This window comes from Anolis sagrei, chromosome 2 (genome assembly GCF_037176765.1).
Source record: "Anolis sagrei isolate rAnoSag1 chromosome 2, rAnoSag1.mat, whole genome shotgun sequence".
In the NCBI taxonomy this organism is placed as follows: Eukaryota; Metazoa; Chordata; class Lepidosauria; order Squamata; family Dactyloidae; genus Anolis; species Anolis sagrei.
Window position 1 is genome coordinate 69684105 of NC_090022.1, and position 65709 is coordinate 69749813.

The 65709-nt window shown below is 41.1% G+C and overlaps 1 protein-coding gene across 1 annotated transcript; it reads right to left on the reverse strand.

Annotated features, from left to right (window-relative positions):
* Window positions 1-50376: 50376 nt before the first annotated feature.
* On the reverse strand, window positions 50377-58893 carry LOC132766683 (kelch-like protein 6). The gene is made up of 4 exons (XM_060761001.2): window positions 58729-58893; window positions 55594-55672; window positions 52902-53129; window positions 50377-52033 (listed from the first exon to the last, which is right to left on the reverse strand). Exons 1-4 carry the CDS (start codon window positions 58811-58813, stop codon window positions 50584-50586), a joined length of 1842 nt encoding a protein of 613 aa, XP_060616984.2. The 5' UTR covers window positions 58814-58893; the 3' UTR covers window positions 50377-50583.
* Window positions 58894-65709: the final 6816 nt, after the last annotated feature.

Consider the following 65709-nt stretch of genomic DNA (forward strand, 5'->3'; position numbering starts at 1 on the left):
CATCATTAAAAGATAGCTGTGCATCCTGGATGGATCATCCATACTTGCCCTATCACTGTTTCTGACCTCAGAAGACCACCTCTTTCTCTCCTCAGGGTACAGCTAGTTCATAGCTCAGTTGGAATCGATACTCTCTCTTGTTTGCGATCACTGCAAAGCCTCCCAGGGGCAGTGGTGGAGGCGGGCATGTGTGTGTGTGTGCGTGCTGGAAGAAAGCATATTTCTTCTTAATGGTCAGGAAAAGTTTCTTTTTCTGGGTCTTCCCTCCCCCGTCCTCCTTCAACTATTTCTTTAATTTTGAACAACGAGACACCTGAACTTTAACAAATCATGATCAACATGCACACACTGCTCCCTCCCCACATTAAGTTGCTACTGCTCTCAATGTGGTTGTTCTTTTGGTTCCTTTCCATTTTTCTTGGTTGTGATTAGGAATAGGAGTTTATTAGTACAAGCATACTCACTTCACTGGAAGAGATTCAACCCCTAAACGTGCTGTCTGAATGTTAAAAAGCATTAAAAACCTATCTCTTCTGACAGATCTACCCAGCTTATTCTATGAGCTTCATATTGACATTTCAGAGTTTATGTTTGGATGATTTTACTGTGTAACGGTTTGTGTTTTAAGCTTGTGTTTATGAGTTTTTAATCTCTAAGGAGACATCTACACCACAGAAGTAATGCAGTTTGAACCCATTTTAACTGCCATGGCTCTTGGAATTTGTTGTTTGATGAAGCACCCGTACTCTTGGGCAGAGAAGGCTAAAGACCATGTGAAGCTACAGTTTCCACAATTCCATAGCATAGAGCCATGGCAATTAAAGTGGGCGCAAATTGCATTAATTTTACAGTACTGAAGATCCCTATGTATTTTAAATGATTTGTTTTACTTCTATTTCTAATAATGTTGTACTCTGCTTGGGGCCTTTGGAAAAGTTGGGAAGGAAGTACGCTTGTTGTCGTTGTTGTTATTACTATTATTATTTACATCATCATCACCAATGTCTCTGACAAAGAAGCTCTTTTTTTACAAAGTCTTTCTACAGCTCTATTTAGCTGGAAGAATTGTGTGTGTTTTTAAAAAGCATTTTAGCACTATCAGCACTAAGAGCATTTGGAAGCAAGGATGAAGAAATAATGCCGAAGAGCACATCCATTTTGTTAACTTAGGGCATATATATATCTATAAGGGCCATTTAACCAAACGCTGGAAGAATTCACTTCATCACATTTACATGACACACAGAGCCATCTCACCCTCAAAGTGAGGAACAGCCCCTTAACACTGTTGTGCTCTGCATTAGGCAAAGTCAGGAAATGCTCCAGAGCTTTCCCGAAGCTCCGGAGCAGCCACTGCAGTTTAGGGGAGTTAGAACAGCTGGACTGTTTCTGAATTAGAATTGGTTCTGCTGTTCACATGGGTCAGTACCACCATCCCAGTTTCCCCATGCTCAGCAACATGGAGAAAATGGGGTGGTACTTATTTTTTCCATTGTCTGTTGATGGAGCTGCAGAGAGTTTGGGACTGTCACTTGGTGCTACTGTAAGCAAAGAAAAGCCATGACTCAGAGCTCTCTGCAGCTCCAAGTTCACTGCTACAGCAATGAACAATGGACAAGGTGTGCATCCACACTATAGGATTAATGCAGTTTGACATCACCTTAATTGCGCCATGGTGACATAGCAGGTTAAACAGCTAAGTTGCAGAATTTGCTAACCAGAAGGTCAACGGTTCTAATCTGTGGGATGGGGTGAGCTCCTGTTGTTAGCCCCAACCTCTGCCAACCTAACAGTTTGAAAACATGGAAATGTGAGTGGATCAATAGGTGCTGCTTCAGCACGTAGGTAATGGCACCCCATGTAGTCATGTCGGCCACATGACCTTGGATGTGTCTATGGACAACGCTGGCTCTTTGGCTTAGAAATGAAGCACCCCCCACCCCCACCCCAAGTCGGACTCAACTAGACTTAATGTCAAGTGGAAAACCTTTACTTACCTTAACTGTCATGGCAAAATTGATAACGAGTCCTGGGGTTTGTAGTTTGGTGAAACATCAACACTCTTTGGGAGAGACCTGTAAAACTACTCCCATGGTTCTACAGCATTGAACAGTGGCAGTTAAAGTGGTGTCAAACTGTATTTATTCTATAGTGTAGATGCACCCAAAATAAGGGTGGCTGTCCGGCAGGGCTAAACTAGGCTCGGTCCCACTAGTCAGCGAGAAATCTGCTCCCATTGCTGATGCAGTCCAGGATCAGACTTCACCCCATCCCTGTTACACCATCTCTGCTGTCCATGTTGTAGATGATGGACAGCTATAACTTGGAAGTAAGATTTATTAAGATACATGGGCTAAGTTCCTACAGGATCACTACCATGTATGTGTGTGTGTTAAAAAAAAGAAATTTACCTTGATTCATCACAATTCTCAGATGGTGTACTTGAACTAATTAAGGCTAACTGGTTCTTGGCCAGTCCCTAAGGGTATAATTGTAGAGTGTTTGGAATGTAACACTGGGCTTACTGAAGGTTGGCTCCAGGGCAGAAGCTCTTGACTTGCAGCACATTTTGAAACTGTGTTACCTTCTCTGGACAAGAAAGAAGATATACACTTGTGACGGACAGCATATGCATGAAGTAATGCAAAGGACTATGTGTAAGTGTCTAAAGCAGGGGTCCTCAAACTAAGGCCCGAGGACCGGATACGGCCCTCCAAGGTCATTTACCCGGCCCTCGCTCAGGGTCAACCTACGTCTGAAATTACTTGAAAGCACACAACAACAACAATAATCCTATCTCATCAGCCAAAAGCAGGTCCACACTTCCCATTGAAATACTAATAAATTTATATTTGTTAAAATTGATTTCTATTTTAATTATTCTATTGCTTTTAAGTATTTTTGCATTATAAATAAGATGTTTGCATGGGAAATCATTCATGGTTTTTTTTTTTCAAATTATAATCCGGCCCTCCAACACTTTGAGGGACTGTGGCATGGCCCTCTGTTTAAAAAGTTTGAGGACCCCTGGTCTAAAGGAAGACTGTGACTGTTTATGTTGAAGTTACTGTATTTATATTTTTGAGACTCTGATACTCAAGAGTAAATTTTTAAGTTCTTCATCTATTTTGTGTTGCTCATTTTTGGATTACGTTTTCTGCTGGTTTGCTCACTGGCCTGCATGCATACACAAACCACAACAAGATTCACTAAGTATAATTCATGTCTCAATAAGAACTTGAAAGTCCAAATCTCTCACCTAGAGAAGTAAAATTCCTGGAAGAATTGAGGCAACGTGAGATGGAAACTAGTTTTTTATTTAAAGGAAGAAAATTACCACCCTTTTCAGACTGAATGTCACTTTGTTACTTTAGGAACATAAAATGTCTTATGTAAAATTTGGTGTAGCGTAAAATTATTGTATTTGGTATCTTGAAAGTGCAATTTATTCAGAAAATAATTATAAGTTGAACTTGCTTTTTTCATTTTATGTTTTCTTATAAATGGAGCTAAGGTCCCAAGCTATAAGAAACACCTCAACTGGATGAAAGCTATTAAGCAAAAAACAAAAAAACAAAAAACCAAGCCATTTAAAACAAGCCTGACCTCTCCAGTAGGAAAAGAAACAACCACCAACATCCATAAAGTAAAGGATGTAAGGTGCACTCCTCTTTTTTTGAAGCTACACTTAAAAAAAAGAAAACAACTTCCTTTAAATATTTCTTTATCATTTGTGTTGCATGCATAATATCTTGTTTTTCTACCAGAAACCATCACTTTGAGTGGCAATGCTGTACATGTTGTTACATGAAAGTCTACTTGCTACCTAGTTTTTGGAAACAGTGTAGGAACATCATCTCTTAAACATTTATTTATCATCATCCCATATTCCATTTGCTTCTATTTTTCTAGAAAAAATGTTTTCAGAAAACTTTAAGACCACCAGTTCTGTTTCCCCTCAGATGTCTCCATAAATCTTCATGTTTCTACCCCTATCCCCACTGATAACCAGATAGATAAAGAGAAAAACTAGCCATTCCTGTATGGCTCTTCTGCATTTTGTTGTCATTTGCTATGCCAAAAACAGTGGAGAAAACATTTCAGAATAAAAAGAGCCTTGTTGCAGCTTTCATGGAGTCCACTCCATTTCCTCAGATGGCATGCAATGCAATCTGAAGTCCATGAAAGGTTATGGAAAAGAAAACGTGCCCGCTTTTATCATGCCACAAAGGTGCTCTCTTCTTGTTATTGCTGCAGCAACTCTCCTTCAAACAAGAATGTTCAGAACAAGAAGCTAATCAACCTTACTTATTAATTCCAACCCATCCAGCTGTCCTTAAAGTGAGTGAAAAGGTGTCCTAATTATTCTTAGTGTACAAAAGCTGTGTTTGTGAGGCTCTGGGGGTCCTGAATGAGCCCTCTGTATGGAAGGTGCCCAGTAATGCCAATCCATGATGGAAGTCTAGCATGGGATGAACTGAGATGGGACAGAATTAAAGAGAAAGAAAGAAACAGACACTTCAAAGATATTTATTTAATGGGTTCCACGGCTTCATCAGATGGCAGCAGCCAGTGGTCACCTGCAGGAGAGCTCCAGTTCATAGGGAGGAGTTGGGAATCTGACGCCCCATGGCCCACATCACCCGGATCCAAGTGAAGGTGATCACATGGGGGGAACAGTAAGCCTGTGTGGTGCATGTGGCTTTCTCACAGTGACTGTAGGGCAACACGAAAGCGCTCTTGTGTTGCTCTGTCGGTGGCATACAACAGCTCCACCCTCCTTCACCCATGGAGGCGGCATGGCATCAGCTGGCTCCATGGGTGACCTGGGTTAAAAACAGCACATGCCACCAATTTTATCCCTTTGTGATGAGGTGGTTGTTAGAATGGTGTGATTCTCCAGGGTTGGGTTCTGTTTTTGTTGGGGAATCTGAGCTGTTAGGTTTAAAATTAACACTCAGTTGGGGTAATTCCACCATAAATATAGCAGAGTACTAGAAGTAAACTTCATAACCAGCAGAAACTTACATGTGATGAGCTGGGATAAACTGGGATTGTGGAGTCAGAACTTTAGGTTCAAAAATATATATTGAAGTAAAAGAAATACATTCTTGATAGAAAAGTTATTGGAGCTAACTAGCTTACTAAATCTCATCTTCTAAGAAGGTAAAAGGCAAAAAAGTTTTTTAAAAATCCATGCAGCAACATTTTGCCTAGAGAGGCAAAATGTGCATCCTCACTGGAAGGAAGAAAAAAAGGAAAAAAGGCAGAAGTGACAAAGGCGGAGAAAGGTCACATGACCAGCCCTGGGCAATAAAAATACATTTTAAAAGGAAGTTCCCTCATAGAGATTCCATTGCTACATCTTCAAAGAGGGAGGAGACAGTGGCAAGGAGGAGGAGGAAAGACAAAGCCCTTTTTAGTAAACATGCATAGGAATGTGGGGAAGGAATCCCTCAGCCTAAACTTATCTCTAGTGTAGCTACTCATTGAGGACTGGAAACTTGATGACACAAGAGACTTGTGCAGTCCAGGGATAAAACCCAACATGTTTTTTTTAACAAACATTTCCTGTTGACCTTCCTTTCCCCCTCACAGTCTTTACAGGAGACATTCACTGTACAGGATGAATTGCAAAAGGAAAAAAAAAGGGAGTGAACAAAGAAGTGTTCTCATATTTCCATGAGTTTTTACCCTTGAATGGCTCTGTTCTTCCTAATTCTTCCATCACCTTGATTCACAATCCAGTCCTTGTCCCATAACCCTAGTTTTACTTACAGGATTCCACTGGGAAATAATACCCCTCTGCAAGCTGGCTGATGCAGCAGCTAAATGACCTTCTCCTTTCACTGAAGTAACAAAATTCAGAAGCTTGTCCCTCTATGAACAGATGGTTTTACCTCACACATCCTTCCTTTCATGCTAATTGCATTAGGCACTTTTTGCAGATATTATATTAAAAGTAAATATGAACTGAGCAACATAAAATTCCTTGTGCAAACCTGATTACAGAGCAAATTAACAGAGTTTTTGAGTGGTTTTTGGCATGAGAACCAATTTCGTCTGTTTTCTGACCCATGTTGAAATCACAGCTTACTGTATCGCTTTCCTGGATCCATTCAATTTCAAAAAAAATATTCAAGTTCTGGCACGAAGTGCAGTTCTGACACATGTCCGAACACAGACAAAGCCAACTGCCAAGATTGATAACATTAGAAAAGTCAGGGAAAATACTGGAAAGTGATTGTGTGTATAGGTCCTGCATGTCAGATGTGAGCACTGTTTAATCTAATCCAGGATGGCACATTTAGGCCTAGAGATCAAGAGTGGATGTTTCTTCGTTGGAGTCCGTTAGCACAGCTAAGGCTGATGGAAGGTAAATTAAAATGGAGGTTCCTCATAAGCAATAAGAATATCACACAATTTTCAGGTAATTCAAACTTTTCTAGTCAGGAACCATTTCTATATAGTGTCTACTCACAGGTTGTAAAATCATATACCCTATATATTTATCTAGAATTGTTAGTCCAAAAGTAAATCCAAAAACACTAGACCAACTTATCTACAAGTCAAGATGAATACTGTACAGTAACTCCTTTCAAAAACTGAAACATTCCTTCTCTGGGCAAAAGGCTACAGCTTAGTCCTGGGAAAACCTTAAATAAGCGCCAACCTCCTGTAAGTCTGCTATAGTGCCTCTTCAGACCTTTTTGAATGCATAGGCAGAGTGGCTTGTTCCCATTAGGGGGCATTGGTGCTTTCTCCTCTCTGTGGATGTTCACTGAACTTATTGACAGGTCACATCAACATTCATATTGTTTTTTCTCCAAAACCTGTTCTCAACTTACATATGAGGTCAACTTATGCATGAGCATATATGGTAATTGAAAGGGATCCCAAGGCCCATTGCGTCTAATAACCTGGCGAATCAAGTTTCCACTACTAAAGCATCCTGAGAAGTTACAATCTAAAACCTTTTAACAAAGGAGGTTCCACAACTTTCTGGGACAGTCTATTATACTACTGAACAGCTCTCATCATCAGGGAGTTCTTCCAAATGTTTAATCAGAATCTCCTTGAAATTTAAATTGATCCATTGGTTCAGATCCTGATCTTTAGAACAGAGGACAAATTCATTCTTCTACATAGCAGCCCTACACCTTTCTTTAAAAAATAAGAACTGTTTCTACAAACAGTTTAAAGCAGTGGTTCCCAACCTTTTTTTTTTTTTTTTTTGACCAGGGACCAACATTAGTACCAAAAGGGTTGCAAATCAGTTTTTTTTTTGTCAACTTCAGGTTAGGTTTGGTTATTTGGGATGTTGATTCAGAAAATTGCATTGGCTAGACTACATCAGCTCTAGTTTCTGATACAGAATATATGCCATCCAGTAGTCGCCATCTGCTTGTCCACAGAAAATCATATTTAATAAGCCTCTGTGCTATAAGAGGATTTCATGGGACCAGTCACTCTCATTGCAATAGTAAAGTAATGATGAGGCTGCAGACCATATTTTAGTTCTTGTGGACCATTGTTGGTCAAACTACCACAGGTTGGGAACCATTGGTTTTTCTTGATAGTTCAGCTCATTTTATTGCTGCTTGTTGACTCAAGGTAATGGAGAGAGAGAGAGAGAGAGAGAGAGAGAGAGAGAATTCTATGACAGAAGCAAATCCAGCGTATTCATTCCTAACTCTCAGTCAGAATCCGCAAGCCAGTATTTTAAAAAGGCTGAATATGTAAAGAGAAAAGATTTAGTAGTGCCTTGCAAGTCCAAGCTGGACAAGCTGGTGCTAGAAGGAGGTTCCACAACTGGAGTTAGCCCAACTTGAAAAGCACAGGAAGTTTTCTAAGAAAATACAGGAATGTAATGTCTGCTGTGATGCCACTTCTGGACTTTTTGAATGCCTGGGCACTACCACCGACATGCTATGGATGTGCTATATTAACTTTATTAACTGAATTATTCGAGGATGGTTATTCCATAGAAAAGGAATTGTAGGAAAACAGTTGTTGTATTATGCTTGTGCTTCACCTGATATCACCATAGATGAGTGTTCAGATTGAGGGCTCCCAACCAGTCCAGAAGGTGATCTTAAGATACTGAAGGTGAGAAGATTGAAGCAATCAATATGTAGTCAACTCCAGGGATACAGAGTTTTATGTTCTATTAAAATGCCCATAATTCTTGGTCAATGCTGCCATACAAACTTTGTTCCAGGTCTATTTGGTAAATAGACCCCTTTAATACATTATGCTGGTGCTTATCCCCCAGCTCTCCTGATTTGACCAGAACAGTCCCAGTTAATTCTTTCTCATCTCACATTTTCAGCTGATTTTAAAATGTCCTAACTTATCTCTCCTCCTATATTTCCCCTTTGTCCTCAACTTACTTCAGTTACTGGAATCTGGGTTCAAGATGCACAAGTAATTTGCATTCAACAGCAAGTTTCTTTACTAACAAAGATGGCTGTTACTGCCACCCCCTCCCTCTCCATACAGCCATCACCATTTTAACCAACTGCCATTTAGAACCAATAAGACTCTTACCTGCATGACAAATTGCCTAGATATTCAATATAAGGTTTCTCAGAGGATCAGCAGGGCTTTATTTACCAATAGACAATCTACTGTAGGATTACCACGCCAGGAGTATGTCTTTCAGATTTGAAAAAAAAAATCTAAATTAAAAAATGAGGAAAAATGTTTACTCACACTTTTAAAGCCAGTGTTCTCACCTTAAGGCTATTTCCTCTGACCAGGAGGATTGGTGAAAAGGGGGCAGGGCCTGAAATCTGGGAACCTTACTTGTAAGGCTTTGTAAGAAAAAGCTTTGTAAGGGGGGAAAATAAGCTATGTACACAAAGGCGGCCAAGCCAATTCTCTTTAACAAACAATAATAAAATTGAGGGGAAGCTTTTGCTGATGCATAGCTTTTCCAGAACATTGGAGTTCAACAACTTCTTATATCTGCCTTGCAATAGAACAAACGCCCAATCCAGAATCTGATATAGCACTCTGCTGTGCTGAGCTGTAGAAAAGTAGAGTAACTGGAGGACTCAATTTGGAAAACCATTCTGGAACTTTATTGCATGGAGGTGGCAAACCAGGATGGTCCCTATAATATGGCACAATATCTGTTAGCAATCTGGCACCTCCCTGCTATAAAGCTATTCCTGGCTATTGATGGGCAATGTTGGAGAATCTGCGCTGTTAGGCTCAAAAATAATCCTCAGTTGGGGCAATTCCACCAAAACATAGCAGAGTACCAGGAGTAAACTCCATAACCAGCAGAAACCTATGTGTGATGAGAAGGGATAACCTTCTATCCTTTAGGATGGCTCAGGTTTGCAGAGTCAGAACTTTGGTTCAAAAATATTTATGAAGTAAAAATGAAATACATTCTTGATAGAACAGACTTGGAGATAACTAACTTACTAAACCTTATCTTTTAAAGAAAATAAAAGGTAAAAGAAAAGGTCCATGCAGCTACATTTTCCCTCGAGAGATAGGGTGGCGATAGGAAGCTCTGGTGTGGGCTGGTCCATGAAATCACAAAGAGACAGAAGCAACTGAACGAATAAACAAGAATGACAATAGAGGAGCATGTGTCATTCTTTTAGATGGCATTGTATTGCTTTGGAAGCAAGTCAGCTTTCTGGACATCTTTTTCAGTACTATACCGTCAAAACAGAAGCACAGAAAGTGACCTGTTGAGATTTGCCCTAAATAGCCCCCAGACTTGGCTTTCCGCCACTGCCTTAACATTATGATGATCTCTTTCCCTAGCAGAGGTATGCAAGAAAGAGCCATAAGGAAGGCGCTGTGGGGTGGATTTACAGAGAGCCCACCATTAAATAGCACTCAGCTGATTAATTACTTCAGAGCAGCGGGAGAGCTCAGCGACTGATCGTACCGCTATTATCCACCATCATTCTTCACTGATCAAAGGCAGGCCTTTCTTTGCTTCATTCTTCTGTTAGACCCAAGTAATGAGATTTAGCCAGAGTGAAAGGGGCCAAGCCGCATTCCTGAGCTTTCTGGGATGATATAATGCTAAGGAGGAGTGAAGCTGCCTTGAACCAAGTGCCAGCTGGTACCAAGGAAACACCTGTCAGTGGTAATGCCCAGCCTTTTGTTGCATCTGGATTTACCTCTCTGCAGCATCAGCACAGTGTGCACACTAAATCAGGGGCTACTGGGAGCAACTGAGTTGTGAGTGAAGGGCAGAATAAATGGCAACTGTAATTGCACTGGGTTGGACTGGGATGAAGTTTTCCCTTCCTTTCATTGCATTCACGGAGGACGTGCAAGTTTCTGAAAAGCTCCACAAATATGCTGAGCTAGTGTGTTTCCCAGCACAGCTGGCGGTTGATATCTGCAGAAGGCTACAGGAAATGATGGATGAATGCTAAGAAAGGATATGCCACTGGGAACCAGTTGAAACACAGGAGTGTAATGTTCCACCATCATAAAGGAGGAACAGCTACCAAAGGCTTTTCTCTGTCTCTGGCATCTCTGCAGCATCCAGATAGGGATAAGAGGGTTTTCTTGGTTGAACTGCTGCTGGACAGGACTCAGCGGTCAGCACATGCAGATGTTTAAATTCCCATTTTCTTTTTTTTCAAATTACCTAACTCTGTGTAAAACAGTTTCTCTAATTTGTAATGGAATTGCCCTTCATACTACCATAACCCTGTGCAAGGCACCTCTCAGGTGAACTGCCTACAGTTAATTTTTTTCCTGGCTCTCATAAACTGCAGTAGAAGGCTTGGCTCTTGAAAATGGGGAAAGTGTTCAGAGCTGAATGTGTAGAGAAAATGGGCGAGGGATTGTGAAGACAGGATCCTAGAAGGTTCAAAGGGAATTTTAAAAGGTGACGTTGGCAAAAGATCAGGGTCCCTTTCACACCACACAGCTATAGTACTTAGGTCCCTTCCACACAGCCAAAATATCAAGGCAGAAAATCCCACAATATCTGCTTTGAACTGGGTTATCCAAGTCCCCACTCAGATAATGTGGGGTTTTCTGCCTTGATATTCTGGGATACAGGGCTGTCTGGAAGGGCCCTTAGCTGTTGTTGTATTCCCTTAAGTCATTCAGAGCCACTCTGACCTGTCACAGAGTTTTCTAGGGCTGAGAGACTTGCTTAGGGTTACCCAGTGGGTTTTTATGGCTCAATGGGCATTTGAACCCTGTTTTCCACAGTCCAACATTCAAGCCACTACACATGGTGGCCCATGATTATTATTTTTTTTACTTTAACTGCCATGATTCTACACTGTAGAAATCAGATTAGCACTTCAGGGAAGACTATTCTCAGCCAGTTTGCTCTAGTGCCGCTGATGAAACTTAAACAAAATCAGGATTCCATAGGATGCAACCATGGCAGCTAAAGAGGAATATAGTGTTATATATTTTTTTAAATAAACAGCATCTTTAGTGGTCTGAACATTGTTCAGGAAACATGGGGCTGATTCAAGGCACTTCCAGAAAGCACCAAAATCCGCATATTAGAATTGAGTCTAAAAATCCCAGGATCTGACAGCAGGTCCACACCCAGACCTGTCAGTCCCAGGATATGGTCCTCTGCCAACCTCACAGCCTTCCCCTGTAGCATATCAAGGAGTGCAGATGGGGGGCATTCGGCAGAAGTTTTATTATTGTTATTCCCTCCGTTATGTACTGGACCATATATGTGCACATGGAAATATCTTAATATAAACATAAGCAGATTAACATGTGTACATATGAGGTCCAGCACATAATGGAGGGATTTTAAAAAAGCAAACTTTTGTCAGATCTTTCTCTTCCCAAATTCTTAATTCAACCTTTGTTTAAGATTATAAAGTGTAAAATAAAGAGTTTCAGAGAGTTCTTATTGCTCTCCAGGCATGTAGCCGAGGGGGGGGGGGGGGCTTGAGGGGCTTAACCCCCCCCCCCCCCAAAATTCTCATGGTGGTCAGTGAGAAGGTCTTACTGGTACATTATTTAAACTGTTAAACTGTTATGTTTATTCATATCATGATCTGATCACCATGCTCAATATATCCCATATGCATGGCGGTATTGGGATAACGATACAAAAGGTTTGCTAGGCTAGACCCTCTTTCACTCAGACTCAGCCCTCCCAAACCAAACTCAGCCCCCCCCCCCCCCCCCCGAATCAAAATCCTGGCTACGGGCCTGTTGCTCTCCATTTGTGCTTCCTTTGAACCACCTGCGTGTCCGTTTGACAGCCTGATCAGCTGATCAACTGTTTTGGACTTTTTAAAAGCGCACTTGCACTGGAGCAGTCTACATAGGGGGAAGGACAGGAAAACATGTGTTTTCCATGATTGCAGATATACAGCCATGCAAAGATGCCCTTTTCCAGGATGAATTGGCTAATAATCACACCTCTTAACATGTGCTTTTTAGCTCTTAACCCGCTCGCTCTCGCACTTTGGCTAAATCTTGTATAGCCTTCCTTTTTAACCTGGTTACTTCCAGATTTTACAGCATGTGTAGAGGATCCCTCATTTTACAAAATGCTAGCAGTATATTCAGCTTTAAATGCCATGACGACATCCTCTGGGATCCTGAGTTTTGTACTTTGGTGAAACACCAAGGCACTCTAGCTGAGAAGTCTAATTTATTGTTGTAGTTGTGTGTCTTCCAATTTATTGTGACCCTGAATCGAAATCTACCACAGGGGTTTCTTGGCAAGAGTAGTTCAGAGCGGGGTTGCCTGTGCCTTCCTTTGAGGCTGAGAGAGTATGACTTGACCAATGTCAACCTGTGGCTGAGCGAGGATTCAAACCGTGGTCTTCAGTCATAGTCCAGCACTGCAATCTCTACAGTACACAGCATCTCAGGTAATTCTTCCAAAACTGCATATCCCAGCATTCCATGGGATGCTGCCATGGCAGTTGAAGTGGAATATATCACTATAATTAGGTGGTGTGAATGGGCTCCAGATTTGGATTCCTGTTCAGGCATAGAAATCCTCTCTAGATAACCTTGGACAAACCACACTTTCTCAGTAAACGGAAAGCAACCACAGTCCCTTTCTAAACAAATCTCACCAATAAACTCATTGAAAGTGTTGCTATAACTTGGAGTTGACTTGAGGGCACATAACAACAAAGAAATGAAAAAGGGCCTAAGGAAGGAAAGAAGCAATATTCGGTAGTTGGATTTACCAGGCAGCAACTGCTCTGCAATGAAAGGTTTCTCTCTGAGGCTCATAATTACCCCCAAGTTCCAGATCTACACAGCTAAAGGCAGCTTTTGTATAGTACCATTACTGGAATTTAGTCCTTCCATTTTATCGTTTAGAGACATACTCAATATTCTTCATCTAGTTGAATCCTTGCTTTTTAGTCCTTTCCCCCTTTCCTAATTCTTGTTTCTCATATCTTGGTTAAGTTTCTGATTGTACTTTTCCATACTCGCCTTCCAAGGAAGAGAGGTCCTGATAGCCTGGAAACACCCCACATTATTCTGAGGAGCAGCATTTTTCTCCAATGCCAAAGTGATGGCAAATCCACTCTGAGTTATAGTCTGAACTTAGAAGAAGGCATCTAAGGTGCTGAACCTATAGAAGGTGTAGGCTTCAAACCCTTAAAAAGTTATTTAATGTTTGAACTAGAATCGCAGGAGAAGACTAAAATTTGAAACAGATCCAACTAACTATTATTACAGAGAACCAATGTGATGTAAAGATTTGAAAGTTTGACTATGACTAAAGACCAGGATTTGAAGCCCCATTCAGCCTTGGAAACCTATTGGGTGGCCTTGGGCAGGTCAAACTCTTTCAGCCTTAAAGGAAGACAAATACAATTCCCTCTGAACAAATTTTGTCAGGCAAATCCTGCCACAGGGTAACTCTAGGGTCTCCATAAATTGGAAACAACTTGAAGGCAACACTGAAATGTCTTTAGGGCAGTAGGAAATGGCCAATAAAGATTAAAAGGCTAGTTGAGTAGTTAAGCCATCCCGTAATAATAATAATAATAATAATAATAATAATAATAATAATAATAATGGTAATAATACACTTTATTTATATTCCACCCTTCTCCCCTAGGGGACACAAATACAGTAGACATAGGTAAACATTCAATGCCTCAGTGCCTTGATTACAACCACATACAGTGAGACACACAAACACAGGCAAAGGCTTCTCCTTTCATTTCTGGCTTCTGGAGGTGGTGTTCATTTCCAGCTCTGGGGGAGGTCCTTTTTCTCCATATCCAAGCCGAGGAACTTGTATTGCCATCTCCTGGTTGTGTGGCTGGCAAGACTGCTTGGAGCGTCTTTTTGCCTTTTTCCTCCAAAGCGGTACCTATTTAATTATTCACATTTGCATGTTTTAGAACTACTAGATTGGCAGGAGCTAGGGATAACAGCAGGAGCTCACCCTGTCCTGCAGATTCGAACTGCCAATCTTCAGGTCAGCAGTTCAGCGGCACAAGGGCCTAACCCATTGCGCCACCATGGCACCTATCCCATAATAACTACCAGAGTCTGGCTAATTCAATTGATGTACAAAGATTCTGGATTGGAACCATCTGATAGCATTAAGAAGCCTCAAAATTATGCCTTTCTGCAAAAGGATGTGTGGTTGGCTATAGCGATCTCACTAAGATATGTGTGATGTATGTGGTGTTAATGGAGTGACTGCAGTGTTAATGCAAACCAGGAAAATGTGGTGCCAAACAGTTTTTTTTTTACAATAGACAATCCTTTGGTGATGGTCTCTCAATGCTGATTTTTAATTAAATACTTATTTTAACTGTGCTTCCGTTTCTTATTATTATTTGCAAATCTCAGTCAACAAATGAATTGCTGTCTTTTCTGGAATGGGATTAAGAGCCCTTCCACACAGTCATATAACCCAGACTATCAAGACAGAAAATCTCACAATATCTGCTTTGAACTGGGTTATCTGAGTCCACACTGCTATACATTCCAGTTCAAAGCAGATAATGTGGGATTTTATTCAGCAGTGTGGAAGGGGCCATAGTTGCACAGAAATTCAGATAAAACTCTTTCCTAGCCCTGGTATTCTTTAGTGATTTTCTATCCAAAGAAACCAACTCTGAGTCTGTTACATTTCCAAAATCAAACAAGACAGAGTGTGTTCAGGGTGGAATCGTAGTGTTATAGGAAATTCAAGCCATTTTCATGGATGCTGTTACCTTTTTAGACCCTTGAGTCTGGCAGTTGGCACTTTTCACCTTCAAGGTGGCTCAAGGTATGCATTATCCATGTTCGTGACATGAAAGCAATCCTTCTGGGTGATGTTGAAGGGAAGAAAGGAATGTGTCATGGCACAGGCACAGAGCAGGTGGCTCAAGAAGATATCTCACCCCCTCCCCATCCCAGTCCATGCCTCCCTAAATATTAGATCACCTTACATTCAACTCTCCTCGGAGCGTGGATGCTGACAGGATCGTTACAGTCTTGAGCTGGGGTCCTTCTCCTTAACCCCCCCCCCCCTCCCCGCTTTCTTCTGCTTTTGCATAATGGATCAGCTGTGAGTAATGGGAACTGGCAGGGCAGCTGAGCTGGCTGGCAGGCTCTTAATGAAGAATATGGAAATCTCATCAGTCCAATCAGGCCAGCAAATGAAACTGCTTCCCCCTCACCCCACCACCACCACCGATGTGAGCAGAAGGCTAAAGACATGTGCATCCCTGTTCAGTATCTCTCCCCGGGGTGATTTCTGCCTTTCGTGTTGACAATTGAGCTGTGAACTTCATTTCTGGAGCAAGCACAGCCTTTGCCCCCACTTCTTGAACTTCCCCATGGTGATTCTTTGGCAATTAGGACAGACTGGTGGTGTCCTCTGCACCATTTGGGTGATTGCTGCCCACATTCCCCCCACCCCACCCCACCTCATCTCTTTGACACAATGTCTTGACACATGGACCAGGAAGGGAGCCAAGATACCTTTACAGTGATACTGTTGTATGTTTGGGTTTGCTTTGTGTTTTTTGGCCTTCTACATATCCACCAACTGTCCAGATTTGGCAGGAACAATTATTTATTTAGTTATTTACTTACTTACTTACACTATTTGTATACTGCCTTTCTCAGCCTTTCGGCAACTCAAGGCGGTTTACAGGCAGCAAGTCAATACACATAATATCCAAATGCAAATAAAAACATTAAAATACAATATAAAACCACAACAGAAACAGTAAAAACCAACATCATTAGTTCCTTCCTGTTAAAAACATTGTCCAATTCCATCGTCTAGTCATTCCATTTCCTGTGTCAGTTTCTCTGCATTTGTAAACACTTGCTCGAACAACCATGGCTTAACTTTCCTCCAAAATATTAAAAGGGAGGGAGCTGATCTGATATCTCTAGGGAGGGTGTTCTACTGAGAAGGCCCCTTGTCCCTGCCAACAGTAGTTGTGATGAAGGCAGGATTGAGAGCAGGGCCTTCCCAGATGACCTTAAGGTCCTAGATGGTTCATGAGGGGAGATGTGTTCGAACAGGTAAATTGGGCCAGAACCGTTTAGGGCTTTACAGGCTAAAGCCAGCACTTTGAATTGTGCCTAGTAGCAGATTGGCAGCCAGTGGAGCTGGTGCAGCAGGGTGAGCTCCCCTTGGAAGGAGAAGGATGTAGCTTGAATTTGCCTCCAGCTGGTTTCATGCTGACCCAGGTTGACTCCATGGCTGGCATCAACTGACATACTAGCCATTGCTTTTGTGGGGTGAGAGCACATACAGTGGCTCATATAGTGGTGACTTCTTACCATATATTATGGCATATAAGACTACTTTTTAACCCAAGAAAATCTTATCAAAAGTCAGGGGTCGTCTTATATGTGGGAGTCGTCCTATACACTTGAGTAGCCTTATGCATGGGAGTTGTCTTATAGGTGGGAGTAGTCTTATACGCCGGGAGTCATCTTATAGAGTGGGTGCTGAAACTTCCAATCCAATTGGAGAATCTGTGGTGGCTGCATATTGTGGGGGGAGCTCAAAAATGGCAGTGGCTGCATCCCTGCCATATCCAGCGACTGTATGAAAGCATTAAGGGCAACGCTGTACAAGTATGGTAGAAGAAAATCCATTCATCAGGATTTGTGGACTTAATGCAGTCCCAATGGTGAGGTGAAGGGGCGCCTCACCGGGAAGATGTAAGTGAAGGGCGGAGCAAGCTGCAGGCGTTCGGAGTGACCGGGGTATGAAAAAAAGAGATAGAGTGGCTCTGGGCCCAGAAAAACATAACTCTTTTACCTGTCTGGTCCGCCCTTGTATCCTATTACCATACCTCCTCCTCTGCCTCTCAGGTCCCGCTCCTGAAGACTGCAGTGAAGCGGTGCAGGTGTGCAGGTGCAAAATCTGAGAGCCAGAGAAGGAGGTACAGTAATAGGAAAATTACCATATTGAAATCAAATCTGATACTTTTAAAAATTTTATTAGGTGTGTGTTGGAAGAGGGGTAGTCTTATACGGCGAGTATATCCCAAACTCTATATTTTAACTGGAAAAGTTGGGGGTCGTCTTATACGCCCAATTGTCTTATAGGCCGGAATATACGGTAATTAGACTACTGCAGTAATTCACTGTTCTATTTATTTACTTAATGGGTTGCTATGAGTTTTCCGGGCTGTATGGCCATGTTCCTGAAGCATTCCCTCCTGATGCTTCACTCACATCTATGGCATTCTATGCCTGCTATAGATGTAGGCGAAATGTAAGGAGAGAATGCTTCTGGAACATGGCCATACAGTCTGGAAAACTCAAAGCAACCCAGTGATTCTGGCCTTGAAAGCCTCCGACAGCATATTTATTTACTAACTTGCTATTCCACCTTTCTCCTCACAGGGACTCAAAGTGGCTAACAACAACATGACACAACCCATTATGATTTAAAAAGATGGCAGATACAAAAATTAAAAACATTTATTTGTGTCAAAGATACAAAAGTTAAAATGCAATAAAATACAATTAAAATTAAAATTAAAAGTTAAACACCCTGTGGCACCATAGCTGTTGAGTAGACTCCAACACTAGCTTCATTTCTGATGTGAAACAAAAGTATGGCTTTTAAAGAAAAGCCTTGGGGAACTAATTGATTTTATCTGGTTCTACCCTGTACATGGTTTTAAATTGTTTTAACTGGTTTTGAATTTACTTGTGTTGACCTGTCAAATTGGTTAACATGCTTTTAGCCTCTTTAAATCATTTTTACTGTTTTTAAGTTGTTTTACATTGATTGAATTGATTTTATTCCACATTACCCCGAGGCACCCCGATATGGATGGCATAGGAATACTTTAAAAGTTATTAATAAAATAATATTTGGTTACATTTTTTTATTTCACATCGCATTGCTTCATGTTAAAGGTGTTTTGAAATAATGTTACCTGTGTACAGAGCAGTTTCCTCATATTTAGCACTATTGTTGGTGGTAACATCAGTGGATGGTAGATTTACAACCAGTATACCTGGTTGTATGGTTTGCACAATTGAGACTGCTATCCTATGCAAACCTACATGGCAGTAAGTAGTACTCTGTTTAGTAGCACACATTCAAGTAAACATACATAGGACTATATATTCATCTGATAAAGTAGATTCAGGGTGCATCTACAGGCAGTCCCTGAATTGCAAACATCCTACTTGTAAACAACTCATCGTCAAGAATGAAGGTGAGACAACAGGAAGTAACTGAAATCTTTGCCTCGAAAGATAAATTCACTCTGGAAAGAGTTATCATGGGAAAGGTGTCTCCACTGAAGCTTTCTCACCAATCTTTGTTCCCACAACAAACCACATTTCCCAAAATTCAATTATAACAGGGATAGAAGGTGAGGTAAAATCTTCTGAACAGGAGCACAGACAGCAAAACAAACACCACAAGGGTATTAACCATTCCCTGTGCTATCCAAAGCTTAAAAAATATAATTTTGGCTGGAGTTACACTTTAAAAAGTATGTGTTCCAACTTACATACAAATTCTATTTAAGGACAAACCTACAGAACCTATCTTGTTCGTAACTTGGGGACTGCCCATACACTTAGAATTAATGCGGTTTGACATCACTTCAATTGCCATGTCTCAATGCTGTGGAACACTGTGGCATATAGTTTTACAATGTCTTTAACCTTCTTTGTCAAAGGGTGCTGGTCACTCACCAAACTACAACTCTCAGGATTCAACAGCACAATAAAACTGGAGCTAAACTGCATTAATTTTATAGCATAGATGTGCTCTCAGTCTATGAAAGCTTATGCTACGCACTTTGTTCTCTCAGTCTCTGAGGTGCTTCAGTATCCCTTTTGCATGCTGATATTCCAGACTTACATGGTTGTGTCTTTGAACAGGATTGTGCTGTAATTGATTAGAAAGGTTTTCAGTTGTCATGAACATGCTGCTTTATCAAAAGCAATCCCAAAACAAATAGCAGAATGGAGTAAGCCAGCCAAAGTCAACAGTCCAGAATCAGAAGCATGAAATCTAAGCAACAAACCAATAAGGGCGAGCCAATGCTGAAGTCCAGTCCAATTAGCGAAGTCAAGCTGGAGAAGTACAGTCAAGTCAGGAACAAACAATAGCGAAGGTCAGAATCCAGAAATCAAATGCCAGATGTTCTTGAAAACAAAGCCAAAGTCCAAGTCCAGAAGTCAAATGCCAGGTGTTCATTTGTCAGGGTCCAGAAATCAAAAGCCAGGAATTTATCAAGGGCAACAAAGCCAGGATCTGGAGCAAGACTACATTGTTTGTTATCCAGAGCTACTCCACAGAAAACTCTTTATTTTGAGGTCTCAGCTGGTGCTCATTTCATCAAGTCTTCACCACTAATTTCAATGCTATGCCAAGTTGGGGGGGGGGGGGTTGTCTTTATTAAACTAGTAGTCAATTCTTATGTGTATAGCTGGCCCACAGATTCAACCATGCATGGAGTTAAGTGTTTATGGTTGAAAATACACCCAAAGCAGACCTTGCTTTTTCCATTTTATATAAGGGACACTAATTTATTATACCATTGTATGTAATGGGGCTTGACCATACATGGATTTTGGTATTAATGGAGGGGTGTCCTGGAACTAAATCCCAGCAGACACCAACAACTACTGTATTGCATGTATCACCCTTTCTGTCAGTCCTCTGTAAATACGGTCTTTGGAACAGTTTTAAATCAGGAAGCAAGCCTCTTTCTTTGAGTGAGTAGTATGAAAAGGTGTAAGACTCAAAAAAAGATCCTCTGTTAGTTCAGAATCCATTCTTCTCCATGGAAAGAGCTTAGAGACTGGAAAGGATTTATCTTTTTTTTTTTTAAACCTATAGCCATTGATACCAATGAAGGATTTCCATGCCCTCCTCTCCAAAACAAATACTATTTTCAGAAGACAGAATTTGCTAAGGCCCACAACAGGAGACCAAAACATTAAAATTCCACCCACTCCTCCTCTGATCCCATTAATTTCCATACACACTTTCCACACACTTGATACAGTGTGCATTTTTAGAAATATGAACCAAGTCAAAAGCAAAAACAGATTTAAAAGTATGAGTTATTTGGCCTAAGTCTTATAATCTAATTAAAAATGAGAGCCACCATCCTAAAGCATTTTGTTGCCCTTTCTAGATAAGATGACAGCAGCTGGCAGCTGTGATGTTGGATGGGAATCCACTCTGAATTTTAGCTGAAATGTAAAGGAACTATCCAGGGTGCTGATCCTGATCTCCAGCACCCCAGATAAACCTATTACTCAGATTGGATTCACCCTCCTTGTAAACTCTAGGCACTATAAATGATGCCTATCCCGTGTGCAGAGCCTATTGAACTAACTGTTGGACTATGCTAGTGAAAGGACACTATGATCTTGCAAAGTTGCTCTAAAGACAGCCTGTTGGATGAGGAGGCAGGACACGTTGATTCAAATAGCTCTGTCCTCCCTGTTCAAGCATTAGATGCCTCGGATGGCTGTCTCATCCACCCTAATGATGAGCATGGCTCTTGCCAGGAATGGAGGAATTCCTTTTTGTTTTGATTTATCATCTACAGAACAAAAAAAATCTCCCTTTCTTTTGGAATGTCTAAGAAAAATAGCTAACATATCTTAGATGCTGTCCTTTGAATCTATGACTTATAGTTCATGTACATATAACAACAAACAATGCTGTTAAGACTGTCACCAGATTCAATTGTAAGACACCAGTGTTCACACTAGAAACTATTTTAACTCTCCCTCTCCCACACATACACATACACAAACTCACACACACTTGTAATCAGCCACCTTTGACTGCTGTGCAAACCTACACAGTAAATTAAAAATGGGAAAGGGAAAAAAATGAAACAAAAACATCTTGGCTTTCCTTTCTCAACATCTGTTTGTAGCTTGAGACACATAATTCTAAATACATGCTGAGTAGATCAAATCAAAGTTGCATGTGTCCCACACTGGTTTAACTGTTTGCTTCAAGGAGAAGACATTTAGATACCAGGCTTGCTCAAAACCAGAGGCGAGGAATGTCTCTCTCTCCAGACTGCAGGCCTTATGAACCTTAATTGGTTCAGCCAGTGTTGAGGGGTGATGGCAGAAAGTGGATCAGACTGAAAGCATGTCTAAGCCACTAGTATGTTCACACAGCAACCAACCAATTAAGTATGGAACACACATAAGCAAAACAGGGAGGCAATTCCCTCCTCCTCTTTGCATCTTTTCATAAATGGCATAGAAATAGCACACTGCATCTGATACTTGAAATGGTCCCCTCTACTGATAATATATAACCTTGCAAAATCTGTCAGAAAAACATTGCAGTCTCATTCCAAAGAACTCCACACCTCTTTAAATGAGCTTGTTTTAAAATCAGCTCACATAGCCCTGTAGTATCTAAAATACATTTTATAACTATTTGCTGCAGGCTTGGGGAATGTCCAATTTGCATGTCTTTACCAGAATGATTTCAGTAATAATCAAGGAGTTTCCAATCACAATTTGAATCCTGAGGATTCACAATGATCATTATAAAATACCAATAGGGTTGGTTAAGGGTCTGGATATAAACTGTTTTCCAGCAGTGGGTGATTTCAAGTGTTTTCTGCCAGATGTGACGGAAATCCACATCTTCCACATTGCACATCCACAACCTATGTACCACGGAATGATTACACATTTTCTGCAATGTGTTCAGTGTGTATTGCCACTTACATTCACATAGATTGAAAATTCTGTGCCATATTTGCATATACATTTCCCATCCATCATCCAAAATGTTTCTATTCATCATACTTCCACTTCTTCCTAACATTGTCTTTTTGGTTTTAAAAAAATATCAGTCAAAGCACTGGAACCATAGCTCAGTGGAAAAGCACATGTTCGACATGTAGTTGGTCCTTGGTTCAATACTGTATAATCAGTAGCAGATCATGTCAAAGATGTAGTGAACCACAGGGTACATAAATCCAGGCTAGGTTAGCAAATAATCTAAAATCATAGAAAATGAACTTCCCATATTCCACACTCAGCAATGCAAAAGGACTTTCCCAAAATGGGTAATTAATATAGTTGCATTCTAAATAAGACCTCTGTTCTATGTTTTGTGCATTTTCCCTCTCAGCCACAACGCAAAGAAAGCAGCAGCAGGGAAACCACTGGTTTGCAGAAACTATTTCATGAACTTTGCAGGAAAAAAAACTTTACTTAAGGAGAAGCTTAGTGGATACATCCAAACTTGGAAATATTGTATAGTCACTCCTCACTATTCACTGGAGTTAGGGGCACAAGACCCCGCAAAAGGGAAAAACCACAAATTATAGAATTGCTATATTTTAACCTGAGAGCACTCCTCTTATCTAGTTAATCCAGTGCTGTACACCAGGGCTGGAAAGGCACCTCTGAACCAATATCGCACTCTAGAGTTCAGTGTATAAGCAAAGCAGTTTATTAAAGAGTAAATGTAGCTTCAGCAAAAAGAAGAAAAGTATTAGATGTAATATAAAATATAGTCCATGTAAAAACAGACACTTAAAAAATCCTGAGGATCAAAGGTACATGGCAGGTACAGCAAAACTACATGAGTCCAGGAAACCACTTGATTCTAGGAGCAATACAAGAAACACTTGATATTCAAAACATGACTCCATGAAAATCCACATAGGAAAATCCAAGGCCTAAGTCCATGAATCTTGAAACAAGAGAGAGGCACGTAGGCATGTTCCCTTTACCTAGACGTTGGTTCCTCTAAAGGATCACTCCAAGTAAACCCTCACTTATACTTAAGAAACTGTCTTTTACCTTGAGAACTCTGAGGAGGGCCTCTTTTAGATAACAGCCGCTGAGAATGAGGCCTTCTTTTGGTCATCTGTCTCTGTTGACAAATCTCTCTCCTTCTATCTAGCTCAGGGGAGTCAGAAGGATCTACATCTGCAATTAACACATTCCGATCAAATTCTGTTCTCGGTTCACTTGGGAAAGCTAACTCAGGCCTGTCAGCTTCTGAATCTGTCTCCAACTGAACATCCACTGTTGGCCTAACAATCTGAGAATCCGCAGCCTCATCAGGAGCAGCACCACACTCCTATGGGTCTGCAAAGGCTTGTTCAATGTCCACTGTTCAGGCAAGTATCACAGGCTGGACAACAACATCCAGTATGATTATATGGTCAACTTCTGCCAGATAATATGGGATGACCTAGAGATTCCTAGATAAGTGGTCTAAGAATCTCTAAGTCCTCCTGCATAGCTTTATGATGAACTGGCAGAAGTTGACCATAAAGACACACTGGAAGACTTAGAGTGCCCATAGAGAACGTTTCAATCAAATCTGTGGAAAGACAAATTTGCAAATGTGTGTATGTGGGGGGGGGGGGGCACTGTGATATGTTTTTGGACTGTAATTTCTAGGATCCCCTAACCAGTATGGGATTCCAGATATTGTAACCCAGGACATTGTCTTTCCCAGGCTCTGATGCATCATAGCTCTAATGCATACAGGGACTCACTGAAAAGAAGATGGAAATCATGACTGTACAGCACAATCATCAACAACTGAAACCATTTGTCTTGGGCAGCATAGGTTTGGCACTGTTTGTCTTGAGTCCTCAACTTGGCTGGTTCCATTTCAGGAGAGCTACATTAATAATAATTAAGCCCTACTGTTTGAGTATCATCTGGCTTTAAGGAGAAGCTGCTGGGTTCATGTACGTATTTGGGTCTTTTCCTGGTAGGAGGTGAGAGCCAAAATAAAAACAAAAAAGAGATTGTGAATGTATGCTGGGATAGTGCCTAATTGCTTCTCCTGCCACAAATCTGCTATGTTCTTGATGTGTTAGTGTGGGTTTATGTTTTTTTTTTATTTTAATTTGGTTGTTTGAGTTTTGAGTTTGCCTGAAGCTGAATCAAAAATGCATACTTCCATGTCTGCCTTGTTTTTCTATAGGCTGTAATGCTGGATATGGCTTGGAGAGAAAGTCCATTTATCTTCATGAGTTACAACAGCATATCATAAACCACCTTTAACAAGCAAGGACCGATGCCCTCCTGGCTCAAGGCTCATCTGCTCCTCTGCACATGTTGTTTATACTCAACCATAATGGAAAAATTAGGCTGCCATTCAGCCCGCTGACCAAAAGAAAACAATCAGAATGAAAAGGCTGAAGGAAACACAGGGGGTATCAATAAATGTTTATGGCAACACTTGGTGTTACAATCAGCTGATAATTCTGATGCAAAGGAAATAAAGAGTTACAATTATGGAATTTATCCGAAGCAGCTATGAAACTTTCTTGATAAATGAGGACACACATGCCGGGTCACAGACAACCTAAATACAAACCACCTTAATTTAAATGGAAGCGAATCTGGTGACATTATAAAACACAAGAGCAAAACAAATGGGGACCAATAAAACCCACCAAATAAAGGGAAAGTCAGCCTTCCTTGTACATAAGTTTCTGCATTTATGCTAAAAGAAAATCCCTACAGGGTTGCAGAGAGAAGACATTACAGCTACGAAATGCAAAGTATGCCATTTGTTGGAAATGTGATGTTGTTTATGTGTCTGGATTTTTCATCTGTTTGATGTGTTTGTTACATTTTTATCTGCTTGTCGTCAGGCTGAAGAGCAAATCGAGAAACTGATGAGGCTGGTTTGCTGCAGTATGGCAATTAACTTCATTAATAACGATAATGATCTTACATTTATAGAGCAGAAAGATTTATAAATCATTCCTGCCATCCCTGAAGTGCCGGCACCTTTCGAAGGAGGGGGTGGCGGGAGCAACACAGCAGCTATTTTGCAACTATTGCCAATCTTGAACAACGGCTCAGAGCAAAATATAAAGACCCTTATAATATCCAGCTGAAAGCCTAATCTGGCCGTCTGTGGTAATTTTCATGTTTTCAGCACAAATTCTCTACTAATTGGAAAGAAGAATGAGACAAACTGCAAATAAATCCCAAGTTAAAATCTCTGCAGTGTTTCCGTCTGAGCATTGCTAAAACCAAAAATATAGCAGATTGAATCAGCACCTTTCCTTATGTATACTTAATATATTCCCATTAAATTTCAGCCTCTCTGTGACAGTGCTATGAACTGTGTGCCTTTTGAACACAGAACACAGCTCAAAGCCCTTATGAATAAACAAGAATGTAATCATTATCCTGTAAATCATCCGCTGCTCAGTATTCAACATATTGCTTTTCAGTTTTTCATCCTGCTCAGCCTCAACCTTTCTAATATTTTATGCAAAACCTATACCTCACACAGCAAGTGCATTCCTTGTAATGTTTGCTGATAACTCTGAAAACGTTGCTGCTATTCTGGTTTTATAATCATATTTCTAAAAATGAAAACTGAGATGTCTTTAAAGAATCATGGTAAGGCGGTCGAGGGAGATACTCCAGTCCTGAACTGCACCTGCATTTGTTTCATGGGAAGCTAGTACGGCTAGCAAAATGCACGTTATTTTTAGTTTTTGGAATTGTGGTTACAAAACATTTAAAATGTTTAAATAGAGCACCGTGTAAAGAATGGGAAGATAGTCCTATAAAGTTTATATTTACCTGTAACTTTAATGAATCCACTTATTCTGAAGTAATCCCTTCAGACGTGATATCTGCTTAGGTTCAGATTTTTGGGGTTTAGGCAACATTTTGGAAAGTCCATTATAAACTTTGAAAACAGATCTTCTCCCATACATATCCCACAACCCTATCCTACCCTCCCAAAAGAGATTAGGTTACCCCCCCCCCCCCCCACACACACACACTTGACTCTTTCCAATCCAGCCTAAAAACATGGATTTTAAGCAAGTTTTTGGTCTCAAGTAGGCTGAAATGGGCCCATATGAGGTTGACACTTGGGTTCTTTAATTGTGATTTAAAGGCAGCTAGTTTTTACTACAGATGGTCTGCGTTTTAAACTGTGCTTTTATTTTATTTGATGTATTAATAGTGGTTGTTTTTATAACTTTTATGTGATATTGTTTTTATACTCATGTACTGTTTATGTTATATACTATACTTGTAGTGCACTGTAAGCTGCCCCCAGTCCCTTTTGGGAGATGATGGTGGAATATAAATAAAATTTATTATTATCCCATGCATGTAGTTTCATGAATGTTGAAAGAGAAGTATTTATTTCTGCAATTAGTATGTCTACATTTTAAATTGCACCATTGACCACACAGTGGCTTTTCCACCATGCGCCTGAACAGTTACCCCGTTTCCTATTGCTACTGAAGGTAATATTTAGCCTGAAGAAGAATCTGACAAAACTGAATGACTATTTCATAACATTGAGGTTGGCGCTTCCTTATCCTGTTCCTCTTTTGATTTCATTCTTTTTTCTAATGTACCAATGCCACTGAGAACATTTTATAAAATACACCAATTTAATTTATATTTTGACCATTTTTCATTGCAAACTGATAAATTACGGTATGTCTACAATTGTCATGCAAGCTCACAGTATAGGCAAAACACTTTGAGTCCCCCTAGGGGTGAGAAAAGCGGTATATAAATGCTGTAAATAATAAAATAATAATAGCTGAGTGGCTTAAACAATCTCAGCCCAAAATAAAATGCTTTCAGTTTTTTTGATATGTGCTAACAAGCCTAAAGACCTCAAGGCATGTAGGCTAAGTAGAGTCAGTCATAGTTAGCACTTGGATGAGAGATTGCCAACACATGCCAGGTGCTGTGGCCTAATTTCAGATGAAGGACCTGTCAAAGTCACCTATGCGTACCCCTGTTTCTGCACACACTGTAGAATGAATACAATACCGCTTTGATTGCAGTGGTTCAATGCTATAGAATTCTGGGAGTTGTAGTTTTACAAAGTCTTTTACCTTCTCTGACAAAGAGGGCTAGTGCCTCACCAAGCGACAACAATCAGGATTCCATAGCATTGAGTCTTGGCAGTTAACATGGTCTCAAGTTGCATTAAATCCACAGTACAGATACACTCTATAAAAATCCTATGAAATTCATGAGATTGCCAAGTTGACAAACAACTTGAAGTTACTTACACAGACTGATAGCAAGATGTCTGGATTTGCGAGGGAGGGGTAGGTGGATGAGTTAAATAGTGTAAAGTTATTCTTTTATACTTTTTCTAAAACTTCTTTTGAATTTCACAGTGCGAATACTTACACTTCTAATATTACTTGATTGTTTTTGAAAGCATTCGGCTGGAGTCACGTGTCACATCTGGCAGCTTTTCTTCCTCATTAATTGCCACAGCCACTGTATCTATATTGAAACCATTTTTCATCTTCTTTATGTTCATCTGCTTCCCTAGTCAGAATATTGCCTAAGCCAAGCTGCAGAAAAGCACTGCCTGTTTTGAAAACTTGGAAGGTTAGAGTTATTTAACATCTTTTAGTTCTCTTTTAAAATATATAATCTGTTCACACATCATCCCTGATTATTGTTGAGCTTTTAAGCTCCCACCTTGATGTCTTCTCTCTTACATTCCTTTTGTAGAAGGAACTCTGGGATAGATAGTTCTTGAGAGGCCATATAATACAATGGAGCATAGACTCTCTTTCTCTTGAGTTATATGTTCTGCTTTAGATTGGTTCCATTGAGTCATGCATGACCTGGACAACCGGTACAAAGATACAGAAATTTAGTTTCCATAAATAGTTTATTTAAATTCCTTTTTAAACTTGACATTAATGGAAATCAAGATTTGCCTGAACTTTCCTAGACCCACAAGTGCTGGTCAAGTATACCATCCTCATTACTCACATCCTTGATCTGTACAAATCATGCTGCCTTAAACCTAGTCAAACAAATGATTTGTTCAGGCCAGAATTCTTATACTCTGACTGGTGGCTCTCCCCAAATCTAACAGAGAGATCTTTTCTAACTCTGCTTCCTGGTACACTACACATATTATAACACCATGTAACATCACAGCCTCATGAGGTCCCTCTTGATCATTTTATTTTCTCCCCTTTCTAATGCTCAACCAACACCACATTACATTCCAGTAGTTCCCTCTACTATTCATACTTAATTTTCCTTGAGCTAACATCATTCCTATCTTCGTCCCCCAACCTGTCACCTCATCACCATACCCACATTGTTTTACATGTCTATGGCTATTTACTAGGCATGATTAGGTTCAGTTGAAATCTTCGTAATTTGGAATAAATTCAGAAAGATTTGCTTTTTAAAGCCATTTTGAAATTTTTAAAGGAAACTGGAAGTCCCTTTGTCGTTCCGAAGCTTTTTCTGCCATATCTGTTATGAAGCAGTAAGTGAGTTGGAAGTGATTCAGCTTTTTCATGCTTCTGGTCTCTGGCCTCAGCTCAAGCCTGGGAAGCCGTTTTAAACCAGAGTGGGTGAATTTCCTCCCTTTCCTCTCCCCTCACTTCTGTCTCAAACCTGGGAAGCATTTTAAACCAGAGTGGATGAATTTCCTCTCCTCTCCCCTCATTTCTGTCTCAAGCCTGGGAAACGTTTAAACCAAAGTGGACGAATTTCCTCCCTTTGCTCCCCCCCCCCTTCTGGAGTAAAACAACTACTTTCAAAGTAAAATCCACCCAATGAAACAGGAAATAACACTTTCAAACCATTAAAGAAGGATTCGGAAGTCTCTGAAGTTTTGAAAAGTATTGAACATTTTATTCTGTGAAAATTAGAATTGACTTTAGAATTGAACCACCAGTGCCCCCTACATCTGAAATGGGTTTTGAACCATTTTTTTAATCAAACAAGTCTACTATTTACTAGGCCTGTGTGAGCAATGAAAAAAAAGTTTTAATACGCATTACTAAATTGGGGGGGGGGGGTGGCAAGTCATTTCCAAAATATCATTAGAGGTTCATATAACAAAATTTTCATTACTTTTTCATAAAGTTATTGCACAAGGGTTGAAGCTTCTGGGGTTCCTTTCTCCCTCATTTTAGAGCTATTGGGATGAAACTTGCTATAATGGTAGAACATATTTAAAGTTTCAGAACATTTCACTCATCCACTGATTTTGGGGGAATTTTTAAAAGATTTTATAAAAAAGCATTTTTTAAAAAACTACAAGAGCTGTTGCCTTGAATTTTAATTTCAATGATACAACATAACCAGGTCATAATCCCCCCCAAGTTTCAGAAAGATTAGCACGTTCACTGATTTTTAGGGGATTTTAACCAACATAAACTATTTTACTGGAAGACCCCAGGGGGCATCCAGTCCAACCCCTTGTTAGGCCAGAAAAGCACAGTCAAACTACCCTCAACAGATGCCCATCCAGCCTTTGTGAGAAGAAGAGGAAAAGAGGAGGAGGAGGAGGAGGAGGAGGAGGAGGAGGAGGAGGAGGAGGAAGAGAAAGAAGAAACCTACTAAGTAAACTTGAGAGTTTGGGGATCTAAGGTTTGTTAGATAGAAATGGCACTGCATTTCTAGTCATAGAAATATACTGTTTGATGAACATCTGGTTGATTGATAGCACCTGAGTAATGACTGTGAATGTCATGATGCAATGCCTAATGGGATGTGGTAATGGCTGAGTCATAACCATGTGAGATGTATTGCATAGGGGTTATATCAGCCAGTGTCCCTTATTGATAACTTATCAGCAGGTGGCTTTAAAAGAGGGATGAAAGGTTCCATCTTTCTCTCTCCTTTGTGACTCATTGTGAGTATATGTCTATTCTGTATGTGTCTACCTGAGAATTTGACCATGTGTAAGGATAAGCCTGAAAGAGGATCTGCATATCCTGGATGTACAATTGTATATATAACAATGCCGAAAAATAAAGCCTTCAGATATTTTGGATGAAAACCTGAATCAGTGAGTTTACTAAACAGTGTGTAGATAAGGAACCTCTTCACACAGGGCAAAATAGCCCCATTTTGCCACTTTTAGCCAGGGCTTGGATGGGGCCTGCCACATGCCATCAGGTAGTGAACTGCAGACCCCACCCACATTCCTCCTGAAGTGAAAGGGAAGCATCAAAATGACAGAACTACTCACATTTTCCTCCCCCTTTCCCCACATGGTGGGAAAAAGGATGGTGTGGCAATGCGTGTTGCCATGTGCTGCCATTCTTTCTCCCATCTGATGGGAATAAGGTGCCAACACGCCCTGTCCTGTCCCCCACATGTGATGGGGAAAAAGGGAGGGAGGGCACACAGGGCACCATGAGGCACCCCATGCACCTTCCCTTTTCCCAGGGATTGCTGGTGCAGTGGCATAGCCCCCATGCCCCATGTGAAGAGGTCCAAGATCAGATGCTTGCAGTTGGAATCCACTGAAAGATGGGCTGAAGTGTGTTTTTGCTGTAAAAGGACTCTGTTGTGTTTTACTTGCTTCTGAGACACTCACTATCCAAAGTGAAGTAGTTCAGGGAGGTCATGATTTGGAAAATATAAATCATTTCACGAACCCACTCTGCAACAAGGTTTGCATTCCAGCATGAACAAGGAAAGCATATTGTTGTGTCCATTTCCACTGCATGAGTCGATGCATGGTCACAAATTGATCCCTCTTGCATCAGGGATGTGATTGATTGGGATTTTACATATTTAGCATTTTCTATGGAGTAGCTGTCTGTTTCATAGCACGAATTACTTAGGGCTGAAGACACATGATACAACCTGGTTGGAATAGTTGCTATTTGAAGGGATGTTCCTTGGAGGAAGAACTTGATGTAAGTGCAATAAATAAACCAATAGATTACTTTTAGGCCATGTTCACCCAAGCAGGTTAAATTGCTCCAGAGCCTCTCTTCTGTTATTTATGTTAATATATGATTGTTCACATGGGAAAAAAGAGAGCAAATGAATTCATAGTGCAAACGAACATTCAGGCCAATGTTGAGTCTATATCACAATATAAACCTGAATGAAGAAACAGCTGCTTTCCACATTGTGTATAAAAATTATGGGGTTAATAATCCTGAGTTATCTGACTAAGATTGATGATAACCCTTACAGCATTATCATTGCATATATGTTGAGAAATTTGTAAATTTAACAGACAGATATAAATGTGGTATATTATGAGATAATATAAGCTCAAGTGATCAAATGGGAACACGTTTTAAAGAAAGTGTAAATTGGGGGGGGGGGGGGGAGGGGACATGAAAAGAGAGAATTCCTTTGACGAAACCCACTGTTTATAGACAATTTTTGGATACTCTTTTTCGTCCATTTTTCTGAACCCTCCCCTCCCCACTATGTCCTTTCTTTCTTTTAATCATCTCTCATCTTACTTCATATTAAATCTTTATAGGCTCCAGAAGGGCCAACAGATTATCAAAGTGAAAGGAGACACTTGCTCAGGCAACCTCCTTTTTCTGATACCCCCAAATGTTCACCTGTTCTCAACTCCTGTTGTGAGAGTTGTTGTGCCTTCCTGTTGTTACTAATGTACAGCAATCTGAGAGAAAATTTATTTAGAATGGGTTATTATGGTCTTTCTCAGAGGCCAAAATAATATGACTTGTCCAAGGCTACCTGGTGGGTTTCTGTGACTGAGTGGGGATTCAAAGCCTGGACTCAAAGCCACACTTTGAGTCCAATACTCAGACTATTGCCCCATGTTGTTACTGGCACTCAATTTCCTTTGCCTGGGATATTTGAAAAGACAAAGAAGTCCTGCTTTAAGCTGTGAGAACTTTAAAAGGGACAGGTAGTCTAGCTAAGAGTCTAGATGCCCTAAATCAGCATTTCTAAACCTGGAGGTTGGGGCCCCTGTGGGGGGTTGAAAGGGGGTTTCAGTGGGGTCGCCAAAGACCATTGAAAAACATATATTTCTGATGGCCTTAGCAAACTCTTTGACAGAGAAGTCTGAAGATCTCTTTGCCTGTCCTTCTCTTCCTTTTTTGGAAACAGACAGCAAATCCTCCCACCAAAAGCCCTCCTCCTCTGTGATTGGCTGGCCTCTCAGCCAAAGAGAGGACTGTTTCTGAAACTCCAAGCATGGAGGGGAGAGCAGGCATGCTGGGCACATGGCAGCATGGTGCACATGTGTGGATGAGGAAGAGCATGTGCGGATGAGGAAGAGCATGTGAGGCTGGAGGGAGGATCGGACCAGCTAGTCCCTTCAAGGCATAGGCAGGCCCATAGCCAGGATTTCGATTCGGGGGGGGGGGGGTGAGTCTGAGTGAAAAAGGGTCTACCCTAGCAAACCTTTTGTATCGTTACCCCAATGCCCCCATGCATATGGGATATATTGAGTATGGTGATCAGATAATGATATGAATAAACATAACAGTTTAAATAATGCACCAGTGAGGCCTTTTCGCAAACCACCATGAGAATTTGGGGGGGGGGGGGGGCTGAAACCCCTCAAGCCTTCCCCCGCCCCCCGGCTACATGCCTGGGCATAGGGATACTGTGTAGGAAGTTTTTCTATCATTGTTGGTATAGTTCAGAATGCTCTTTGATTGTAGGTGAACTATAAAATCCCAGCAACTCCAACTCCCAAATGTATAGGTCTATTTTCCCCAAACTCTACCAGTGTTCACATTTGGGCATATTGAGTATTTGTGCTAAGTTTGGTCCAGATCTATCATTGCTTGAATCCACAGTGCTCTCTGGATATGGGTGAACAACAACTTCAAAACTCACAGTCAGTGCCCACTAAACCCTTCCAGTATTTTCTGTTGGTCATGGGAGTTCTGTGTGCCAAGTTTGGTTTAGTTCCATTGTGGTATAGTTCAGAATCCTCTTTGATTGTAGGTTAACTATAAATCTAAGCAACTACAACTTCAAAATGACAAAATCAACCCCCTCTCCCAACCCCACCAGTATTCACATTTGGGCGTATCGGGTATTTGTGCCAAATTTGGTCCAGTGAATGAAAATACATCATGCATATCAGATATTTACATTATAATTCATAACAGTAGCAAAATTATGAAGTAGCAATGAAAATAATTTTATGGTTGGGGGTCACCACTACATGAGGAACTGTATTAAGGGGTCGTGGCATTAGGAAGGTTGAGAAACGCTGCCCTAAATGCAGTGGTTTCTGTTTGATACTGGGAGCTAAATAGGGACAGTCCTGGTTAGTACTTAGATTGGAATCTACCAACAAATAGCAGGTGCTTTAGGCTCTATTTTAGAGGAAGGAAATGGCAAAACTGTTTCTGAGTATTCCTTGCCTAAGAAGATCCTTAAAAAATCATGGGGTTGCCATAAGTTCTTAAGTGACTTGAAGGCACACAAGCACACACAGGAGTCCAGCTGCTTCCACGCAGTCTGAAGGATCCATTATCAAGACAAGCATTTTAAGCATTTGCAGAGTATACAGAGCCAGATGTTGTACATCCCCTAAAGGGCACAGACACATTTTAAAAGTGTTTGAAGGAAAGATAGCACATAATTTCACACACTCCATGAAATTTCACTTGGCACTGCCCAAATAAAATCATATTATGGATACCATAAAGAAAACACTAAGAAATACAATCACTAAATAATGATTTACAGAACGATCCATCCACAGAATCTGAAATGAAGAAATCTGGGTCTTTAAAGACAATTTATACACAGTCTTCTTGTTACTACTTATTTTTCCAAGATTCAGAAAAGAAAGCAGATAAGGACTGGCATTGACAAATATTTAATTACATTACAGTAAGGGTTCATACTGGGAAGGTATCATTCATTTGCACTGCTAAACTATCTCCCAAATATGCTACTAAATTTTTAAAGAAGGAATTTGAGAGAGAAATAATCTTTTCTGAATACCAAATACACCTATACTTTTGCTCAGAGATGAATGAAGAACAATTCCTGCATCTTGTTCAGGCACAAAATTACAGAATGTTCGCTTTTCTGAATCTAAAACAAATCTGGGAAAGTAAACAAGCTCCCTCTTAGGCTCTGATGCCACCAGCTCTAAAATAACATCCAGAAGTGCTCCTGGGACCCATGAATACAAGAACCATGGATAAAATCTAGTCCTATATTTAAAATATACTTGGGATGGAAGCAAAACAACAAATTACACTGGAGGATCTGGAGATGCAATCCTATGACCAAACCCTGTGGAAGGAAAATGGGATATCTTTTTGAGAGTGGATTAGTGAAACTGTGGATGCTGAATTTGTGGACAAGGTGGTTGTTCTGTATTACCATACCTGTATCATCATCTCTTCAACATAATCCTCAAAACCTGGGGATCACAACCAGACACAGTGAAGACATTTGCCCTTGCACATTGCTGCTCTGCTGCTGAGTATGCATGCCCAGTGTGGAACACATCTCACCACGCTAAAACAGTGGATGTGGCTCTTAATGAGACATGCTGCATTATCACAGGATGCCTGCACCCTACACCACTGGAGAAATTACACTTTTTTGGCCAGTATTGCACCACCTGACATCTGCTGGGAAGTAGCATCCAATAATGAAAGGACCAAGGCAGTGACATCTCCGATCCATCCTCAGTTCAGATATCAGCCAGCACAACAACACCTTAAATCAAGAAATAGTTTCCTAAGATCTACAGAGATACTTGAAGGAACACCTCAGCAAACAAGAGTCCAAAAGTGGCAGGCGAAAATCCCCAAACCTCAATCCATGGCTGATACCAAATGAGAGACTCCCTCCTGGGCACATAGAAGATTGGATGACCACGAGATGCAGAGCCAACCTTTAGAAATGGGGCCACAAAGTGGAGTCCATGACATGCGAGTGTGGAGAAGAGCAAACCATAGACCACCTATTACAATGCAGTCTGAGCCCTGCCACATCCACAATTATCAGTTACTGATCAAAGGACATTTAATATAATGCCAAGTTTCTAAACTTTGTGTTTTTTAAAATACATTACAACTGCATCCTTGGTTCGCTCCTGATACGATAAACAAACAAACAAACAGACATAATGCCTTCATTTCCAGAATTTAGAAGTATCTGCAACCTTTGTGTTTTTAAAGAGTAGTTTCCCTTGGTGCCAGGAAATGCAAGTGGAGCTGTCCATTAATTCCAGGCTTTCTCCCTGTTCCTTAAAGATGCTGTAACTGAAAGGAGTCTGTTGGTAAGGTTACAGGTTGCAAAAGATGGGGAAAAGATGCTGATGGGAAATACACACACACAAGGATATGCTTGAAAGATTTGTCTAGTTAAGACAACTTCCTGAACGCCAACAGCAAGAGGTGAGATAAGGAATGTTAGATAAGGAGACAAAAGGTGTTCTTCTGATGCGTGTAATTCGGAAGATAGGCAGCAAAAGATTTACTATTCTTCTTTTTCCTCCTACAGCCGGAAGAGTGTTCTTCTCCTGCTATCTGCCATCGCTGCATGGGGCCTTCTCGGTCAACAACAAATGCCCTGAAGGAGATGGGCCAAATGACATGCTAGCGCCCTGCATGAAATTACTGTCACCTCAGCCCGAAATATCCCAAGAGTCTGCCTCCATTATGACGGTGCACAAAGTCTATGTCCAGAGCCAAACAAAGGGATGAGGAACGAAAGTGCAAGTTGCCATAGCAACACTATCCAGGCCGGCTAGTTTGATCAGCAAGGGGCCTGGCTTTCTGCCTGAGTTACAGGGATCTGAAGCAATTTATTTGCACCGCAAGACAGAGGAACTGGAGAAGAGCAAGAGAGAGAGAGAGAGAGCTGGATGGGCATTTGCCTATTGCACTGTCTGCTGGCATTGGCACTGGACGAATCCATCCGAGGATCCTGCTGAAAGACGGACCATGATAGCAGAGAGGAACTGCAGTCGTGGCAACCCCAAAAGCATTGTGGGTTTAGAAAGGTGACCTGAATGCCCACCAGAACCAGGCACAGCTTAGAAAGCCATTTTGGCATTGTTTATCATACACAACTATTTTATTTATTTATTTATTTATTTATTTATTTATTTATTTATTTGCTGCATTTGTAAATTGCCTTTCTCAACCAGAGGCGACTCAAGGCGGTTCACAGTCGGCAGCGATTTGATACTATAGCAAATATCAAAATACAGTTTAAAAATTGTAAAACAATTCAACATTTAGAATGTAATATAAAAAGCAAATATATCTGTAAAAACAAGATCCTCGGCATCACCTTACTAAAATCGTTGTCCAGTTGCATCGTCAGTAATTCCATATATTCGTTTACGTCTAATTATGCTCCATTAGAAAAAGCTTGCTCAAAACACCATTTTGCAGAATGTTAGAAGGGAGAGAGCCAATCTTATATGCCTGGGAAGGGTGTTCCATAGCCAAGGGGCCACCACTGAGAAGGCCCTGTCTCTCATCCCCACCAAACGTATCTGCAAGGAAGGTGGGATCGAGAGCAGGGCCTCCCCAGATGATCTTAAAGTCCTAGATGGTTCATAAGGAGAAATATGTTGAGATAGGTAAGCCGGACCGGAACCGTTTAGGGCTAGCATTTATCTCACTTCTCAAACTATGTGTGCCTCTGTGATGTTACAATCTGGTTTCTTTATGGATTGCTGAATCAGGTCCCAAGCCACAAAAGTTATCCCCTTTCTCATTAGAATGCCTGCATTTATTTATGCATTTTACGTTTCAAATCAGAGTTTATGCATTGTGAAGACCTAGAGATTCCTAGAGAGGTGTTCCCTCGGATAAAAAAAAAATAGTGGGCTTTTCCCCACTTTTGCAGAGGTCCTGTGCTCTTAACCTTAGCAAATGTGGAGGGCTGAATATAGTTGTGTAAAAGGTAAAGGGAAAGGTTTCCCCTTGACATTAAGTCTAGTCGTGCCCAACTCTGGGGTGTGGTGCTCATCTCCATTTCTAAGCTGAAGAGCCGGAGTTGTCCGTAGACACCTCCAAGGTCATGTGTTCAGCATGATTGCATGGAGTGCCATTACTTTCCTTCCAGATCGGTACATACTGATCTACTCACACTTGAATGCTTTTGAACTGTTAGGTTGGCAGAAGGTGGGGCTAACAAGAGCTCACCCCTCTCCCCAGATTTGAACTGCCGACCTTGTGGTCAGCATTTCAGCAGCTCAGTGGTTTAACCCGTTGCACCACCCAGGGGCAGTGTAGTTTTCGTCATTTTTAGATGTCTAAAATGCTTGCTTGTGTGCTATATTTTGTTTTCTTGAATAAAAAAATGTTATTATCAAAAGACTGGCCCTTCCATTGATAAGGAGTCTACCTGAGATGGCAGAGCACCAGGAATGACCAGTTATCTCACACTGGAAAGGCAGCACTGCATTTATATAAATCCTGCAGACGTTTTGAAAAGGCATGGACAGATGTAGAAATTAGAGTGGAACTCTCTTCAGATTGCTAAAGGGCTAACCTGACAGAAACCAAACCAAGCAGATATATTATCTGTCCTTAACACAGAGGCAAGTGATCTGTTATGATACTGTTTGAATGATGCACTGACACCCATACTATCTGAACATTCATGTTTATATGCTCATGTAAATCCAGCAGGGCACATTATTTCTGCCTGTCTTACAGTCTGTTGTTTTCTTGCTTCGGTGTCATTCTGTTAGTAGTTTGGGTCAGAAACCCTGCCTCTACATTCTTCTGCAGAGCTTCTCACACAATGTCAAGTTTAAACTAATTAGTTGGGGAGCAGCAACTCTATGCAAGCAGAGGCTTGACCTGGGAGAATCTGCTTTCCAAAAAGACTTCAAGTAGAGATTCATTTCTCTGGTTTAGTGATCCTTAACGGTTTCATAGTCTTGGATAGGCATAGATGGCAGATGAAGTTGGCCTCCAAAGGGCACTGAAGGATTCATTTCTGCAGCAAGAACATGGTCTTTCTTAGTTGGTCTGATTGTGCTGTCAATTACATACAAGAAGTCTAACTTATTTCCAAGTAGACTTCTTCGTTTTCTTAGCAGTTTCTCTATCTAGCTGCCATTATTATTAGTAGACTCATGGAATATATTCAGGAAGGAAATTGGGGAGTAGCTGGTTTTTGCTTGGTCCAAGAAATGTATTATGGTCTGGTATGGATTTTGGAATATATCCAGATATGAGACATCCATGAGAAAAGAGAGAAAAAATTAGAATAATTTCAGATTTTTCTATGTGCCACACCAAAATTGCATTAGTGAACCAAGAAATGTATCTAAAGGATGATAAAGATGATAAAAGATTGGGAATCAAAACCTTATGACAGTGGTTCCTAACCTTTTTTTGTTGTTGTTGTTGTTGACCAGGGACCACTCTCCAACATTAGTACCAAAAAGGTTACAAATAAGTTTTTGGTCAACTTTAGAATAGGTTTGGTTATTTGGAGTGCTGGTTCAGAAAATTGCATTGGATAGACCTCATCAGCTCTAGTTTCTGATACAGAACACATGCCATCCAGTAGTCACCATCTGCTCACCCACAAAAAACCATATTTAATAAACTAGAGCTGATGTGGTAGTAATAATCTTTCATGGGTAGTCAGCCTCTTCCCTCCTGACATCCCCGTTGCCTTGGCATTATAAGATGGTTTCGGAAGACCAGTTGCTCTCATTGCTGTGTGGTTTCAAGGTAACGGTGTAGTAATGGTGAGGCTGCAGAACATACTTTTGTTCTTGCAGAACAAATCACTGCCTTATGAGAAATGAACCTATGGTAATTTCGTCTTTGAAAGAATTTGCCTTTGTCTTTCTCTGGGGATGAGAAAATTTGTTTTCCCAACTCAGGGTCCTTCCACACAGCCCCATATTCCAAAATATCAAGACAGGAAATCCCACATTACGTGAGTGTGGATTCAGATAACTCAAAAAAACCAACCAGATATTGTGGGATTTTCTGCCTGGATATTCTGGGATATAGAGCTGTGTGGAAGGGCTCTCAATGAGTTTCCATGGCCAGGTGGGGATTCAAATAATAGTCTCCAGAATTGTAGTTCAATGGTAAAACCATTACATTGCAAGGGCTCCCTAGCTTTGCCTTATGATTATCATAAACCAGAAACATCTTGAAGGCATAAAACAATGACAACTATTACTTCTTCCTTACTGATTGTGGAATTGCATGACAAAAGACTCTGCCAGTTCTAATTACTTGGGCTGTTGTTAAAGTATGTGTATTTGTGTAGCTAACATATGTTTTGGAAAGACAGGATATATTTATTGAGACTATCCCATAGTGATGCAAAACTTGACAGACACTTAAGGGGTTATGGCTGCTTCGATCAATATAGAAGTATTCCCACCCATGAATTAGTTTTTGACAGAACTGCTATACAACTAATAATGTCTTTGTTTTTACAAACAGGGATGTAGCATGTGCCAACCTCTAGCTATTGTTGGACATCCACACCAGCCAGCCCAGCAGGCATAGACAGTGATGAGTTATGATGGGAGTTGTAATACAAAAACATAAGGGTTTTATCATGTAAATATTTGCAGTGGTTACCTATGAAGCTTTCTCAGTAGATTCTAGCAATTCATAGCTTCCAATAATGAGTATTGCAGACTTGAACCCCTAAGTCCATGGAGTCTGTGCAAGAGTTGTATTGGCTTCATAACCTCTGCCAGGTTCAGAATCACATTTTGACTTTCATTAGTTCAGTTTTGAACAATGTAATTGAACTAATCAAAGTCAAAGTTTTGCCTACATTAAAATGTAAATGAAGCAAATTATTCCAAGTCAGAGTTCACTGAGGTACTCAAGGGATGTAAATTTGAATTTGAGGGTTTGTCAAAGGAAATTAACACTCACATTTGATTTTAATGGTACTCTCCTTATTGAATCTCCTGGGTATACAATTGTGGGCAGTTGCCTGTTTTTGTGCACCATGATAGCATGCACACTTCAACTTTGCACCTATGTTTCTATGGGTATGTGTAAAGTTGAATGTGCTCATATTTATAACTATATGTAAGCACCAGGCACGTATACATCTCTGTGTATATAAATGGATATAGTCTGGCCTCTGACTCTCATTTACTGAGTGAAAATGGAATTAATTTCCAGCTTCCTGACCCTTTTGGTTGCCATGGCATCTGTGCATCCATAATACACTGTGCGGGGCTTCGCTCTCCACTGATCCCCAGAGTTTGGAGACACTGTATAAATTAGAACAATATAGGTCTATTTTCCCTTCTATGTTATGCCAAATAAAGAAGATGTTAGTGACAGCAGATTACAAATTTGTACTATATTCCTTTTATTGCTGGAAACAAAACAAAAAAAGACTGGAGAAGCAACTGAAATAGTAACTTCCAAAGCAATAGACATTTTACTATTATTAATTTGGATATTTATAAAATAATTTATAGTCAGTCATCACTAGAGCACCTCTGCCCAAGCAAGACTGGTGGTCCTCAAATCCAAAACAATAAAATCACCAACACTTGGGGAGTTGCTTTTTAAAATAGGTAATTACTGTTGCTAGCAGCAACCTTTTTAAAAAGTAAAGTATTACTGTTGTTCATGCCTGGGTTTGAAGGGAGAAACGTATTGCTTTCTCTATTTCATCAACAAAATAATCAATCTAAAACAGTTAGAAAAATGCCTAAAATTATACCACCAAAAGTACGCTTTTAAAAGGAAAGTCCTTGCCCCTTGTCACGTACCTCTGGACTGATACATTGGAGGGGAACACTGCTCCTTACATTACATTCAGGCTCTGAAAATTGCCTAAAACTAGTTCAGACATTGTAACAAAAGTTGTTGTTTTTTTAAAAAAAACAAACAAACAGGGAAAAAAGTTAAGAAAACTTCAACAAGAAAGAATGTAGCACTATTACATTGCAGTGGCCTCATGGTGACCCAGTACATTTTTCTTTATTTTAAAGGCTTTTTTGGAGGAGGGGGGGGGGTGGTTGGGTGGCCTGATACCATCCTGAAAGTTTTCAGAATGGCATAGGGACACCCATCAGGGAAAGCCCGGGTTTTGTGGGGAGGTGTGGGGACTTAAACTCACTTTGAAGTGGGTTTCTTTAACCAGCTCTGAAGTGGGTTGAAGCCCTCTGTGGAAATGCTCTTTGAGACATTGTCAGAGTAGTAAGCTGTTGGAGCATATAAAAATCAATTGGTGAGTGTGTTAACTAAAAAATGCAAGGCATGAAGCTGATTGGTTCGACCATGCCTGAGAGGCTAGCTAAGCCTGGGAATTTTGGCAACAGTTACATGTTTAGGTTTTCTGTGCAGGAGCTTGTCAAAACAAGTTAGTATATTTTTCTGCTTCTCAGCTGCTGGAAGAAGATCCTTCACATGGACACCCAAGTAACATTTGAATCTCTCTCAAAGGACATTATGTGAGTCAATGCAACTGTTCACATGACTGTATATATGTTGCTCTGCATAACAAAGAGTAAACACATTGTTCTTTACTGATCATCTGCATGGCCTATCTTTTCTCTTGCAAGACAGTGTGTGGATTAGTAAACAAAATAAACTATGTGTGATTTTCATTCCACTACAAAAACCTTATAGAAAAATAGGACTGGTTCTGATGCTTTAAAAAACAAAAGCAAAGTAGATCATGTTAAAAGCTACTTTTTGCTTTCATGTAAAGTGATTTCAATAATTAAGAGTCTCATGCAGTATAATGTTCTGTTTAATCTATTATTATTTCCCCCATTATTATTTTAAAAGGATGAGAGAGTGAAAAGTTATGGAATAATTTCAATTTAGATAAGCTATGCATTAAAATCAAAAGACTTTATAGCAGATTATCTTAAAGAATATGGAATGCAGTTGGTTATGCTAAATTTACCTGTGATTGTGTGTCAAAAGCAGAAAATACTCCTCAATAAATTTAGTAGTCATGGGATACAAGGGCAGGTATTCTTATAGATTACACATTACAAAATAGGAAGCAGACAAAGAGATTAACTAGAGGGTTCTGTATTAGGAATAGTGCCTTCCTTTTTTTCAAAAAGCTCTTTAGTTATGGGCAAATGAATGAGATGGCCCGGTTTGCAGGTTACACTAATGACCTCTTCACATGGGCTACAGGAATTGCCATGGATCATGGTGAATGTGGAAACCACTGTCAGGTATGGGGAACCCGTTGCCCGCCCCACATCGCCCAGCTTACCAGTAAACTAATTCCACGTGAGGAAGCGTCGACTGCCCAGGCCCCCCCCCCCCCATTGCTTTTAATGCCTCCTGTGTTGCTACCGCAGAAGGTCCCACACTAGTTTACCCACGAAGCCCATCTGAAGTTCCCCTGCATTTTGAGATGGGAGCCAGTGGGCTCTTGGGTAAGCTAGGGCTGAACCACCATATGCCATCAAAGTAAGCCCTGTCTGATGAGGTCATCAGTTGTTCTGATTGTGAAGGGACATCAGTGCACCGAAGCATGAACCACATTACATGGTGAAACCGATTCAAGCATGACTGCTCCAGCACTCTGCACATGTGCATTGTTGCAGGGGGAGGTAAAAATAAAAGTCTGAACCCTGTGAAGCCACAGATACTCCAGATTTTGGACCTAGTTTGAGACCAGCCTCTGCAGTGCATATAAACCCAGTTCCAACACTTCACATGTAATCACACAGTGAAATCGCGTCCTTCTCTGTAGATTTCACACCGAACTAATTGGTCAGTGTAGATGTGCCCAGAGCTACAGACCATCTATTCCAACATTAATGTTCCTGCAGCAGCAAACGATTTGTCTGTGAGACTCACAAGCAAAACAAGAGTGTAAGAGCAATCTCCCACTCAACAGCTGATACACAGCAGTGTACTGTTTCTGGTACTGTTAGGAATATATATTTCCATCAGCTATATATACCCTTATTCTCCATAAATCTGTCCAATTTTCTTTTAAACTGAGCCAAATGGTCAGCCACCACGGTATCTTGCAGTAGTAATTTTCACCATTTAACTATTTGCTGTCCTTCTTTTCAGCTGTCCCAAGTTTCCCATCATCCGGCTTTAGTGGTTGACCACAGGCAATTGTGTTATGAGAGAGGAAGAAAAAGTTTACCTGAGTACTTTCTCCACAATACACAGAACCTTCTGCATTTGGTATCACTTTTCATATCTCCTATTTATCATATTTTTAAAGCTATAAACACCAAATGTTTTCTCAAAGGGGAGTAAGTCCAGCTCTCCTTGATCCTTTTGATCACCATTTCCTCATTTGATCATGCTTTTTAACTAAGCAATATCCTTTTTCAGGTATACAATTTCCTTTTCTTATTCTTCCAAGCATGACCGCCCCATAGTTTGGAATACAACCTGCCCCTGTATGGGGATATTGACATCTCTTAGTTGAAATGTTTCACTGAGACAAAATCAAATTTCCCCTGGTTTGCAGCAAGGAAACTGGAATTGCAAGTTTGTGTGTGCATGCCTTTAAGTCACTTTTCAATTTACGCTGACTTTGTGAATTACACAGGATTATTTTTAGGCAAGGAATACTCAGAGGTGGTTTTCTTTAGGGTGCATTAAACCATTTACACACTTGTTTCCTCAGCATGCTTTGCTTCAATCGTATAGCTGAGGCCAGGAAGAGAATGCGGTGTGGCAAAATGTAATGCTTCACTCATTTTTTTCCGATATGCCCCGTGGAGGTTTTAAATTGGGTTTCTGCTGACTTTAATTCTCTCCCCAAGCTGAAGGTCTTCCCTGTTGCTGTTTTGTCTTTTTCCTCTGCTATAAAGACCAAGGCCTCTGCGGAGAGCTTGATGTGGGTGTGCTTTATATAGTTGACGGGTTGAGCAGGTGGCCATTACTATGCCATGCAGGTGGCTGCATAAAGGCAAGTGATATAACATTTGGGGATGCATTGTAGCAACTCCCTTGGGGAATCATGTTTCCAGATACTAGGGCAGGCAAGTGGGGGTTATGGTTGTTAGCCAAGATTTCAGTGAACATTGTTAAGGGTTACTACCATGGCAGTATGTGGTTCTCTTTGTGAGAGAACTTGGGGAGATTGGCTGGGAGGAGAGGAATAAAATGTCAAAGCAGATAGAGACAGAAGCAAGCTGGGTATCAAAGAGACAAGGCAGGACCATTTGTGGAGCTCACCTGCCCACCTGCAATCACATCTCGGTGGAGTTGGCTGCTCTGTTGGGCATAATTTATAGTGTATAATTAAGCCCTGCTCCAATTTTCTAACCAGCACTTTTATAACTTTTGTATGGTAAGGATCCCTGGAGGGTATGGTAGAAGGCCTATTCTGCCAGAGCATTTGTGTGTGTGTATGTACACACATACATAGAATGGAATAGCTGATCCTCTTCCAATAAAGTAAAATAAAAATAAAATAAGAAAAGCTGTGTAAGACAGGAATTGTAGGTAGTTGAGCAGGTGTGCAATAGAGAAGTATTTCTGATCTAAGTCCCCATCAGAGAACTACACTAAAAGTAGGCTTGGTATTGTGTACTGTTTTTATTTATTTATTTATTTATTTATTGCAGTTACTTATACCCCGCCCTTCTCACCCCTGAGGGGGGACTCAGGGCGGCTTACAAACAAAGGCACAAATTCGATGCCTGTCATATATAAAACAGTATATATAAAACAGTATAAACATTTAGCAGCATTAAAACATATCACTACATAATATAATAAAACAATTTCATGCACAGTGAAATTCAGAGTTCCGAAATGTCCATTCATTCCAACAATTCCTGCTCATCAATGGGTCCTTATTTTAGCTGCCAGAATGTCCAAAAGCTTGGTCCCAGATCCAGGTCTTCAGTTTTTTTCTGAACGACAGAAGGGAGGTCGCTGATCTGATCTCCCCGGGGAGTGAGTTCCATAGGTGAGGGGCCACCACCGAGAAGGCCCTGCTCCTCGTCCCCGCCAGCCTCGCTTGAGATAGAGGCGGGGTCGAGAGCAGGGCCTCCCCAGATGATCTTAAACTCCGAGGTGGGACGTAGAGGGAGATCCGTTCGGACAAATACACTGGGCCGGAACCGTATAGGGTTTTGTAGGTTAAAACCAGCACTTTGAATTGTGCTCGGAATTGGATCGGCAGCCAGTGGAGCTGGCATAACAGGGGGGTGGTATGCTCCCTGTATGACGCCCCGGTGAGCAATCTGGCTGCTTCTCGCTGGACTAATTGTAGTTTCCGAGCAGTCTTCAAAGGCAACCCCACGTAGAGTGCGTTGCAGTAATCCAACCGGGATGTGACAAGAGCGTGGACCACCGTGGCCAGATCTGACTTCCCAAGGTACGGGCGCAGCTGGCGCACAAGTTTTAATTGTGCGAAAGCTCTCCCGGCCACCGCTGAGACCTGGGGTTCCAGGCTCAGCGATGAGTCCAGGATCACTCCCAAGCTGCGAACCTGCGTCTTCAGGGGGAGTGTAACCCCGTCTAACACAGGCTGTAACCCTATACCCTGTTCGGCCTTACGACTGACCAGTAGGACCTCTGTCTTGTCTGGATTCAATTTCAATTTGTTAGCTCTCATCCAGTCCGATACAGCAGCTAAACACTGGTTCAAGGTCTGGACAGCCTCCTTGGTGACAGGTGGAAAGGAGTGACAGATTTGGACATCATCTGCGTAGAGATAACATCTCATTCCGAAACTCCGAATGATCTCTCCCAACGGCTTCATGTAGATGTTAAATAACATCGGGGACAGAATTGAACCCTGTGGGACTCCACACAACAACGGTTGTGGGGTCGAACAGGTGTCACCCAGTAACACCTTCTGGGTCCGTCCCTCAAGGAAGGATCGGAGCCACTGCAAAGCAGTGCCCCCGAGCCCCATGTCCATGAGGCGACCCAGAAGGATACCGTGATCGACGGTATCGAAAGCCGCTGAGAGGTCCAGCAGAACTAACAGGGACACACTCCCCCTGTCCAGTTCCCTGCGAAGATCATCTACCAAGGCGACCAAGGCTGTCTCAGTTCCATGTCCCGGCCTAAAGCCAGACTGTGCCGGATCCAGATAATCAGTGTCTACCAGAAACCCCTGGAGTTGTGTTGCCACCACACGTTCCATGACTTTGCCCAAGTAGGGGAGATTGGAGACTGGCCGATAGTTGTCGAATTGAGTGGGATCCAGTGATGGTTTCTTCAACAGCGGTTTTATAATAGCTTGCTTTAAGCTCACTGGAAATTTTCCTTCCTGTAAGGAGGCATTAACCATCACCTTCACCCACTCCGCCAAACCCCCTCTGGCTTCCTTGATCAGCCAGGAAGGGCAGGGGTCTAGGATGCATGTGGTGGGTCGCACCTCTCCAAGGATCCTGTCCACATCCTCAAGCTGAACCAATTGAAAAGAATCCAATAAAACTGGACAAGCAGATGCTCTCGTTACATCCCCAGAGACTGCCGTTAACATGACGTCAAAGCCTGACCGGATCCGCTCAATTTTATCCGCGAAAGATCGAGCAAATGCTTCACAGCGAGCCACCGAGTTATCCGAAGCCTCGCTTTTTGGCGGATTTAACAGGCCCCTGACAACTCGGAAAAGCTCAGCTGGACGATTCTTCGCGGATGCAATATTGGCTGTGATGAATGTTTTCTGAGCCGCCGCAATTGCCACACCGTAGGACCTTAAAAAGGCATTCAGGTGTGTTTGAGCTGGATTGGTGGGCTTCTGGCGCCACACGCACTCTAGCCTCCTCTTCTTTCGCTTCATCGCTTCATCAGTCTCCTGGGGCGGACCATTCTAATGGGTCCACCACCCCTGCGGAGGTTAGAAGGCACAGTTAGTCTAAAACTGATCAGATGGTGATCGGTCCATGGCAATGGAGCGATGGTCGGCTCCTCCATCCCGTCACCTTCATCCCATCCCTGGGAGAAGACCAAATCCAAGGTGTGCCCGGCACTATGGGTGGGACCAGATATTAGCTGGGACAGGCCCATGGTTGCCATGGCGGCCATGAAGTCCTGAGCCGCGCCAGAAAGAGAGGCCTCAGCATGGACGTTGAAATCACCCAAGACCAAAAGCCGTTGGAAGCTCAACGCCATGTCTGAGATCACTCCTGCTAGCTCAGGTAGGGAGACTGTAGTGCAGCTGGGTGGTCGGTACACTAACAGAATCCCTATCCTGTCCCGGTCACCTATCCTAAAGCCGGCACATTCAAAGGAAGATGATTGTGGGATGGGACACCTGATCAGGGGAATAAACTCCTTGTAGACCACTGCGACTCCGCCTCCCCGCCCTCCAAGCCTTGGTTGGTGCTGAACAGAATAACCTGGTGGACAGAGTTGGGAGAGATTGACCCCTCCCCCCTCGTCCAACCAGGTCTCCGTTATACAAGCCAGGTCTGCTCGTTCTTCTTGGATTAGATCTTGGATAATGGCAGTTTTTCCATTTACCGACCTGGCATTGAACAGCACCACCTTCAGCTTGGAGGGGCCACCATCCTGGCACCTCGGTTGTATTTTGTCAGGAGAAAGTTTTGGAATTGCCAATCTATCTTTGTTAATTTCGGGCCGAATAGTAGCATTAATTTTTGGAATTGCCAATGTCCTATTGAGAATTTTGGGCCGAATTTGATTTTGTCTTTGATTCTTAACATCTTTAGAAGTTGCCAATTTATTATTGCAAGTTTTGGGCCAAAATAGATGTTTTGTTCTCCTTTTCCCGTATCTCCCTCTACCTGTCACCACCTCTATGGCCCCCCCACCCGTGGACCCACCTCCCCCGGGGACTCTCCCTCCGTTTCCAGCAGTTGTTATCTCAGTAATAAACACTTGTTTATAATTATGATTATCTGTCCCTGGCTCCCAATGTTCCCGCCCCTTACTATTACCTGCTCCTTCCAGTATAGCGACAACTGTAAAGTGCCCTTGTGCTGAGGTTGTTCTAAGGTGCACTTGTGCTGGAGAATGGGAGAGTATCAGTAGCAGCAGGGGTAGTATAACCATTGATATGGGAGTAAAGTGCTGATGTCAACAATATGTATAGCTCAAAGTGGCGGTGCAGGGACTTGGAGCTCAGAATATAAAGTGCGACAGTTGTAACCACTTGACCTGGTAATTTTGGACCTCTTGGTAATAATATGGGTTCTGGCCGGAAGATTTAAAGTGCTTAGGTTAAAGTGCTTTAGTGCTAAAGTAGTTCTTAGTGCAAAATAGTGCAAAATTATTGCTTCTTTGGGTAGACAGCTTTCAACCATTCAATCAGACAGACAATTCAAGCCAAAGAAACCTGGCCCCTTGGGCCCGTGGAGAAAACAAGCCGGCACCCAGGGGCCCGGTCCGCGGCTCTTCTCGACTGCCTTGATAGAAGATGACACAAAACAGAATAGTTAGTAGCCAGCACAATGAAGACAACAATTGCAGGTATTGCTACTTAGCAGCACAGATTTGCGGTTTGCACACTGTATGGAAAGATGTTATTTGCACTATTTATCTTGACCACAGAGGGCAGTATAGAATGAATGATTGTTCAGTTCTTTAGCATAGGTCTCTGAAGATTGCATTAAAACCACTGAGTCATGAGCGGACAGACTTCCGGATTTTTCAATTAGGCTCACTGTCCGTAATGCTGTTAATACTATTTTGCGCCCAATGACCACACTATGATGTTAGTTGGTGTTATTGTTATTCCTACACAGTTATCAACAGTCTACACAGCACTATTACCAAAGGTTCTCCCTTCTGTCCCTTCTGTCGCCCGGAGGGCCTGCAACACAGGCCGCGAGGCGGCAGGCAGCACAGACCGCGAGGAGAAGCCCCCCCCCCGGGGGGCCGACAGTAGAAAACCCCCGCAGGGGTAGGTGATAGAGGGCCCAGCGGCCTCAGCAGCCCAGGTGACCGGATGGCTGCCCCGGTGGAAACGCTAGCTCTCCTCCTCCAATGGTGTCTGGCGTCTGGGGAAGGCAAGGGAGAGTGAGGCAGGGCTGGGATGAGTGGAGGGGGCCAGGAAGAGAGGGAGGGAGGAGGCAGTGTGGGCCCGACAACAGCGGCCCGGGGAGCAGCATCCAGATAACAGCAGCCCGTCTCCACTCTCCCCTTTCCTGTCGATCCGGCTGATTGATGTTGCAGCCGTCGCTCCTCGCAGTCTTTGCCACTTTTTCCAACCAAGAATGTGCTCAGGAGAACTAACTGGCAGTATGGCTGACTGACTGTGGGCCCATAGAGCCACATTTGTTCCTGCATTTATTGTTGCTATTCCTGGTTTGTAGTAATAAGATGCCAGGTGCACAAGACATAGGAGCATGTAAACTGATGAGAAAATATTTTATAAGCTGTTTTGAATCTCCTTTAAGAGACAGAAAGCAGCATATAAATATCATCCTCATCCCAGTAGTCTTTTGGCTGAACAAAGATATAAATTCAAAGAAAGGGAAGAAGAAAAAGGAAGGAAGTGTGAGCTGCTACTTTTTGTTATTTTTTCTTACCCTAGTCCCACCCCATCACTTTAATTGACCAAACAAGTCAATATGCAATCGTCAACACTAGTACATACAGTTCTGACCCAGTATTTAATGCTAAAGAAAAAAAGTCATTTGTTTTTGTTAATTGTGAAACTTGAGAGAATATTTGAGACAGAGAAAACAGAACGCAGGACAGAAAAGTCAGTGTAATTTTTCCTTCATCTACCTGACATCATGGCTTGTTGTGATGATAAAATGAGAGGAGGGGATTAATGTATAGCTTCTTGAGCTCCGTGGAATAAAAGCAAAATATACTGTATAACAAAATTAATATGGATGTACAGATAAATTAATATTGTGAAAGAAAGGTTTATTACCTGCCTCTACCTTCCAGTGACCCCTTCTCCACAGCTGCTGTAATCTTTCGTTTCTGCCTTTTCACATTTTCTGGCTCTAGCATTTGCTTTGCATGCTAAGAAACAAGGTTAGAAGTGGTAGGTTGTCTGTAGGCCTTGAAAAAGATATGTGTACAAGATAAATAGAGATTGAGATCAATGAGCTTTCATGTCAATTCTTTTGAAGCAGGAGCAGAGTAAATAACATAGTATAAGAAAGAAGATGAAGCACTGATTACAGGTTAATGTGGATGTGTGCAGGTTCTGATGACATGAATGAAGAGAAAGAACACATTGGCTGAGACAGAAGACACTGCAAGACCAATGGGCAAAGTGTAGGGAGTTTACTCAGGTGCTTATTTGCAACATCAAGAGACATGTGAGTGGTAGGAACAAATTTATTCAGCAGCCAGGCAATTGATCTCAGCCACAGACACCCATCTCAAGTGCTATAAGAAGCATGTAATTTAAGTGTATTCAAATCTTAAAGAAATTGGAAATGATGATCTCAAAGGGAACAGCTTGGTACGATAAAATCCCTCCTTTGGGTGCCAACAAAAGGCTGAGGAAGTGACCTGGAAATGGAGAGCATCAGTAAGGCTGCTGATCAGCTACCCAAACTGCTGTCAATGCTGCAGAGGCATCTCGTAAAAGGGGCTGCAGAGTTTTCTTTGGCACCCTCAGCATCACACCATTAACTACAGTCAAGAATGTCACCCTTGTGTTGGGAGCACTTTTTCGACTTCTGGTCCAACTGAGCTCTCCTGGCTTCCACTGGTAAATTGTATTTCCTACCAGTACATGAATTCTCCGCTGCCACTGCACTGCACAAGGTGGCAAGACCAGGATGGGGAGCTCTGGGATAGCAACATCATGGCTCACAGTACCATCTTTGCTGAGGAAAAAGCACTTATGGGTGCCGGAGATCAGAGCTCGGATTACAGTGCCGGGTGTCTCCCGTCGACTGCTCTCCTCAACTAGTCCACCAATGACAAAAATCCCATTGTCCATGGTCACTGCTGTTGATTTGTAACACTGAAAAGCCAGGGGCACCTGGTTCCACATGTCTAAGTTTGTATTGTAAATCAGGATGCCACGGTGAGCAAGTCCACTTGCCCTCGTGTGAGAGAATCCTCCAATTAGATAGAGCTTGTTCTTCAGGGTGGCAGAAGCAAAATGACTGACTGCAAAGGGTAGGCTGGCTATGGGAGACCAGAACTTCTGTACCAAGTCAAAGCTTTCTGCAGAATCAAGCACATTTCTTCCACTTCGTCCCCCGAGTGCATAAAGTTTCTGCTTGCATGCTAGAAAGCCATGTTCTCGGCGGGGTATAGACATGGATGGCAGCTGAATCCATTGACCTGTAAGTGCATCAAACTCATGCAGATTACCTAATACTGATCCATTAAGCCTTTGTCCCCCAGAGACATAGAGCTTGTGCCCCACAGACAAAAAACCAGAGGAGTCAAGATACATTAAGGGTGGGATCTCCTCCCAACTTTCCATCTGTAGATTGAACCCTAGGAAGTGAGTTTTCAGACGTTCAACCACGCCTCCTTGCATGTTGCTTACAAAGAGGCCCAAGCTCACAATCCAGTCATCATACATGCCATGCCTGAGACCCCCACTCTTTAGGAGTCTCCCGACTCCATCCAGTTGCTCCCACTGCAAGTGTGCATGTCCATACTCTGCAATAATATCTTGCTGAACAGTAGCAACCTCCTCAGAAGTAAGAAGTGGAAGGCGGACTTGTTTCATTAGGTTTTTGATCAGTGTCAGATGCTCAGCTGGTTGGGACCTTACCCAGTGCTGCACGGCATGGTAGACAGTCAATTCTGAGGAGACCAGAAGTTTGTCTGACGAAATAATGCTGATCACTGTGCTAAGATCCAGGCCTGGGAAGGCCTTGTGTGCAGAAAGAGGCTCAAAGTTCAAGAAAATGTGGCGTGCAGCCACACGGAGCAACGCTTGGTGGTTGTGAGTATATGCCAAAGCATATGTCCCTAGGCTGCTGTCCATAGAAATGCTGTTGGCCAAGAATCTGGGGAAGGAGTGAAAAGAAATGGGAGTCAACAAGGTGCTGCTGAAAAATCTTACATCCCAGAAGTTGAAGGTCTGAGCACACTCACTAGCATGCTTATTTATCTTTCTTTGCATAAAATACCACATTGTGACCATGGCAATGAAGTTGCCAAGGTTTCTGAAAATCATGAAGGTGTATCTTTTGTTAAACCCTGAAAACCAAGATAGTTTGCATGAGATTATGAATGCTTGCATCTGTACAATGGACACCTCATAAACCTAGCAGGATAGTCCCCATCCCCACCCACCCCAGCACCCACACATCATTTTAGTTTTGTTTGGACTATGTGTGTCTGAGCAGCAGGGAGCTGTGGTCTTCCAAGGTTCCTTGTAGAGATGATATATCCCTCTAACTCCCAGCAATTTTCTATGTCACCTTAGATCCTAAAAGAGGACTCATTCATAGCCTTCTGAGAGACAAACCCTCACCGTCCCCTCTTCACTTGACGTTTTAACTGAAAGAGGTCTAGAGAAAGAACTTCACTTTTAAGAAATCACAGATCTCTTTTAAAATCTGGTAAAAGCTAGAGACCTTGCTCCCCAGAAAAAAACAGTTTCAAATTAAGAAATTTAAGAGGAAGAAATCTGGGTTTTTGTTATCTGTTGTTGTTGTTGTTGTTGTTGTTGTTGTTGTTGTTTTAATGCTTGGTTCATTGTCCCCTGGAAGGTTAGCCATATAACTTCAAGGCATATTGCCCACAAGGACAAAGCACATCCTATAGAGATGGTATTTCTCCTACAAGGATATCCATATATTTCAAAGATTTCTCCTGCAGCTTCCAAAAATATACCCCTTCTTCATGTTACAAACCACAATCCTGACTTACCTGCCAATAATCTCCAATAATGGGAGGATGACAAGTCTGCTAGCTGCTGTGAAGAGATCTTGAGCAGTCTCTGGTGTGAGCAATAATTCCCCAGTGTAGATATAATTTAGAATTCCCTGGAGGATGGAAGCATTCATTTCTTCAAACACAACATGCCTTTCCCAGTATTCTCTAAAGGGCCTGGTGAACATGGCATAGAAGTAAGGGCTGAATGAGGCCAACAATGCCCTATAAAGAGAGTCAGGAAAGAAACTACATCAAAACATAACTTGAGCTCATGCTAATTATAAACATCCTAAAATCCCCAAATTCATGTAATCCAGCTAAAGTGGGACAGGGAGAAACTCATTCAGTTTGCATTTGAATATGAAACTATCTAGCATCACTCTTCCTGAATATGCAAACAAAAGCATACATTTAAAGCCCTTAACATTGCAATTTATTTTAATTTTGGAATGCATTTCTTCAACTACATGGGTCTCTCGGTAAACCTCACAAACAATATGGATTAAATAAAAGAATATGGCTTGCAAAATTTTTCTCAGGCAGAAGTATTAATGTAAATACATATATTTGTATATGATAATGCACAAAAAATGTGTAAGCATTCATGCCCACCTTAAAAAGTGCATAGATTAATTCAGAAACTGGACAGAAAAATTAAGATAATAAATAACTGAAAGTGATTAAAATTAAACTGAATGATTGGGAGAAAATGAACTTGATAGATCTGACTGTTCTTCTCCATAAACAGAAATGTTTACTGCTCAGGTCAGGCCCGTAGCCAGGATTTCGTTTTGGGGGGGGGGGTGATTTTTTTCAGGGGGGGTTTCGGGGGGGGGGCTGAGTTTGGGGGGGGGCTGAGTCCGAGTGAAAGAGGGTCTAGCCTAGCAAACCTTTTGTATCATTACCTCAATACCCCCATGCATATGGGATATATTGAGTATGGTGATCGGATCATGATATGAATAAACATAACAGTTTAAATAATGCACCAGTAAGGCCTTTTCGCAAACCACCATCAGAACTGGGGGGGGGGGGGGGGGCTCTAATGTACTAGTACTCCTCTGGGTTAGGTAACCTGAACATCTGCTAAGGGGTGAGAAATGTCAAGAATATATAGGAAGGAATACAAGTGTGGGCCTAACGTACACTTCACTCCCAGTGCACATTCCTCTACAGGTCATATCAGCCATGTAGAGTCTATCCTTGAACATCTTTCACTCCATTCACTTGAGGAAGCATATTTATTCTGCAAGAATTTATGCTACCATGTTCTCACAGTCTCTAAGGTGCATATTCATATTCCAGACTAACATGCCTGTGCTTTGAATCCTTGATCAGGTAAAGATCCCTTTTTTATGTGAGTAGAGGTACTGAGCTTTTACTATGAGGCCCAGAATCTAGTAAAATATCTACAGACATGTTCCTTATTTAAAAGGTTTCAAGAGTATTACATGCTGAAGAAAAACAATAGAAAGGCATTGTCCTCTTCCCCACTTGGGAACCATCACCTGACCACTGTAGGATACACTCCTTGAGTTACACGGCTAGATGGGAGAGTACAACTTTCTAAGCATGTCGTGTATCTGACATGCTGCTACTAGGAATCCAAACAGGTGTATCATTATATAGATGTACGCCTGTGTACTTGTAATGTTATGCCTGCAAAAGTAAAGTTGACTGGTGAATAGAAATGTTGGCATCCTTTGACTACCATAGTCAGTGGCTATGACATTCAATTTTGGAACTACAGTTCCCAAAATCTCCCTCTCAACAGTGAACATAGCCATTGTAATTGCTGTTTTAATGTTTTACTGTAATGAAAAACATTATGATGTTTTATTGATTGTATGTGATATTATGGTTGGTCTGAGTCCCTCAAGAGAGATGAGAAGGTCGGTATACAAAACTTTTAAATAAATAAATAAATAAATAAATAAATTGGCTGGAGGATTCACATAGATATATTCCCAGAATCCTCAAGGAACTTTTCAGAGCTTTAAGCAATTGATAGTCTTATTCTTCATGAATTTTTCTAATCCTTTTTAAATATCATCTAATGCTGTGGTCATCACCATATTGGATGGCAATTAAATCCATAAATTAATTATGTGTTGTGTGAGGAAGTGCTTTGTTCTGCCAGTCCTTAATCTCCTGCCAATCTGTTTTATTGAATGATCTTGAGTTCTATTATTAAGAGAAGGGAAAAAAATCTATCCACTTTCCCCACAATATGCATAATTTTTATAAACCTCTATAAACCTTAATTATAAACTGTAATTTGTATGAACATCATCTAGAATTACCGAGACCAGGATTTGTGCTAATCTTAGCAAAAAAAAGTTTTTATAAAAAATAGAAAATAAAAATTGTGCTTGTGTCAAACAAAGAATTACAAAGTTTAAGCTTTTACAGGCTCATGGCTAGTACAGGAACAGAATCATTGGCTTATTAAGAGAAATGATCTGGAGGGATCCATTGTGACAAAGATAGTTATGTGACATTTCGGTGATTATGACACTCTCTCAAAACAGGACCATTTTTGTGCTGCTGTGTTCACCCTGCTCTTGGGTAGGCAACTCTTCTTCCTAAGCAAAGCACTTCCTTGGAGAAGTTAAGGGCATGGCATGTCCTATCAGGCCAATATTCACCAAATAAGATAGCAAAACAGCAAAAGCCAGCAACTCACCGGTGACATGGGAAATTCCTTCCTTCAGCTACCAAGGTGGCATCACAAAGCTGATGGTTCTCGTAAAGCTTCCTTACGCCTGTATGGATGGAGAGACCATACTAAATTTGTGTAACATCTTGATTTAGAAACTACTAGGGCAATAGATCTGGCCAACTAGTTGTTCCAGAAAGACATAAAGATAACACTGGACCTCCTATTATCAGTGCTATTCTTGTTTAAAACACATTTTGAGACTTTTTCTATTCAACTGGATATGTTAGGTTCAGGAAATGTGATGTTCTTGCCAGAAATTTTATGGATTCTATTTATCATTTTAATCTCCTTTTATTATATTAAAGTTGTTAGTTGGGAACATTTAGATTTGTGTGTGTGTGTGTGTACTGCCCATACTGCTGCTCAACAGTCTCTTTTCCTGAGCTGGCCAAGGTGGTCTTCGGAGTAGTGTTGAAGTCCCTACAGCCTGTGATGTTGGGAGACTTCAACATAAATACTGAAGCTTCCCTGCTTAATGTGGCTCAGGACGTATGTCTGCCATGACAACCATGGATCTGTCCCATATGGTATCTACATTCACTCATGCAACCAGACACACTCCAGAACTTGTTTTCTCTACAGAGGAGATGAAGGAGGTCTGAAAATGAAGAAACTGTCTACTGTTACATTGTCATAGTCAGATCACCTCTTGGTCAGATTTTGACTTGCTGGGACTCAGAACCTTTGTAGGAGTGGAGACCCATTAGGATGATGTACCTAGGATTTTTAAGAATCTAGATGGATTCCTGCTAGTTCTTGGGGAAGTTTCCTGCAATCCTTTTGAAGCAGTAGTTGATCTCTGGAATGGGCAAATGACCAGGCTGGTGGACACCCAATTAATCCTAAGCACTTATTTTCATGAAGTGGGGCTAAACCAGTCTCTTGTTCTTTGCCAGCAATGCAACAAGTGAGACAGAAATTAGAGTGACAGTGGCAGAAAATTCAGAGTGATTCCAACTGAAAACTAGTTAAGTTTAATTGAAAACTGATGGTGGGGCAATAAAGGTAACAAAATGTATTGCTAACATTTCTGCATCCCCACAGAAACAACCAGAAGACCCCTCTTTTGAGTGGTCAAGGATCTGTTGCAGTCTGGTCCAAGCTACTCAACAGTCCACTGTAAAGAATTTGCCCAACATTTTGCAGTTAAAATCATTTGGAATTGCTCTGACTTAGATGCACCAACATTGATATAGTTCTAGTGGATGTAAGCTTGGCTCCTGCTTGACCAGTGTTAATGGATACTGTTCAATTTGTTCAGCCTGTGGATAGGTTCCTTGGAGAGATAAGATCCACCATTCGTGTCCTAGACACTCGCCCTTCCTGGTTTATTAAACAGGGCACAGGACTGGCTGAATGGCTAAAGGAAGCGATGAATGCATTTCTATAACAAGGCATGATCTCATCTTGCCTGAAGGACGCTTTTGGGGGAGGGGGGATTCTTGGATCCTCCTATACCAGGTAACTATGGGCCATTCTCCAACACCCCATTTTAGGGCAAGATATTGGAGTGTGTGCTGATTTAGCAATAAGAAGAGTACTTTGATGAGACAAATTATGTAGAACCATTTCAGTCTGGTTTCAGGCCTGGTTATGAGATGGAGACAGCTTTGCCTGCCTTCATGAATGATCTAAGCAGAGAACTGGACATAGGATAGCTTTGCTGAAACTTTCAGTGGTTTTTGCTACCATCGCCCATGGTATTATTCTCAATCATCTCTCTGAGATGGTGTTCTACAGTGACTCTGTCCTTTTCTGAAGGATTCTTGTTCAATTCCTTGGCTGTTGGCCTGTGGAGTTCCTCACAGTTGTGTCCTATGATATTTAATGCCCATATGAAACTACTGGAAGAGGTGCATGAAATTTGTGGTCAGATGTGGTCAGTATGCTGATGAAACCAAACCCTATTACTCCTTTCCACCTAATTCCAAAGAGGCTGTTTCTCTGCTAAACCATTGCCTGCCCCTTATAGTGGAATGGATGAGTGTGAATGAAGCTTAATCCAAATCAAACAAGGATGCTCAAAAGACAGATCTGAAAATATGGAATCGGCCTGTGCAAATGGGGTTACACTCCCTTTGAAAATGCAGATTCACAGCTTGTGGGAATTCCAAGATGCAGCCCTAAGCCTGGAGGCCTTGGGTTAGGCATTGTTAACTTTAGTGTGCCAACAGTACCCATTCTTGGAGAAGTTGGATCTGATCATGATAATACATGTCTTGGTCACATCACATTTGGATTACTGGGATGCATTCTACCTTTGAGTCTACCTTTGAAAAGTGCTCAAGAAACCTCAGCTGGCCCAAAGAGCTGTAGCCAGAGTGCTAACTGGGGCTGGAATACGGGGACACACAATGTCTTTGTTTCAACAGTTCCACTTGCTGCCAGTCCATTTCTAGACACAATTCAAAGCACTGATGATGATCTATAAAGGCCTATATGGGTTGGATATGAAGGACTACATATCACTTTATCAGTCCATTGAGCACTATGGTCTTTTGGAGATAATGTCTTATCTGCCCCACCACCTTGTCAGGCTCATTTCAGGGCAACAAGGGACAGGGCCTTCTTGGTAGCTGCTCTCAATCTTTGGATTTCCCTCCCGGAGGACACTAGGATAGCTCTCTCCTTGCTCCTCTTCTAACAGCAAATGTATAGTTTTTAATCAATACTGTTTTTAAATATTCTGTTACCTGCCTTGAGTCTCATTATTGAGTGAAAGGCAGGATACAAATGAACAAAATAATCACCTTAACTGTCATGGCTTTATCCTGTGGAATCCTTTGTAGTTTGGTGAGGTATTATTTCCTCTGGCTGAGAACTCTAAATACCTCTTCTCTCTACCACAACTCCAATAATTCCATAGTATGTTGCCATAGCAGTTATAGTAAAATCATATCACTATAATTGTTTCATGTGAAAGAGTCTCCTGTGCTCTGGTAAAGCCAACCTCTACATATTTACATTACGATGAAGCCTAATTAGTCAGATTTATAGATTTGGCACCCCCTGAGAGCCAGGAGGAAAAGTCTTGAACAAACAGAATCTGGATGTGTATTGAAGAGCACCTTCTATTGATGTGTTCTGCACAGAACTTACCCTGAGTTGTGTAATGTCCCAAAGAGTTAGGCCTCGTATTTGTGTCATTCTCTTCGTCATCATCTTGGCCCTTTTTGGTATCCATAATCCACCTGTAGATTCAAGAATCTCCAAAAAAAGGATGCCTTCTCTGAGATTCATTAACCGGTCATTTCTGGAGGAGAAGAGAGTGCAAGAGATCCTATAATTTGAAAAAGGGTTGCATTAGCCATCTCAGGTGAGTTAGAATACTGATGATTCACAGTTGCAATAATATCTGGCCAAATATACCCTGCTAAGCTTTGCTATCCTATTGTTATATAACATATTGGAAACCTGGAGGAGTTTCAATGACATCTTTTGGAAATGATTTGAAGGAACACGAAACCAAGAGCAACAACAAGAACAACAAAACATATCTTATAAGTCTGAACAACATGGACAATGATCATTTTTGCTGACCAAAAAATCGCTTGAGATCTGACCAAATCTTTTCTTGCTTCTTCCAGTTGTCATCTTCTCAGAGGAATTCAGGAATAATATTCCATTGAACAGGAATGCTTTACTGTCTCTGTATGCTGTTTTAGATAGCCATCTTCCTGTCCTTGTAGCTCAAGAAAGGGGAGGCAACATACCGCCAAGGCAAAGCACATATTTTGTATGTAGATGGCAATAAGTTCAAGGTCTTGCATCTCCATTTCAAAATAATAGGATGGTGAAATGAGTGATAGAAAAGACCCCTTCCCAAGACCATGGAAAGATACTGGTAGTCTAAATAGTACTGACTTAGATGGAGAAATAGTCTGACCTGGCAGAATGCAGTTTTTTATGTTCTATGCACAATTCAATTTCTTCAATGTCTCAGAGATTCACAGATCCTGTCTCCTCTTTCTACCATGTTATTCCTCATTGATGTTCAAATGACTGTCTGTTTGACTATTCCACTTTTAAGATCTGGCTTCAAGATGGCACCTGTACCTGAGACAGGGGTTTGTTGTTTAGTAATCCTTTTGAGGTATTAAAGAGCTGGTAACAAATCTTGACACAGATGCAACTCCCCAAACCAGTGGAAGAAAGGTCCAGTGCTGCACACAGCATAGTATGAGATGGTTTCACTTAAGGAAAGGTGTTGACGTTGAGTGTTTGGTTGCTGGTAGTTGGTGAAACCAAGGGCCATTGTGGCAAAAGTCTGAAATACAGAGCATAAGAACAACCCTAACCCCCCAGGACAGTATGACCTCCCATTATGACTGCAAACCTAGAGACAGACAAGCAGCAGCCAATGGGATGTTACTATTGTACAGTGCCTATTTCTTATTTGCATATTGGGAAGGGAGGGTGGCTAAAAAGACATATTTTGAGAGACTGTCAGCTCAGTTGATGAGCTGAACATCCCAAAGCAGGTGCTACACTGTCTCCTCTTTCATTCATAATCCCTTTAGATAGTGTGTCTTTTACTATTCGGGGATCATTTTTTAAAATAAAATGAAAAAAATACCACCCAGTTACCAAGTTCTAGAAAAAGGGAGATCCTGTTCATAGAATCATAGAATCATAGAATCAAAGAGTTGGAAGAGACCTCATGGGCCATCCAGTCCAACCCCCTGCCAAGAAGCAGGAATATTGCATTCAAATCACCCCTGACAGATGTTTGTATAATGCTGTGTAAAAAAATTCCAGGATAAAGTATTAATACGTATATGACAATGACTCATATCCACTCCATTGGGTTATATAGGTGGTAAGGATGTGTACCAGTCAGCTCACAATATACGTTAGAAGCAATGGGACAAACTGAGGACGTGTGCATATGCTGGTTTATATATATAGACTCTTTTAATTTTTTTGAATTTTTTTTATACAGGATGACAATAACTCTTTAAGCTGGGAAAACTGGGTGGCTTGGTGAGCTGTGCTCCTACTGACTCTGCTGAATGCTAATGGCTGATGAATAACAGCTCCTTCCTTAGATTCCCTATCTTGGACTGGGTATCTCTTCAAATAAGTTCAAAAAGAAGAGCTTCTCCTGGCAGCCCTTCAGAATAGAGGGTGGTCATCCGATCAGAGCTAAAACATAATAATAATAATAATAATAATAATAATAATAATAATAATAATCTTTATTTATATCCTGCCAGTATCTCCCCAGCAGGGACTCGGGACAGCTTACATGAAGCCAAGCCCAACAGTGCATTACAATGAAATAAAAAACCAAAGCACAACACAAACAGCACAATAAAATAAATAACATAAGAATACATTAAACAATATACAATAATACAATGAAAAATCAATCACAATCACAATCACAATGAATAGGTTCTGAGGTGTCACATTCCTTAAGAACATCACACTCAGTTGAAATCATGTTTTAAAAGCCACCTTAGAGGTGACCCGACAGTGTTACTAGACAATGAGTTTAACGGAACGACTCTGGTGATTATATGTTTTTAATGTTTTTTAATATGGTTTTTATAGCGCTATGTTGAATGTTTTTAATTGTATGTTTTATTAATGTGTGGCATCAAATTGTTGCCAATCTGTAACCCGCCTTGAGTCACCTTAGGGCTGAGAAAGGCGGGCTAGAAATGCTGTAAATAAATAATAAAGAAATACATTCATACACAGACAGTACTATGCTGCTTGTAAATGAATCTGTAGCCCCACAAGATGGAAATAGGATCTGGAGAAATTAACTCAATTATTAAATAAAGTTTCGTATGGATATAAGAATACAATGGATTGGACCCCAATAAGAGACTATATGAAATATGAAAAAAATAAAATTGCTAATTGAACCTTACTGAAAATATTGAACCTTATGGAACATTAAGTGAAAATTGGTACCCAGAAGAATACTGAAGAGGGGAAAGAAACACGGCAGAATATATATATATGTTCTTTCATTCTCTTATATATATAAGAGAATGAAAGAACAGCTAAGACCATGGTGGAAAGGGAAGTTTTTTTTCTTCTTTTCTTTTCTCTACTATTTTTTCTCTTCTTCCTTCTCCTTTTAGACCAGATTCTTCCCTTCCCCGGTTTCCTGGGTAATAGAAATATTATTGTTTATTAGTTTTTTTGTCTTTTTTCAAAATTTAATTTTTTTTTGTAGTATTAATATTATTCTTAGTGCACTTAGGTGAGAAACCTTATGCTTCTACACCCTATTGCATTTTACTTTTTTCTTGCTTTTAAAGATATTGTAAATAGTTTGTAATCAATAAAATTACTTTTAAAAAAGATGGAAATAGGATTTGCATGCTTTCCAAACAAGACTGAATGAATAGCCAAGTATCTCTTCTAGTACTAACAATGTTGGCTATAGTAACATTTCTTTTAGATTTGTTTTATGTTCATATTGTTAATATTTATGTTTATATTTGTTTTTGTAGTCACTACTCTCACACACTATGGGGAACATTTGGCATCCTTCTCTCTGGTTTTTCTGTTATATATATTTATGATTGTTAATTGCATACCGTCCAGCTGTCCCAATCTGGCAGTTTGGTTTCACTCCACTGTTCCACTTTTTCAGTCATTTTTTAAAATGTCCCAACTTAACACACACCCCAGTTTTCATTGGGAAAAGGTATGTGATTTTTTATTAATGTTCTGGGTTTTATTCATGCTATTTTAATGGTTGTAAGACACTCTGAGCACTGCAAATGTAATGTCAAAGTAGCATCCAGTATTCTGAATAAATACAGATTTCTCCATCCTCACCTAATGCTGCATCCTGTCCTGAACTTAGCCCCAGCTTTAAAAGATTCTGGGTTTTACAAGCACTGTCTGCACCTTCTGTTCTTACCACCATCACCTTTTGTTCCAGCTAAGTTGCTGTTCAGATAAACAATTCAAAAGTAGACAATGGCCACAATCCTACATTGGCTTGGTGGAGCACAAAAGCCCTCTGAAACTTTTTTCTGTTCTTTGAAACTGGAAATGTTTTGAGCTTGAAAATAATTAGTTACTAATAAATTTGCCTTCCCAGTTTGTTAAAATTCTCAAGAATGAATTTAAAATTAATTATTGTAATAATTAAAAATCAATTTTTTTAAAAAAAAATTATGATTAACAGTTTACACTATTTTAATCCATTTGTTTGGGAGTATAATTTAGGGGTCATGGTGACCACGTTAGTAATTCCAAATTAATTTCAAATTTGATGACTTAATGATTAATGGTTTTGCTAGCAATTTGGTGTACACACTGCTCTTTACATTTAATATTAATGAACTGCCGTACTCTTACAATTTAACATTGATGCATTAGTGCAAACCCGAACATTTCCCAGATTGGGGGGGAGGGGGAGGGGAGAGAGAGTTTTAATCACCCTGAGAATGATTGGAGAGCTTTAATCCATAAACTGACTTTACAATCTCTGTCCTCCATTTATAATGGGAAAGAGCCTGTTTTTTCTTTAAAAAAAATACAACCAGGCCTCCATATGTATGAATACTGTATCCATAGATTTAACCATGCAAATATTTTTTTCACAAATTCCAAAAATCATACCTTGATTTTGCTGTTTTATACTGGAGTCACCATTTCAACATACCATTGTGAAACCTGGAAACCGATGTCCTCACTGTGGGAGAAGATGCAGATCAAGAATAGGGCTCCACAGCCACCTACGGACCCACTGCCAAGACACTACTTCTGGAAGACAATTATCCTCAAGCTATGAGGGATCGCCAAAGTAAGTAAGTAAGTATGTATATAATAGGACTTGAGCAACCACTGGTTTTGGTATCCACAATGGACTAGTGGATACTAAGGGACTACAATAAAGATTATATCTAGTTTCCTCATTTCACACTAGATTGGCTAAAGAAAATTGTTGTAAAACATATTAACAGTTTTGTTATCTCATGCTACCCCTGTCTTGTACTGAGATTTTCACACAGTCTGAAATATGATAGCAACGAAAGATCTTTTGCGCTTTTGCCACGGAGCCTGCCAGCTCCCATCACATACAGTAAAAGTACTTCTGGGGCGGCTCTGTGGAAAAAGTGCAAAAAAAAAACCCAAAACCCATTGCCACCACCAAAAAATTGCTGGCAGTGCAAAACAGGAGGCTTCCCGTCTTTCCATAAGGAAATATAGGTTGAGCTGGCTTAAAGAGGCTTTCACCCATGTGATGAGGGAGAAGCTGGGATGGAGTGTGCTACCTCTGGCAACATAAAATCCTGGTTGAGGAAAGAAGAGAGTGTGAAGGGAGATACAGCCAGGTCTCCCTTAAAACCCGAACCCAGCTGACTTGAGGCTTGAAGTAGCTTAGGAAAGATGGGTGAATGAAGGGAGAAATAGTCAGGTCTGCCTTTCTATAGCCTGAACCCAGCTGACTTATTTATTTATTTAGTTATTTGGAACTTTTATATCCCGTTCTTCTCAACCTCTGTGGAGGGACTCAGAATGGCTAACAACAGCAAAAATCCAATGCTACGCAATACATAACATTTTAAAAACAACATACATGAGTTATAAAATACATATAAAAAACAGTTCGTCGAGTTAAAAACATCATCCAACTCAATCCAAACATCATGGTCCAATAACTCTTCATCTTTATCTGTTCAGTCCATAAATCTGCGCATGCCTGATTCCAAAGCCAGGATTTCAGTTGCTTCCTGAAGGTCAGGAGGGAGGGGGCAGATCTAACCTCGTTGGGAGAGAGTTCCATAGCCGAGGGACTATCACTGCGAAGGTGGTCTCTCGTCCCCATCAAGCGCGACTGCGAAGGTGGTGGGACCGAGAGCAGGGCCTCTCCGGAAGATCTTAAAGTCTTTGATGATTTTTAGGGGAAGATACGTTACTGAGGCTTAGTCTCCCCTCCATGTGATGAGGGGGATGGGGGAAGCCTGGACTGTGTGGGGCATGGGACAACAGATCCCCACACGTCCTGGGCAGGATCTGCTGCCAGAATTGCCTCAGTTTGCAGTCATACTCTATGATACTGATGTGAAGAGGTCCTAAGGGTCCAGCCTTTGGTCCTTGCCTGATAAGCAGAGCAAAGACTTTACATTAGATTTCTGAGTTTCAAGAATGCTTGTGCAAGCCAGCTTTGGAGCCCAGCTGACCTTGACTTGGCTCTTACATTTATTTATTTATTTATTTATTTAGTACACTTGTATACCGCTAATATCTCAGCCTGTGCGGCGACTCATTGCGGTTTACAACATATTTAAAAATACAATATTCACTTTAAAAATATAAAATAAAATATAAAAATACATACATATACATACATAGTATTGGGCCACCAATACAGACCGGAACATCTCATAGTTAAAGTCGTAATCCAATTCGTTATCCTTGATTGCTAGTCCATGATCAAAACATCATCACATCGGAATTAGTTGAAAACTTGCTCGAACATCCAAGTTTTCAGTTTTTTCCGAAATGCCATTAGCGAGGTAGCTGATCTTATTTCAGTAGGGAGGGCATTCCAAAGCCGGGGGGCCACCACAGAAAAGGCCCTATCTCTCGTTCCCGCAAGCCGCACTTGTGAAGCAGGCGGGATGGAGAGAAGGGCTTCTCCTGAAGATCTTAGGGTCCTGGTGGGCTGATAGGCTGAGATACGTTCGGATAGGTATGTAGGGCCAGAACCGTTTAGGGCTTTAAAGGTCAAAGCCAGCACTTTGAATTGGGCTCGGTAGCTAATTACATGAGCTTCATAGTTCCAGAATGAGACCATCACAATTAACTTTAACATACCCAGCACTGTTGTCTAGTATCTACTCTGTCCAAGAAATGCATGTGCACATTGTGTAGTCGTTTAGTGGTTTTAGAGCCCAGGGGAAGAGGGATTAGGTGTAATCAATTGTTCTGGAATGGAAAGCACCATCGCTGGCTACATGGACTCAAAGTAGTTGGATACTCCAAAGCTTTTTGGAAAGCTCCAGAGTATTCAGTGATTTCAGAAGAGACATATCAAGGCTGTGTTACACTCAAGCAGCTTTGTGCATCATGTAATAGCCACTGAGCTGATTCGGTGGT

What these genes read in the sequence shown, in the direction of transcription:
- LOC132766683 (XM_060761001.2), bottom strand. Translation starts at nt 58,813, where the DNA reads ATGGATACCAAAAAGGGCCAAGATGATGACGAAGAGAATGACACAAAT. An exon ending in GGGACATTACACAACTCAGG is followed by an intron (nt 55,673 to 58,728) that starts GTAAGTTCTGTG and finishes CCATCCATACAG; the next exon opens with GCGTAAGGAAGCTTTACGAG. An exon ending in AGGAATTTCCCATGTCACCG is followed by an intron (nt 53,130 to 55,593) that starts GTGAGTTGCTGG and finishes CTCTCTTTATAG; the next exon opens with GGCATTGTTGGCCTCATTCA.